Source organism: Lactuca saligna, chromosome 8 (assembly GCF_052625555.1).
Source record: "Lactuca saligna cultivar CGN05327 chromosome 8, ASM5262555v1, whole genome shotgun sequence".
In the NCBI taxonomy this organism is placed as follows: Eukaryota; Viridiplantae; Streptophyta; class Magnoliopsida; order Asterales; family Asteraceae; genus Lactuca; species Lactuca saligna.
Genome location: NC_136424.1, coordinates 127648068 through 127720156, shown reverse-complemented (window position 1 = coordinate 127720156; position 72089 = coordinate 127648068). Strand labels below are relative to the sequence as shown.

Sequence of the window (72089 nt, the reverse complement as noted above, 5' to 3'; positions counted from 1 at the left end):
CCGAGATAGCTGAAATGAGCCAAGTTCCATACGCTTCCGCAGTTGGCTCAATCATGTACGCTATGACTAGTACTCGCCCTGATGTAGCCTTTTCTTTGAGCATGGTTAGTAGATATCAAGGGAATCCAGGGAGAGCCCATTGGGTTGTGGTGAAGAATATCCTTAAGTACCTTCGGAGGACGAAGGAATGGTTCTTAGTCCTCGGAGGGAGTGATAACTTGAAGGTGCGAGGGTATAGTGACGCCGGTTTTCAGACCGACAGGGACAACTACCGTTTGCAGTCGGGCTGGGTCTTTACCCTGAATGGAGGAGCAGCAACTTGGAAAAGTTCCAAGCAGGAAACCGTAGCTGATTCAATGTGCGAATCATAGTACATTGCAACGAGCGAAGCGTCGAAGGAGGCAATATGGCTAAAGAACTTCATTGGTGATCTTGGAGTTGTACCTGCCATAAAGGAGCCCATGGAGATTTTCTATGATAATGAAGGTGCGGTTGCCTTGACCAAGGAACCGAGAGATCATGGTAGTGTTGGATATAGTGTCTAAGTTCATAACTATATTTGGTATGTACTTGACCCGATCCGGCATGGTCCATTTGGGTTGCACTTCACCCGAACAATTTATGTATAATATTTGAGAATAGTACAAGTTATGATTTATTAATATATTATAAGTTCTAATATATTAATATAAGATCATATTATTTAATTAGTAGTGATATATAATTAATCTAGGATTAATTTACAGATCAAAGATATTACTAATTAAATATGGGCTTCTATATTTATATAGTGTGGGCTAAAGCTTATTTGGAATGGGCTAGGTTTGCATGGAAAAGTCCATGGATACTCCATGGAGCTTTAACCCATGGATCTCACGGAAATGAAGAGACATGGTTTTTAGGGATGTAACCCTAATCTTTACACTATATAAAGGAGGCTTTGGTTCTTGAAATGACACTAGTTGACACTTGTTGAGGTGAGGGCGAATTTCAAGATAGTAGTGACTATTCTCTCAAAGTTCCAAGTTTGTGGTGATTTGTGATTTCCACTTGAGGCATCCACACTATTGGTGCTAGGCTCAAAAACTCCAAGCAATCGACTACAACTCAAGGTAAGTATTTCTTCTAGCTTTATTTGATTCATGTTCCCCATGCCATGCTAGCTAGGATATAAACCTTGGAAAAATTAATTATTTGCATGTATCTTAGACAAACATAGATCCAAGGTTTATTAGGGTTTCATGTACACTTAGGAAGTGTTTGAATGCTCAAAACCCAACAGTGGTATCAGAGCCTAGGCTTGTTTGTTTGATACTTGTTGCAATATTTTGGAAAAAGTCGAAAAACTTGTTGTCTGACTGCTGGACTCGGCGAGTCCATGGGGGGACTCGTCGAGTTCACTTGTATCTTCAACCTACTCGTCGAGTAGGTTCGTGCACTCGGCGAGTAGGGTCGACAGAGTGCAGATTTTCGACTTTAGTTGCTGGAAATGGATTAGAAACATTACCCTAAATTGTTTCGGTACTTGAAAAGTTGTTTTAGATGGTCTAATGTCATTGCTAATTCATTTACAACAACTAGTTATCAAAATTTCAAAGTCTATGTGTGATTTAGATTCATGAAAGTGGTAATATTCATGTTCTTGTTCTTATGAAGTTTAGATGATCATAGGAATTATTTGTAACCTATGTGGTAGATTAATTTTGATCATAATGTGTTTTAATGGAGTCCATAACTTGTCCTCAAGTTATGCAAAACCAAAAGTCACTTGGATTAAAAAACCATTAAAAGAACACAAGAGTTAGAAAAATGAAGAGTCTTCATTTTATTACTCTATTAAACTCATAAGTTACAAGAAATGAACAGTTTTGAAAGTTTACAAAACTTGCCCTCAAGTTTTGGAACAAGTAAAGTCAAGTTAATCTTTAGTTCCAACCCTTAGAATTTTAAAAGTTAAAATTCAACCCTTATACTTATATTATTATGATTTAATAATTATATATATATATATATATATATATATATATATATATATATATATGTATAAGAACAAAGTCGTCTTACCGCTAGTACGCCTCATTCACGAAGTCGGTCTATAAGGTGGGTATAAGGTTGTTGCCTATAAAATGGCAACTTAATGGGTGTCAACTCTCACCCACCGCTTGCTTGACTGGTGGAGGGTCGTTAGCCGAACGGGTAAGACAAGGACTTATAAATTCTCATTTAAAGTATGATGAATATTATAAAGTAACTAAATGTTTTATTAAATTCCCAATCTTAGTTACTTTAGGAAAAATGTGAATAAGGTGCTAATCCATGAAATTACACTTTACACTTTGTTTAAGTCGTTGGTAGAGCGTGTGTGGTTAACCGGCACACTAACTTGGACTTAACAAGGTAGGTAAAGGGTGACTTAAGGTTTATTATAGTATCGATGGAGCGTGTGTGGTTTACCAGCACATCGATTGAGTGATAAACTTTAAGGGTACCAAGTGATTTGTATGGTTACTTCACACCTCGTTTTGGGATCCTCATCATCCCAATCACAAAACTTGGAGGGCACACTCGAGATTGAAACATGCCTTTGAAAAGTTCATTGAATCTCAAATGAATCTAGGAATTTCTAAGCACCAAATCAAAAACTTAATATTTACTATTTCGGTTTTTGGTGGAAATTGGTGAATCGTCATTCACCTACCTTTCAAATATATTATTACTTAGATTACGGCATACCTCTTCTAAGTTATAATATATTGTGATTGGATCCTAGCCTTAATACTACATTTGGGTGTTTTATTAAGGACTATCTCTGTATCTAAACTAAAACCTTCTTTCTTCATTTTCAGACGTCTGCAAACACTACTGCTTCTGGCTCTAATCCCAATGGCTCCTTTACTCTTATGAACTTATGTGGGAAAGTCACTTTTGATGGATCCAACTTTAATGAATCGATCAGAAACATCAGAATGATTACTCGCTACGAGGACAAGGAATATGTCCTCGATAAGGAGCTTAAGGAGATTGATGAGACAGTTGCTACTCCTCAAGAGATCGCTGAGTTTAGGGCACATGAAAGGGATGCCACCAAAGTGGCATGCATCATGATGGCCACTATGACCGCGGATCTCCAAAAATCCTATGAAGATTTCTACCCTTATGAAATGCACCAAGACTTGATGGAAAGATACCATCAAAGTGCTCGTCAGGAGAGGTATGAAATCATCTCCTCCATGATAACAACTCGCATGAAGGATGGTGAACCCATCACGGGCCACATGCAGAAAATGCAAAGATTTTTGGACCGTTTGCTGAAGCTAAATGTGAACTTCCCTGAGAAGATTGCAATAGATATCATTTTGCACTCCTTATCTTCATGTTATGATCAATTCCGCATGACATACCACATGAACAAGGAAGAGGTTACACTCAACAAACTTCAAGGACTCTTAAAGACCGCGGAAAGTGGTCTTAAGGGTAAGGAGGTTATTACTACTCCTACTTCTACAAACTCCGCCCCTGTCTTGGCAATCGGGAAAGGGCGAGGGAAGAAGAGAAAGAGTTCTTCGAAGGGTACCAAGGTTAGGACCCTTGATGGCTCTTCTTCAAGTGGAACCAAGAAAGGTTTCATCACTCCTTCTTCTAACCCAAAAGAGGCTGAATGCTTCTATTGCCATGAAAAGGCACATTGGAAGCGGAACTGCCCAAAGTACCAGCAAGATGTAAAGGATGGGAAAGTTAAACCCAACCATGTCGGTATTTACACTATCATTTCTAATAACTCACCCCATTCTAAATCTTGGGTCCTTGATACCGGTTGTGGTATTCATATTTGTTGTGACTTGCAGGGACGGAATAGGAAAGTTACACCTGTCACCAAGATTGGAGTTTATACTTTGTCGTTGAGTAGTGGGTTTACTTTAGATTTGAATAAATGTTGTTATTCGCCAGAAATGGCAAGAAATATTATTTCCTTTCATGCATTGTGTAAACAAGGTTTTACCTTTTCATTTAATAATGAAGTTGGTTCTATTGATGCTTTCTTTAATAATGTTCTTTATTTTAAAACATTACCTTGTGATGGCGTGTATGAAACAGCATATGTGGTTGATAACTTAGGAAATAATGTGATGTGTATTGATTCTATTAATAATAATAACTTGGATAAAGCATCGTTATGGCATTGTCGACTTGGACATATAAGCAAGAAGCGCATAGGCCAACTCCAAAAGGATGGAGTCTTGGAGTCATTTGACCTAAAGTCAGATGATAGTTGCCAATCATGCTTACTTGGAAAAATAACAAAGTCACCCTTCACAGGCTCGCGTGAGAGGGGTGAAGGTTTATTGGACCTTGTACACACGGATGTGTGTGGACCATTCAAACATGCCACAAGGGATGCTAATCGTTATTATTTGACTTTTACCGATGATTACAGTAGATATGGATATGTCTACTTAATCAAGCATAAGTCAGCGACTTTCGAAAGGTTTAAGGAATTTAAACAGGAAGTCGAGAATCAATTGGGCAGGAACATTAAGATGCTTCGATCCGATCGTGGTGGTGAGTATCTTAGTTCAGAGTTCCTTGACTATCTAAGGGAATGTGGGATAGTCTCACAATTAACACCACCCAGGACACCACAGTTGAATGGTGTAGTTGAAAGGCGTAATCGAACCTTGTTGGATATGGTTCATTCCATGATGAGTCGAGCTTCGCTACCAATCTCATTTTGGGGGTATGCCTTAGAGACTGCCGCCCATATCCTTAATCTAGTCCCTACAAAGAAAGTTGCCAAAACTCCTCACGAGATGTGGACTGGTAAAGTACCCAAACTAGACCACATCAAGATTTGGGGTTACGAAGCTTTTGTGAGGCGCGAGTCTCATGATAAGCTAGAACCCCGAAGCGAGAGGTGTATTTTCATCAGCTACCCACAAAGATCCTTTGGTTACCTCTTTTACAGACCTAGTGATAATGTCGTCTTTATAGCAAGAAGAGGAGTCTTTCATGAGAGAGAATTTATAAGCCAAGGAGACAGTGGGAGGCAAATTGACCTTGAAGAACTTCAAGAGTCAAGTGGTGAAGGAACTTCAAACCCTAGCCCTCAACTTGAGGAGGAAACTTCTGTTGAGCCTATTGACGATTATGTACCTCTGAGATGTTCCACGAGAGTTAGGAATGCACCTGAGCACTACTATGGTTTTCATATTACTGCGGAAGGTGAGACACTTATTAGTGATGAGACACTAGTAGGTATGGATGAACCTAACAGTTACGTGGAAGCCATGGCAGGCCCCGAGTCTGCGAAATGGAAAGAGGCTATGGATAGCGAGATACAATCCATGTATGACAATCAAGTTTGGAACCTGGTTGAGAATGTACTAGGTCGTAAGATTGTAGGGTGCAAATGGGCCGTCAAGAAGAAGACTGATATGGATGGTAAAGTACACACTTATAAGGCTAGACTGGTTGCAAAGGGCTTCTCTCAAATTCCTAGAGTGGACTATGATGAGACCTTTTCTCTAGTAGCCAAGATTAAGTCTATTAGGGTTCTCTTAGCCATAGTTGCATTTCATGACTATGAAATATGGCAAATGGATGTCAAAACCGTTTTCCTTAATGGAAAGTTGGCTGAAGATGTTTACATGAGTTAGCCAGAGGGTTTTGTTAGCAACGAGTACCCTAATAGAGTGTGTAAGCTTGAGAAATCCATTTATGGATTAAAGCAAGCACCTCGCAGATGGAATCATTGCTTTGATGAAAAGGTCAGGGAATTTGGCTTCTCTAGGAGTGAAGATGAATCTTGTGTTTATGTCAAGGCTAGTGGGAGTATAGTCAGCTTCTTGGTATTGTATGTGGATGACATACTACTCATAGGAAATGACATCCCAACTTTGCAGGAAGTTATGTCCTGGCTTGGGAAGTGTTTCTTTATGAAGGACCTAGGAGAAGTTGCCTATATTCTAGGGATAAGGATCTTAAGAGACCGGAGTAAAAGACTAATTGGACTTAGTCAAAGCACCTATGTGGACAAAGTGTTGAAAAGATTCAACATGCATAACTCCAAGAAAGGTGAGTTACCCATTCAGAGTAATGCCAGATTGAGTAAGAGACAAAGCCCTAGTACTGAGGCTGAGATAGCAGAAATGAGTCGACTACCTTATGCTTCAGCTGTAGGTTCGATCATGTATGCTATGACGTGTACTCGACCTGATGTAGCCTTTGCTTTGAGCATGGTTAGCAGGTATCAGGGGAACCTTGGCAAGGAACACTGGACTGTGGTAAAGAATATCCTCAAGTACTTGCGAAGGACTAAGGACTGGGTCCTTACCTTCGGTGGGAGTGATGACTTGAGAGTTGTAGGGTATAGTGATGCTAGCTTCCAGACTGATAGGGATAATTTCCGCTGTCAGTCGGGCTGGGTCTTTACCTTAAACGGAGGAGCAATCACTTGGAAGAGTTCCAAGCAGGAGACAGTAGCTGATTCCACTTGTGAATCAGAGTATATAGCAGCAAGCGAGGCAGCAAAGGAGACTATATGGCTAAAGAACTTCATCGGAGACCTTGGAGTTGTACCAGCTATAAAAGAGCCGATGGAGATTTTCTATGACAGCAATAGTGCAGTTGCCTTAGCCAAGGAACCAAGAGATCATGGGAGATCCAGACACATTGACAGAAAATATCACTTCATCAGACATCGAATAGAAGAAGGAATCCTCGTGGAAAAGAGGGTATCATCGGATGAGAACCCAGCAGATCCCCTCACGAAGGGACTGAGTAGGGTCAAGCATCTCCAGCATGCTCGGAGCATAGGGCTGAAGGATAATATAAGTTTTAGTAGTTAGATAAATTATGAAATTTGTAAAGTGTAATTGACATTTGATGATGAATAAAAGGTGTTTTATTTATGAGTACAATGTTGCTATCTCTTGTCGATCATTTACTTTATTTCTTTTTGCATGTTTTGACTTCCAGAATAATTACGTTTGGTATATCATATTATTCAAACCTCCACAGTCGGTCATATGTCGGAAGTAGGTATGAATCAAGACTATCATGTTTGGTTGCAGTGGTCTAAGGTGTTGGACATGGCTACAACAATCATGAGTGCTCATAAGTTCTGAGCATTGGACTCAACCCACGCTCACTGGAATCACTTCATGGAATTCTATCTCGAGTGATCGTGAGATGGTAATATCATATAAGTCTTCAAACCTAGAGATATGATTTGTTACTTACAAGTTGGTTATGCATTGATTGTACAAAAACGCATTGGTAACTCGATGTTATAAAACGTGCTTTTGTGTGTAATTCAATGAATGGTAGAACAAACATATGATTCAAAGTTTATCTGTTCCTTCTTGGATTAGAAGTTGATATCTGGGCCTATCGATGATTTTGTTTTGACTTATGTACCGGGCCCGGTCAGAACTAAATTGATGTGTTCAGTTAAGTTCTATGTCAAACAAATCGGAAATCGGGAAACAAATGCTAGACAATAAGCAAGACCATGTTCCATGTATTTGTCCGGCTGATATCTAGAATAGAGGATTGTATGATCAATTATCTTAAATGGCGCGTTCTAGTTCAACAGAGTTTAAAGAGCTACGATGGCTGATCAGTTCCTGAAGTCATACTTGCAACTATAGTTATTAGACTTATCCAAGTGGGAGACTGTTGGATATAGTGTCTAAGTTTATAACTATATTGGGTATGTACTTGACCCGACCCGGCATGGTCCATTTAGGTTGCACTTCACCCGAACAATTTATGGATAATATTTGAGAATAGTACAAGTTATGATTTATTAATATATTATAAGTTCTAATATATTAATATAAGATCATATTATTTAATTAGTAGTGATCTATAATTAATCTAGGATTAATTTAGAGATCAAAGATATTACTAATTAAATATGGGCTTCTATATTTATATAGTGTGGGCTAAAGCTTATTTGGAATGGGCTAGGCTTGCATGGAAAAGTCCATGGATACTCCATGGAGCTTTAACCCATGGATCTCATGGAAATGAAGAGACATGGGATTTAGGGATGTAACCCTAATCCTCCACACTATATAAAGGAGGATTTGATTCTTGAAATAACACTAGTTGACACTTGTTGAGGTGAGGGAAAATTTCAAGATAGTAGTGACTATTCTCTCAAAGTTCCAAGTTTGTGGTGATTTGTGATTTCCACTTGAGGCATCCACACTATTGGTGCTAGGCTCAAAAACTCCAAGCAATCAACTACAACTTCAAGGTAAGTATTTCTTCTAGCTTTATTTGATTCATGTTCCCCATGCCATGCTAGCTAGGATATAAACCTTGGAAAAATTAATTATTTGCATGTATCTTAGACAAACATAGATCCAAGGTTTATTAGGGTTGCATGTACACTTAGGAAGTGTTAGAATGCTCAAAACCCAACAGGTAGATCACGACATATCGACAGAAAATATCACTTTATTAGACATCGTGTAGAAGTAGGACAACTCGTAGTGAAGAGGATATCATCAGAAGATAACCCATGAGATCCGCTTACGAAGGGACTGAGTAGGGTTAAGCATTTCCAGCATGCTAGGAGTATTGGGCTAAAGGATGATATTAGCGTATATTAGATAATATTAGAAACGTGTAATAGATAAATGTAATTAACCTTTGATGATTAAATAAAGGAGTTTTATTTATAAGTAATGTTACTATCTTATGTTAATTGTTTAACTATTGTTTCACTTTGCATGTTTTGACTTCCAGAATAATTGAGTTTATTAAGAATAATCAAATTGTTCAAATAGTCCACAATCGTTCATATGTCGGAAGTAGATATGAATGAAGATTATCATGAATAGGTGTGTAGAGTGTCTAAATGGTGTTAGACATAGCAAAAGATTGCTGCAACGTTCATGAGTGCTTATCAACTAGGTTTGAGCATTGGAATAAACCCGCGCTTGCTGGAATCACCTTATGGAAAGTGATAGTAAATGGGTGATCGCAAGACGATAATATCATATAGTCTTAAAACCTAGATATATGGTTTGTTATTGGTTAATTGATTGTACATTGATAATGCGAAAACGCATTGGTAACTCGATGTTATAAAACGCATTGTTGTGTGTAGTTGGTTAATGAATAAGTAATGCATATAAGTCGAAGTTTATCTGTAACTTTTATCCTTTAAAGGGAAAAGTGATATCTCGGCCACTCGATGATTTGATTTGACTTATGTGTTGGGCCCGGTCAGAACTGAATTGATGTGTTCGATTAAGTTCTATGTCAAATAAATCAGAAATCGAGAAACCAAATGCTAGACTAACTATTCCATAGTATTGTCAGCATGATATCTAACAGAGGACTGTACGATCCCTTATCTAAAGGAAAATATTGATTAGATAAGAGTTTGACAACGTCTTTGAGAGCTACGATTGAAAATCGGAATGTACCTATGCATATAGTTACTAGACTTATCCAAGTGGGAGACTGTTGGAATAGTGTCTAAGGCTGCAACTATATTAGGCAAGTATTTGACCCGATTGTGCATGGTCCTTTTGGGTTGCCTTCACCATAGCAACTTGGTAGGATGATTTATTATGAGAGAATAGATATTATTAATATATTATGAGAATAATATAAGGAATAATAATATAGTTATTTGATTATTATAAGTCATAGATTAATTGGTATTCATTTGGTGACTTAAGGAGATTAATTAAATAAGAGGGTATAAACTGTCAATTGTTTGATAGTTAAACTTTAGACTGTAAATCCTTAATGGATAAAGGGTTGGACGATTTCTAGGCTAGGATAAGCCTTAAATTCGTCCAAGGCATTATCTGGGAAGGATTTGGATTGCTTTGAGTAATAGTTATCCAACTAGGGTTTAAGTTGTAACCCTTAAGGAGTCTACAAGTATAAATAGACCCTATGGCTGAGAGAATTCAACACATCATCTAAGGTAGAGAACCCGTGGCCAAATTCCATCCTCTCTCCTCTCTCTCAAATCATCCTCTTTGCTAGTTGGTGTTTGTAAGCCATTAGAGGAGTGACAATTGTGACTCTAAAGCTCCAAGAACAAGAAGATCAAACAAGTGTCTCAAGGTATGATTCTAACTCTGGTTTTGTGTTGTTCTTACACCTAATAAGTCATTAGGAGTCTTGGATTCGATGCATGTTTAATTACATAAACCTAGATCCGAGCATTAGGGTTTGTATGCGCACTTAGGAATGTTCTTATGTACAAAACCCATCACTAACCAGTTTGGTTCCTTGGCTATTGGAGTGATACCAGGGACTAGGTCGATCTTGAACTCCACATGTCGCTTTGGAGGTATCCCAGATAGCTCCTCTAGGAATACATTTGTGTACTGTCACACCACTGGTACATCTCTCACTATTTCCTTACCCGCCTCCCTAGTGTCAATAACATAAGCGACATACCCTATGCAACCTTGTTGGAGGTAGCACCTAGCCCTTGCCGATGAACATAAAGCTGGTCCATGTTGTGGCCTCTCACCCTGAATCACTAACCCTCCCCCACTTGGGGTCCTGAAACATAATAACTGTTGCACGTAGTCTATCACTGCCCATGGGAGCTCAACCAATCCATGCCTATAATCACATTATTCCCACGCAATGGAATGGGAACCAAGTGAACCAGGTAGCGCTCCACGAACAGCCTCAAAACACAATCTCTGAACACTGTCGATGCTCGCACTGATAAGTCATCAGCAATGTCGACCTCTAGAGGGAATTCCAAGATGCCCGAAGACTAAGGAAGCCTCTTGCTAAGTCCAAGATAAACAAATGATCGAGTGGCACATGAATCTAACAACACATGTACTGGGATACCATTCATATGGAACGATCCTAAACAAATCATACGCATAGCACATTAATATCATAAACAACACATAAAAGAAGCTAGGGATAAGAAATCGTACCCGTCACCACATCAGGTGCGGCGCGTGCCTCCTCGGTAGTCAACTGGAAGGCTCGGCTCCTCGCCAGGGGAGCCTTTATCTTAACTTTCCGGCCATCAGTAATCTAAAGGGTCACTAAAGATGGCCCCACCATTGGCGCTCCTGCTGCTGTGACTCTCGGGCAGTTGGCCTTTTTATGGCCTCGCTGGTTGGTGGAAACACAACTCTGATACCTGAATAGTGGGCGCAAGGGCGGTACAATCCTGGCTGAAATTCCCCGTCTTTCCGCACTTGTAGCAACCAGACAATCCCAATCTACAAGCTCCCTCATGTGGCTTGCCGCATTTCCTGCAGTGACCCTAGCCCGACTGGCCCTTCGGCCTAGTGTCGGACCCCTTGGGCTTCTTCCCCGAAGCCTTAGTAACCTACTCTGCCTCAGCCTTCCTCTTCCTGATGTGCTATAAATCAATCTCCCACTTCCTCGCCCTGGAAATCATGGAATCCAAGGCCAGACACGCTGAGAGCTGACATGCTCCTGGATATCAGCCCTCAACATGTCGTAATAGCGGTCCTCCGCATGTCCTCATCTCCTGCATTTTGAGGCACCAATAAGGCCCTCTCCCTAAACTTAGCGGTAATCTCCGCTACTGTCTCTATCGTCTGCCTCATATCAAGAAACTCACTGGCCAACTGTTGAAGCTCCACGGACGGTGTAAACTCGGCCCTAAACCTGGTCACAAAATCCGACCAAGTCATAGCCTCAATATCTGAGGCTCCGAATGAGTTACCAACTGACTCCCACTAATCCCTAACCCTGTCCCTCAAACAACCCACAATATAGCGGACTTTTGACCCCTCAGGGCAGAAGATCGTCAACTGGGCAAACTCAATGTCTGCAATCCTTCTCCTGGAAACAGTGGGGTCCTTTACCCCGTGGAAATCTAGCGCACCACTCCCCCTAAAGTACATAAAGGATAGTGTGAGCATACCCGAATGGTTAGATGCCATGTCACTCCTGAATGCTCTGAGGCGATCATCCATCAGCTCAATAATCCCTTCCTTGAGCGACCCGAAAATCACCGGGGTCAACTTGAGGATGCCTCTTGTTATCTCGAATACAATGAACTCACGTAGCCCCTCATCCACTAACTTGGTACCTGCACCTGCACCTGAACCTGATCCTGAACCAGATCCTGATCCTAAACGTCCCCCTCCATGACGTATGATCATCACCATTCTGAAACAAAACATATAATCTTCAGAATCATACATAAATCTCAGGAGGTCTCATACACTTTACAGTTCCCTGATTCCATCTCCACCCTCCTTGAATCGAGTATGGATCCTATTCTTTCAGTAGTACGGGCCCATACTACCTTCCACATCTATCCGTACTTTTCTCAAGGATTGCTTCGACTTCACCAAATCCCTTCTACTACTACTGCACTCTTTGCTTATCTCATCCTAGGCTTACCCTAGGGTAACTCTCAAATCCACTGTTTACCATCAGTTGGGTAAGAAGTTCCTGCTACCTTTACCTAACTAACTCACGAATACCATTACATATCACTAAGACTAGATAATTCTTCGAATGAGAGGTCCTACCCTACAACTAGTGGCCTCAGAAAAGAGCTATGAAATAGGGCTAAACCTAACCTTCTGAAACTATTCAATCCTCGCAATATGTAACGTGATGTATGTGTTTATTAGTTAGCTAAAGATAGTTAGAAATCCTATTAGCACAAAGCAACTGCATTTGGGCATTGAGTAACCCAATCAAACATACTTTATCCAAGCTATCATATAACTGATTAATCAGTATTATCTTGCAACTCAATAAGCACATATAGTAGGCATATCAAGCATCTTCCTAGATCCTTAACCCTAATCTAGCATGCAGTTCTCATAATCATATCATATCATAACATAACATGTATGGGTATCTTGGGGAAAATTTACTTGAGCTCGGCCCGTTGCGCACATCACACACCTTGTTCTTTCTCCAAACTTCGTACTTTATCTTTTGTAAAACATTTTTTTGGTGAAAATCTTTCAAACCCTTGGGTTTTTAGTCTAGATACCCCTGAAGGTGTGTCCGAATCCCTCAAACCAAGGCTCTGATACCAACTTGTAACATCCCAAATTTTCGAGCCAAAAATTTCATTTTTAATGAAGTGACTTATAGAATCATTTATCAAAACATAGTCGAGAGTATAGCAATCCATAATACCATAGTAATCATGTCTCCGAAATCATATCATCACATAGAAATAAAATAAGAGTATAATCCCATGAATCATAAAATGTGGAAAACTGATGTGTGTGTGATGTGCAGCTACCGCTCCGCCTCCTTCCCCTTCGCTGAAGAAGTACTTGAAACAAAACTAAAAACTGTATGAACGAAGCTTAATGAGTTCCCTCATCTTACTACATACCATATAATCACATAGCCTACATACTACCGGACAATTTTGGGGTGCCCGACCTACCCATTCCGGCATTCTGGGGTGCCGACCTACCCATGTCAAGCCGTTATGGGGTGCTGACCTACCCGTATCAAGCCATTTTGGGGTGCAGACCTACCCTTCGGTCCGAAAAACAAAACCCTAGGGACTATTTCACCCCTACCATTACTACCGCATATTTCATAACATAAACATACTGTCAGGCATATTTGGGGTTCCCGACCTACCCTTCGGTCCTAACAACTGAGCTTGGGGTTTAGTCCCCTCCTACTACCACTATCAAATATAACATATCATGCTAACACATAAACATATCGGGTAGTAGCAAACCAGACAATTATCACAAAGACAGTCATCTCAGTTATAACTAACTACTAGTGGGCCGGCCTTGGTGCCTTAGACCCACTTCTACTGCAAGGTAACTCACCTCGATGTCGTGTAGTATCTGCACAGTACTCGGCATGGGAATCAACTAGTCTCTACTCCTCAACAGCTACACAACAACCTTTCTCGGTTACTAATACATACTAATAACCGCTTCACAAGGGTTAACCCAAATCCAAGTCAAATTCAAGGTTAAACTCTGGTGAAAGTCAACTTTGGTTAAAGTCAACATCCAGTTGACTAGACTCGCCGAGTTGGTCCACCAACTTGTTGAGTCCCCATTTCTACATAATGTTAAGACCCCGACTCTACCCGCAGAGTCTAGTAAGATCTCGATGAGTTCACCCTCAACCATAACATGGGGACCATCTTCAACCAACTCACCAAGTTCTCCTTGAACTCGTTGAGTCCGTCTTTATGAGGTTGGGACATTAACTTGAACTCATCGAGTTCCTCCTTGAACTCATCGAGTCATTTGATCTTTTGGTCCATAACATATCCTTAACAGGCTGAGTTTTCCTTCAACTCGACCAAAAATCATTTCCCGAAGACTTTTGGGGGAAATTGTGACCTGACTCGTCGAGTCTCTCTTTGTTCAAAAACTATAAAGTTAATTATAATGGGTCTTAATACATCAAAACCATACATCTAACCTCCTAGGGTCCATTTCATACGTAAAGCTACGAACTTGATATCCATGCATGGGGTTTTTGGCTCCAAAGTCCATAAAAGGGGGTTTATAAGATGCATGGGCTTCCCATGGCCATAAAGTTGGCACCATTATGCCATGGGAACCCTCAGTGGTTCAATATCTTAACTGTAACTCCATGATACACACTCAATCCAAATATGGCCTTAGAAATGCCCCAAACTGGTATGATCTAAGCCCTAGAGGAGATCTATCAAATGAGAAGTCAAGGTTGAAGCTTTTTACCTTAAATGGGATGAAAATAAATCAAAACCTCTGGATCTACTAGTCTTCTCTTGATCTTCCAAGCTTCCTTCTCTTCTTCAAACTTCAAACCACCATAAAACACCCAAAAATGACTCAAGATCACTCAAACAAGGTTTAGGTTTCAATCTAGGGCTTCTCTGAGTTGGGAGGGGTGATGGAGGCTGGTTTGGGACGAGATAAAGTGTTTAAATAAGTTGCAAACCCTAAATATTACGGTTTTCTCCAGACAATTCCTACTCGTCGAGTCGGTCCCCCGACTCGTCGAGTCGATCACTAAAACCCCTTGCATAATGTCGAGTCTACTTGATGAGTTGGGCCTCCAACTCGCAGAGTCCCAGAGTAGAATACCAAAATACTTGAATTTAAATACGTACTAGGAACCAAGTGCTACATAGCTTCTTGGCAGATACACTGTCACCGATAGGGATGAAATGAGCACCCTTGGTTAACTTATCAACAATGACCAAGATGGAATCATCCCCGATGGTCATCCTTGGTAGCTTTGTAACAAATTCCATGGTGATATCCTTTTACTTCCACATGGGAATGGATAACAGGTGCATCTTGTCATGGGGCCTATGATGTTCAGCCTTGACTTCCCGAAAAGTTAAGCACCACTCCACAAACCATGTTATCTCCTTTTTCATACAAGGCCACCAATAATTCAATGTTAGGTCTCTGTACATATTCATGGTCCCCGGATGGATCAAAAACTTCAACTTGTGACCTTTCTCCAATAATGTTTGCCAAACCCCACCAGCAACCAAACCCCGCACTCTACCACATTGAGTCAACCACCCATTACTAATCCTAATAAATAACGAAATCTGACCACTGATCCTCTCTTCTTCCAATTTTCCTTCTTCAACCCCTATACTTGAGCCTTCTTGATCAAATCCAATAGTGGTGAAATAATAACTATCCTCAAACATAGTTTTCCGATAGGTGTACCCACTGCCTTGAGACTCAATGCATCAACCACAACATTATCCTTCCCATGATGGTTCAAAATCTCGATGTCATAATCTTTCACCACATCTAACCATATTCGTTGTCTCATGTTTAAGTTTGGCTGATCCACCAGTTACCTCAGGTTCTTGTGATCAGTATAAAAAGTGAACCTGGCCCCATACAAATAATGTCTCAAAATCTTGAGGGCAAAAATCACAACTCCCAACTCCAAATCATATGTAGGGTACTTCGCCTGGTGAGGCTTCAACTGCCTTGATGCATACACATCACATGACCCCTCTGCATAAAAATTGCACCCAGGCCCATAATCAATGAATAACAATACACCATAAAGTCATCCATACCCTTAGGGATGGTCAAAATTGGAGCCTCACATAAGTTCTACCTCAAGGTCTCAAAAGTTGTTAGGTAATCAGGCCCCCATCGGAAAGAAACATTCTCCTTCGTCAAACGTGTCAAGATAACATCAATCTTGGATAAATCCCGAATGAATTTCCAATAATAACTTGGCCAAATCGACCAATATACCCTTCTGGTTAACAATGTGTACCAAGAACTGCACCTCATACAACCAGAACTCACATTTGGAGAACTTAGCATAAATCCTATGTCTCCTCAAGGTCTCTAAAACCACACGTAAATTCTCCTCATGTTATTCCTTGGTCTTAGAGTAGACCAGGATATCATCGATAAACACTACCACCAACTGATCCAGCATCGGTTTGTACACCCAAATGGCATGACAACGAAATTGTAATGACCATACCAAGTCCTAAAGACCGTCTTCTGTACATCCTCATCGCTGACCCTCATCTGATGATAACCCAATCTCAAATCAATCTTGGAGAACCAAGATGCACCCTGCAGCTGGTCAAATACATCATCAATCCTCAGAAGTGGATAATGGTTCTTCACTATTATCTTGTTCAACTCTCGATAGTCAATGCACTTCATGTGTTGTAATACCCATAAATTTGGGCTAGGCATATAAAAATATAGTAAGTAATTAGGATAATCGCTAGTCTCGCGTGTTGCAGACTATTTAATATAAGACTTTTTTGGAAATTGATTGATAAGCGATAAAGTAACAATTTGATATAAGGCTATTTAGGATAGATAGTCTATACCAAAGTTATAGTATGTGGGACAAGAATTCTATACATATAAAGAACATTGAAATCCGACTTTGTATGAAAAAATTATGCTTCTTTGAAGTTTCACGATTAACAGCTACGACTATGCGTATTGTGAGAAGTGAATTTTAAATAGATTACTTATTAACCTAAGTATCTAAACTATAGTCGAAGTAATCATAAAACTGAGAGCATGAATATAGAGAACGTCCAAATTTGATTTCGTATGAGGAAGTTGTGATTTTTCTAATATCTCAGCGAAACAGTGTTAGCATAAAAATTGAATTTTAGATCGGTTGAATTGTTACCCAAAACAATTTAAACAAAATTTAAAGATCTCAATAATTGGATTCTGCCGATATAAATACATTATAGAATAGATACCGTATGAAAATGTTTTGAATTTTTATACGAACTTTAGTAGACTAAACCTACTAAAAATTAAAAAAAAAATTGAAAATTAGCTGACGGAGTTTAAAGGAAATTAGTAGATCTCATCGATAGATATGCGTGGATATAAAACTCACCCAAAATGGATTTGACACGAAAAATATATATTTTATAATGAAATCAGAATTTTTCATGCATAATTGTGCACCCCAAGATGAAAGCAGGTGCACATCTAACATGCCACTAAACAGCGACACATGCCAGGCTAGAAATCGGCCACATCAGCATCTTCAGACCTTGGGCGCGATGCATGCTTATCCTATGTGTGACACACCTTCTGTTTCAACCTATACATACATATATATATATATATATATATATATATATATATATATATATATATATATATATATATATATATATACCTCCGATTTCAAGCTCAGTTCCTCCCACCTTTCTTCCAGATTCTCTCTGGAACACTTTTCACCCTTAAGCCCTATTAATCTCTAGTTTCTAACCACTTTAGCAAGGCCCTACAATGTCAGTAAAATGGTGATAAGAAGCTCTCAGGTTCGAATTATGCCCACATAGTTCCCAGGGTTCGCTAGATTACTTTGTAAGTTAAGCTACACTTATTTTATTTGACTGTAACTTTCAATTATAGTCATAGTCGTTATTATGAACGTATAATTAAAATTTAACAGTGATTCCAAGTTATTATACTTTTTATCTACTTATGGGAGTGATGTCTCTGCTGGATTTGGTGAGATGTTTAAAGTGGGATTTTTAAACAGTATACTCTATATACCAAACAGACCCTACCTTCGATTTAATCCTACCTAGTTATTCCTTACTTGATAAATCTTGATGTAGACATTGGGATTACTGAGGAATCTAGACTATAATTATTATAGTCACTAGGATTATAAAACTAGGCTAAAACATAATGCGTTATACGTCTAGGTCTATTGAAAGTACGAAGTGAAGTAGCACCAAAATCGCCAATCACCCACTCTTATTAAGTGAGTGCATAGTCCCTTTCATGAACATGTTCTAATACAAGTATTATTTAAAGTATCAAATACCTATTGGAAGTAGTATGTGAACTATGTGTTTATTTCCTAGAATATATGTTAGATATATATATATATATATATATATATATATATATACATAATATGTTATGTGCGAATTAATTATAATTCTATTTTATGTTAGGACAAATAGATAATATTATATAACATTATTATAATTATTATTTTTGGATGATAAATAAATAATAATACCTAATACTCCGTAAGGGAAACATATACACTTAAGATAGGTTAGTGTTGCCTCATAATGAAGTTGGTATTGGAAGCTAGTTATTGTAATTGAAATCTTATTTAAGGATAAACTTAGATTTGTGAAGGAAACCTAGCTTAATTAAGTTTGAAATTAGGTGGTCTCACTCAGAAAAATGTGCATAAGATAAGTATGGAGAGTAGAATCCTGTTCCATGACACTTTCTGGTGTCGATGTACGATAAGTCCATATGGGAGTACATTATAGTATTCCCATTGGATGACCAGAAATGGTGGCTCTAGATCAGGGAACTGTAACGCTATTTTTGGTCATCTCCCAGATTAAGTGACAACAATATATCATTCTAGCAGGTCTTGTGAATTGCGTTGCTAGTGTAGGCTCATAGCCCACATAGGTAGATGAAATGGGATACCATATTCATCAAATACTCTGAATAGGCTCATATGCCTTATGATTTACATTGTCTAAGGAACCCCCTATTTGTGTAGCCAAACCTTTCTCTAAATAATTTATGAGGTGAAATAATTTCTCCTTGGTAATCATGGAGTTGGATCTATGTGGAACGGTAGGAGTGGATATGTATGAATGCAAGGCTACATTGATATTTTATGCTAATGGTCGATCTTGCAGGTCTGATAATTAAGGAAATATTATCTTAACAATATGATGGGATTGAAATCCCTATGTATCTCACCAGGTTTCCCAAATCTGAGCCACTCTGTTTATATACAGCGCATGTATTAAGACTTAAGCTACGGAAACTTGATTAGGATGTTCAGTGATTAAGGGACAACTTGCAATAGTATTCAGGACCATCAGGTCTTTACGATGTAACATATATTTCTGTATTGATTATGACATCCTTATGTTTTTAACATTTTAATACAAACAATTGTACTCAAAAGGATCTTTTTTACTGGGATTTTCACCAAGTATAAATAAAATGATTTTAAAGCATAAAGAAAAAGTTTTAATTGGTTCTGAAAATTAGTGGATGTCACGTGTGTGAACAATCCTTCTTTTCACAAATAGGATTAGAGCTCCCCACAACAAGCTACTTGGTTTGATGAATCCCTTGTCTGATGAAACTGAAATACCCTCATCTCTTTGCTTAGTTATTTGTAACTACCTTATTTGTTTAGACTTTAATTTCGGGATGAAATTCCCTTAACATGGGGCTGATGTGACAACCCGAAATTTCCATTCGGTCAAATCCTAAAAGTCAACCATTTCATATCATAAGTTAATGTAATTATTTCTTATTTTTAAGAAATATAAAGTTCTTTTGATTATTTTAATATTATTTTTAAACGAACGGGTGAAAGAAAGTGTCGTCTCGGGTTTTGATTTTTGAAAACCGCAAACACTTCGCTTATTAGAAACACCGACCAAACTTTTATGTTTTGTGTTTAGAAATCACCCAAAACCGTGAACTCATGCCTATGTATGAGTTTACTCCCCAAAAATTTAGTCATTTGTGTTTACTCCTCAAAAGTCAAAAGAATAAACTCCAAAAACTCTCTCAAGTATCATCCAAGATTTAATTCCAAATCTTCAATCTTGTAAGTGTTCTAACCATTTCAAGTTAGTAAAACACTTAATCTAGTGTTAGTGCATCTATTCATCCATTCATTTCCGGTTTTTGTTTAGATTTTCCAAAACACCAAGAACACACACTAAGTGTTCTTGGCCTTTTAGCTCAAATCAAGCCTTCTAATAGTAAGTGCTTCCATCCTTGAGTGATTCGAAGCTAGTATTACATTTAAACACCAAGAAAATATGTCAAGAACACAAGACAAGAGGTGTTCACAGTCCAAGGAGATGCTTGGGCCGTAAACACCATAAAGTGCACCAAAGTGTGCCTAAGTCCCTTGTTTAGCCCTAGTTTGATGTTTAAGCCTTCCATGAATTGATTAAACCTTCCTTTGATGCATCTAAGCCTTGAAAAACACCAAAATCCAACATTTTTAAGTGTTTACGGTTTAGGGATCTACCAAAACCGTAAACACCCTAAAGTGTGTCTAAATGGGTTATAATCCTTCCTTAGGCTTAGAAACTAGCACACACACTTACCTAATTGTGTTAGGGACTTGAAAACATGGCTATACACTCCTCCATATGGTTTTACGGTTTCAAACCCAAAGGAAAATGCCATGAGGCCGTAAAATCCTCAAAGGGGGTGGTTTGTTTCCCTAGTCCATTCCAAAGGCCAAACCACTTAGTAGAAATGCTTCAATAGGCTTGCTAAACCACAAAACAACACTTGGACATTAAGACTAGAGCTTATAACCGTAAACTCTAGAGTTTACTGTCGTAAACTACCTAAGTCTTGACCATCAAAATCTTAAACTGCAAGCGAGTTTACCCTTGGACTCCAAACACACTAGTTTTGCCCTACCAACACTCGGATGCAATCCTTGTGATCTTTAACACTTGAAACAAAGCGTTTTCATGTTCTAGGGTGTCCTAACTTAATTTATTAGTTATAAATTGGCTAATTAGTTATATATATATATATATATATATATATATATATATATATATATATATATATATATATATATATATATATGTTCATTATATGATAACTAGGCTCGTGTGTGTGTACAAGTCTTGAATTGTCACCTAGCACCGTACCCGACACTTCAATCCAATCCACTCACCACAAGTGAGTCCATACCCCTTTAATTAACCTTTGAAATACTTCTAAATGTGTTAAATGCTTTTATGGGGGGATACAAGTTGAATACTTATGGTTATTACATCAATCACATGTGATTAATAACTACAAAACCAATAATTTTACTACTATTCAAACTGTTTATCAAAGCTTTTTTACTTCAAACTGTTTTACAAATTCTTTTTACTTATCAAATACTTTTACTTAATCTTTGTTATACTTATTACAAATTGCATGCCCGTATATGTATAGTTATATAAGAAATGTTTAAAAGGCTTAGGAAGGCCGCACGCCCTATTTCCTTTTCCTCGATTTGGATGTGGTCTGGTGGGATATCGGGTAGCTGTCCGAAGGTCGTTTCAATATTAATTATATATCATGTGTACATATATAGTCATAAAAGTTCTTCCATGTTCATACATACTAGTTACATCATTTGTAAGTTACCATCGGGGTAACACAGGATCATACTTATACTATTGTTAGATCAATGAGTCCGTTCATGCATGAGTCAATACTTATTACTATGAGAACATATACAACTATAATAGAAAGAGAACATATACAACTATACTAGAAAGAGAACATATACAACTATACTAGAAAAAGAACATATACAACTATACTAGAAATAGAACATATACAACTATACTAGAAAGAGAACATATACAACTATACTAGAAGGTGAACATATACAACTATACTAGAAAGAGAACATATACAACGATACTAGAACGAGTAACATTACATTACATATACATGAATACATTAACCATTGTGATCTGTATCGGAGCATAACTTCAATGTTATGGCCCGTGTTGTAGCCAGAGTCTCTTGAAGGGAGAGCGTGTGTAACACCCAAAGTCTGGAAAGCCAAGAAAGGAAAGAAAACCATAATTTTAAAGGGCGACTCGGCGTGTAACGACCGAAAAATCCAACCAATTTAATTTTTTTTCAAAACAATTCATTTTAATAACATCATTACAAAAAGGTTTTCAATACATTACTTATCAGAATATTCCCAGGTCCATTTCATAAAACATAAACGCGAGGAACGGTACCATCACGCCTTTGCCTTGCCACAGTCTCCTGAAGAACCTGAAAAACATTAAACCACAACTGTAAGCCCGAAAGTTTAGTGAGATACCCCCAAAATACCAACCACATATACGCCCTTCCAGGCTACGACCTTCCAGTCCAATACATATTGCCTTTCGGCCCATAGCATAAAAAGCATACATAACATAACAGAATATAGAACAGCCATGCAATCGGGTTTACTGTGTGACTCGTCTGCCGTAATGGGCCTTCAGTCCACCGGATCCACCCTCCGAGTCTAGCTATATCCTTCGAGTCTACAGTGTGGTTGGTCTGCCCGCACCGGGCCTTCAACCCACCTGGTCCACTCTCTCCGTCTACAGTATGACTGGTCCGCTCGCATCGGGCCTTCAGTCGGCCTGGTCCACTCTCAGAGCCTCGGCACGTCTGGTCCGCCCTCATGGGGCCTATAGCCTATCCGGACCGCTCGCTGGGCCTTCGGAACAACCGGTCCACCCTGGGTATCTTGGCCTACAGCACAAAGCAGGACCCGCCTCAAACCATATCTAGTCCATGTGCACATAACATACAAACATATAACAGTCATAGTCAACAAACCGATCAAGAATATCACATAACATATCATTGCCCTAACCAGGTTACCGACCTAACTAGTCACGAATATAGCATCACTCTACATATCAGGAAACTGACCTTAATCAGGTCTCTAGCATATACCATCCTAGCTACCCGGATGCAGATATGTCAAGAAATAACATAACAACCATATCCAAATCACAATCCAATAAAGGGCCAGCCTTGGTGCCTTAGACCCTATTGATATAGTGAGGATAACTCACCTCAAACTGCCGGCTGAAAGGATAAGATCCCGCTGCTCCGAACTCCAACACGAACTCTTCCACTGAACACCAAAACACTCAACTCAATATATACCCTTAATTACCAAAATACCCCTGGACGACAACTGGTCAACCTTGGACAAAGTCAAAGTCAACCCCTGACTGACTCTACTCACCGAGTCAACCCGATGACTTGCCGAGTCCTTATGCTCAGAACTTCCCTCAATCCGCGACCTAACTCGCAGTGTCACCCTGATACTCGCTGAGTCCAACAACTCTGAGTCTACTCGCACCCAACTCACCGAGTCATCCCTTGACTCACCGATTCTCGGCTCAACCAGAAATATTGGGACTCTTTGACAAGACTCGCCGAGTCTAAGACTATCTTCAACCTACTCGCCGAGTTGTTCATCCAACTCGTCGAGTTCCATCTTATCTTCAAGCAACTCGTTGAGTCCACCCTTGTGTCTTGCCGAGTACAACCGATCTGAATCCAAACAGAAGCATTCCAGGCCATGCAATTGATCCAAAACATAGATCTAGCCTCCTACAATCCATTCATCATGTAAAGTGGCAAACTTTACATGAATCCAAAGAGATCTAGGCCTTATTCACTTTAGAGCTAGGGTTTGGGGCATGATGGCTTCACTAAGCACTTAATCACAGGAACTTTAATGCACTCTAGGCCTTCAATATTCCAGATCTGAGGTAGCAACCTCAGATCTAACCTCCAAACTTCAAAACATACCAAAATTAACTCCCCACAAACCCCAAAATGATGAATCCATAAGATTGATAGCCCAAGAACGAGATGTTACCTCAAAAGAATGTCCCAACTGTAACGAAACTCGAATCCAAGCAAAGCCCTTTGATCCAAGCCTCTTCTCCTTTAAGATTTCTTCAACAAACACCTCCCCAAGCTCCAAATGCACTCTAATCTTCTTCAAACACGCTTTCTAGGGTTTCTGGACTTCAAGGGGGATTCAAGAGGCTAGGGAGGGGATATAATGTTCTTTAAATAGGGCTCATTCCCCGGATTTAGGGTTTTCTCCACTCAGCACCTACTCGCCGAGTCCATCTTTGGACTCGCCGAGTAGGCCACTTGACTCGCGACCAAAGTCGCGACCCTACTCGCCGAGTCCATCCATGGACTCGCCGAGTTGCCCTTTAAAATTTACACTTTTAGCCCTCAACTCTACTCTTCCTATTCCGGGATGTTACACGGTGAGTCCAAGGAGGAACTCGACGAGTCCGAGCGGGATTCGAGTCGAGGAGTAAGTGACCGACTCGGCGAGTCTGGTCTGTGCGATGAAAACCCTAAATTCGGGACTTGGAGCCTATTTAAGCACCTCATTCTCCTCCTTGGGGTTCCTTTACTGCCTCTCTAACCCAGAACACCAACCCCTAGCCGTCATATCCATTGTTTGAGCCAATTGTTGCCTTGAAGAGTGCATTAAAGCTTGGAGAAGGAAGAAGGAGCTTGGAGGTGCAAGAAGGGACTATAGATCTGGGATTGGAAAGATATTTTTGAGCATTTGGAGGTAATAAACTAGTTCTTTGTCTCTTTTACACTTAGATCTATGTGTGGGTGTTGGTGCTTTTTAGCCATAATGGTATCCATTTGAGTTAGAAGCCAGATCTGAAGTTGCTACTTCGGATCTAAGTATATTATGGTCTTGAGAAGCATAAAGTATCTGCCCTTGAGTTGATTATGGAGCCTTTTTTCCTTAAACCCTAGTTTATGGTGTATTTTTCCTAGATCTCCTTCTCTACACGTAAGCTTGCAACTTTACATGAGGAATAGTCTTGGGGAGGGTAGATCTACAGTTTAGAGTCCATGCATGACTCAAAAGTCCTCTGCATGTAAGGAGACCTGAATGGACTCGGCGAGTCCTTTGAGTGGACTCGATGAGTAGCATAAAGATTAGGAGCAACTCGACGAGTGGGATGAACAGCTCGTCGAGTTAGATGAAGATTTCCTTGTACTCGGCGAGTCTGCTCTTGGACTTGGTGAGTCGGGTCGCGATACCCCAAACCCTTCGAGATGAGACTCAAATCAGTGATTCGAATGGAGATTTGGTGAGTTGGACAGGTCAGGACTCATAAATCGGTAGACTCGGCGAGTCGAGATGCGAATGGAAGGACTCTGAACATATGAACTCGGCGAGTCAGTAGAGTGACTCAGCGATTAGGGTTGACCTGGAAGGTTGACTTTGACCAGGACTTTCACTTTGCCCAGAGTTGACTTGGTTGTCTCTCGGGGGTCAGTTACAGTCAGTGTTGCATTGATATTGGTAGTTCGGGGAACAAGGGGAGCAGGAGTTCAAAGAGTTGTCGGGCAGCAGCTAGTGAGATCATCAGCAAGTTCAACCAGTGCAGGTAAGTTTCCCTTTGTCTGAATTGGTCTAAGGCCACAATGCCGACCCATGTAGTTATGAGTAGAAGGCCCGGGGGTTAGCCTAGGCACAGTATGCTAGTATGATATTCAGGACGAGGTCCATTAATAGCGGGCGCCTTGTTGTGTGTGTGATACATGTATGTGCCTGGTAGGGAGGTGAGTGTGGGCGAGGTCTCGTATCTCACCAATAGCATAGTGTGGATGGTGTTCCACATCTTATTAGCAACAGAACAGGGGCGAGGCCCAAGTTAGGGAAGGAGTGAGAGTGGGTTGGGCCCATATCTCACTACCAGTAGGAGCGCGTACGGGGTTCCATGACTCATCAGTAGCAGGACAAGGGCGAGGCCCAGGATAGGCGAGGCCTCAGGATAGGATCAATCGTATGAGTTTAGCTTATGTGTTGTGATATGTTTATATGTTATTATTTGTTGGGGGCAGGGCTCTGTGACAGGCGAGGCCTAAGTGAAACAGATCTGTATCCGAGCAGGGCTCGAAGCCAAGCGGGGCCGTTATAGCGGGCGAGGCCCGAGGCAGAGGGCGAGGCCCAAGATAGCGAGCATGGCCCATTATGTGCAGTATGTAGTTATGCATGGTATGTGGTAGGGTAGGGAACTCACTAAACTTCATTCTTACGGTTTTCAGTTTTGGTTTCAGGTACTTCCGGTAGCGGAGGGAAGAGCTCGAGGTGATCGCAGGGCACATACCATAGATTAGACAGCGTGGGAATGTTTACTCTGATAACAAACATGTGTTTTGAAAATTAATACTCTGATTATGTTTTGGAATGAAGATATTTCTTTTAGTATTGTTTCATTAAAACAAATTTTTGGTCTTGAATTTTGGGTCGTTGCAACGTGAGTTTGTGTATAGATCTATACTGGATTGACTATCCTACACCTTGCTGCTAGCTACAGCCGAACCTGTAGGTCTGCGGGTGCCAAACGTCATTTCATTTTATGACCTACATTTGTCGTTGTTTATCCAGTCGATAGTATGGTACAATTAATCACATGATAGCTTAATATAAATCCGGTTTAAGGTAGTTAGTACAGCAGTAGTTCCTATAATACAACACTACAGTACTACATTAACTTACCCTTTACATATCTAGTGATCTTTTCACTTAAACATTAATGTACAAACTATATTTTGAGAATGATAGTTACACTGGGGGAAAATTACAAACTTTTACAGTAAACGAACATACAAAACAGTTACGCCTTGGTAGAAGGCTACTTTAAATAGAAAATATAGGTTTTTCTAGGAGATTCAGACATTTACAAACACTTACAAACGTTTACAAACTCATACTTATAACTACGTTCAAACATTTTGATACAACCACCGACACTAAAGTACTTATGAACTCACCAACTTAATGTTGATAAACTCTTTCAAAATAACTTGTATTCTCAGGTCATCAGTAGATAGGTACCGAGACCAGCTTTTAAGAAGATGGAGCACATTCAAGACTCATCTTATTATTTTGATTTACATTTTTGGTGTCTATAATTGTACAGAACACGCTTGTATTAAAATTATATATTTAATGCAATGGATGATGTTGTTTGATTATTTACTATTATACTGTGTTGTGATACTTTACATGACGTCCTCCGCCCCAGAACGTTTCCACCGTTATCGGTTTTAGGGTGTGATAGATTGGTATCAGAGCATTGTTTATAGTGAATTGAGTATATCAACCCATAAAAGATATACTAACTATAAACCCATTTGGGATTAAAAGACTCTAACCAAGAGTCTATACTTTAATTACTAAAATATTTAATTAAGTATACAAGTTTGCATTCATACTAAAATCAGTGTCACTAGGACAATACAAAAGAATTATGGTTGTTGAACAACACAGGTGGACTTAGAGACATATAGTCAAAATTGGGAAGATATAGCCTGATCAACTATATTATCCGACGGTTGACTAGCATGTGCCTAAGTGTAGTTGTGTGGTTGCAAGAAGTCTAAAATCTTACCAACAATACCACAATGAGAACACTAGAACATAACATTAAACTTAAAATACTATAGTAGTATTTTGTACTACTACAAGCTATTCATACACTAGATTCTTATACCTCTCTTCTCGCGTAGATTTAATGGATGCATTCCACATTCCCGGAGACCCGTACTTTCCACCCAATGGAAATGCTGGATGGCTTGAGGCAGAGTCCAATGATGAACATTAAATCCCTTTGGATGATCATCAAGTAGAAGGCTTTTCTGATGGATCTGACTCTGAGCCTGAAGTCAACAACCTACCGCTAGTAGGTCAAGCCCTAAACAACCCCCGACCAGCTTTCCCAAGTCCTACACCCTCGTGGGCAACCAACTTGAATCAATGGAGTGATGAACAAGGTCAACCCTTACCTTACTTTGGGGACCGAAGCTTTTACAACCTCAGCGAAGGTGGCTCTGCGGATCGAGCTCTGCCCGTCATCATCTGCAGAATAGCCCGTAATGATGAACAAGGTCGAGCAGCCATCGACCGGGTCATGGAAATTGATGCCAATTATGGTGTAAACACAGTCCGCATCCGCCATCTTGAGGAAGAAATGGAACGGAACAGGAGAACCAATGAAACCCTTCAACAACAGTTAGATGCCTCTCAAGCCGAAGTCATGGAACTTCGAGCCCGTCAGAGGGCTCATGAACGACACCTTCAAGAGGTGGTCTGTCAAGTGGGAGACCTCAGGGTTATCCCGAGGAATTCCCACCGCTGTTAGAAGATGTCTAGTACATCTTTATCTTTTCGGTTAAGGATTAGCCTTTAGTATCTGTGCTCTAAGTAGCACTTTTCTGTAAAATATTCCTAACTTTCAGTACTCTAATTAGGAATCTAGGAACTGTCAAACTTTTCGTATGGTATGATGTAAGACCTACTATTAGGTCGATTTTCCTTTAACTTATTACATCAATAATACTAGTATTATTGACAACTACCTAATTTGTGGGAAAAATCTGTACACTTGTGTTTTCCTACTAATCTTGTTTGTTGAGGGTTCAAACACTCATTCAACTATTGAGCTATGGTTAATTAGTTCATGCGTCACTCTCACCCCACTTACAATTGATTCTTACCATTTTGTTTATCATTATAAACTTATAGATCAAAGATGCCGCCTCGCAGAAATCCAAGGAGAAACCCAAATAACGAAACACCACCTCCTCCACCTCCGCAACCACCTCCACCTCCTCCTTCGGTCATCGATACTGCAGCTCTTAATGTTGCCGTAGCTGCAGCAGTGGCAAGTGCCAAGGCATAGTATCACTCTACTGATGCCAATAGAGGTGGAACCCCTATTAACTCTATTCCTGTTGAAATCCCTGTGCGCTCAAGAGAGTGCTCCTACAAGGATTTCACCAATTGTAAACCGAAGTCCTTCCAGGGCACCGGCGGAGTCATTGCTCTCTCACAATGGTTTGAGAAGACTGAATTGGTCTTCGAAACCTGTTCATGCCCTGCTGCGAGCAAAGTCAAATATGCCGCATGCACCTTTGAAGGAAAATCCCTGACGTGGTGGAACGGCCATGTTAAGGCACTAACTCTCGTGGTGCCGAATGACATGGGATGGGAAACCATAAAAGACCTCATGATTGAGGAATACTACCCGAGGGGCGAGATCCAGAAATTGGAGCAGGAGCTTTGGAGCCTAACCATAAAGGGCACCAACATAGTCGGATATACCGCCAGATTCAGTGAACTGGTGGCTCTCTGCCCCAATATGGTTCCCACTAAAGAGAAAAAGATCAAAAGGTACATATGGGGGCTAGTGCCTCCGTATCATGGGATTGTCCTATCATCAAACCCCGCTACCTTCGACAATGCCAAGCGACTAGCACAATGACTCATTGACCATGGAGTCAAGACCCCTGCAACAACAACAACCCTAGCCATCCCGGAATCCTCCAAACCCGCTGACACTAAGAGGAAGTTCTGGGAGGAGAAGAAGAAATAGCGAGCTACCAAAAAGCAGCAAGTTGTGGCAGTGCATGCCGCAATAACCCCTGTTGCTGCTACTACTTCGGTGGGACAGTATGCTGGAAATTTGCCTAAGTGAAACAAATGAAACTACCACCACAACGGCCACTGCCATGAAATACAATGCTCTAACTGCAACAAGAAAGGACACACAGTCCATTTTTGTAAATCTCCGGCGAGGCCGACCACCTAAGTCCCCAGCTCTGGCGTGATCCAGACCTGCTATGGATGTGGCAAAGCGGGCCACTATAAGAGGGACTGCCCAAAAGCAAAGAATGCTGGTGGAGTAGGGAGGGTACTAGCAATAGGCCATGGGGAAGCAGTTGCTTACCCGACAGTGGTGACTGGTACGTTCCTCCTTGATAACTCCTATGCATTCATTATGTTTGATAGTGGAGCGGAGCGAAGCTTCGTGAACCATAAATTTGTTCGCATGCTTAAACAACAACCACACGCACTTAAGGAACTATTCACAGTAGAAATGGCTAATGGAAAAACCGAAAGTACAAATAGCATATACTTAGGAAGTACCCTAACGCTAGATAACCATTCATTTCCAATCGATCTTATGTCGGTCTCGATTAAAAGCTTCGATGTTATCATCGGCATGGATTGGTTGAATCTTCATCGCGCCGACATCATGTTCTACGAGAAAGCAGTCCGTCTAAACCTCCCGTCAAACGAAACTCTTATCGTCTACGACAACAAACCCGGCACGAGTCTTCGTATTATACCAAGTATTCAAGAGCAGAAGTATCTACGTAAAGAATACCATGCATTCCTTGCTCACGTCGTCGATACGAGCATTGAAACAAAAGAACTAAAGAACATTCCAGTAGTGAGCGACTTTCCCGACATCTTCCAAGAAGAGCTACCAGGATTACCTCCGCAACGACAGGTCGAGTTTAGAATCGACTTAGTCCCAGGAGCTACCCCAGTAGCCAAGTCGCCCTACCGATTAGCACTAGTAGAGATGCATGAACTATCTGGTCAACTTAACGAGCTGGTCAGCAAGGTCTTTATAAGACCAAGTTTCTCGCCTTGGGGAGCACCGGTCTTGTTCGTTAAGAAGAAAGACGGATCATTCCGTATGTGTATCGACTACAGAGAACTCGACAAACTAACGGTCAAGAATCGTTATTCTCTGCCTCTCATAGACGATCTATTTAACCAACTGCAAGGGGCGAACTACTTTTCCAAAATTGATCTAAGATCCGGATATCACCAATTACGAGTGCTAGGGGAGGATGTTCTGAAGAAAGTCTTCCGAACTCGTTACGGACACTACGAGTTTGTGGTGATGCCGTTCGGATTGACCAATGCCCCCGCAGTTTTCATGGATCTGATGAATAGAGTATGTCGACCTTACTTGGATCAATTCGTCATTGTCTTCATAGATGACATCCTGATTTACTCCCAAAGTATGGAAGAGCATGGCAACCACCTGCAACAAGTTCTAGGAACTTTACGAACGGAGAAGCTCTATGCGAAGTTCTCTAAATGCGAATTTTGGATCCGAAGAGTCGAATTCTTAGGACACGTGGTAAGCAAAGAAGGAATCCACGTAGACCCATCCAAAATTAAGGCCATTGAGAACTCGTCAGCACCAAAGACGCCTACAGATATTCATCAATTTCTAGGTCTCGCTGGCTACTACCGCATATTCATTCAGAACTTCTCCCGAATTGCGAAAACCTCTTACAACACTGACCCAGAAAGGCGTGGCCTTTGACTGGGAAGAGAAATAGGAGAGATCGTTCCAAACGCTCAAACGAGCCTTGTGCACCGCACCAGTACGATCCCTCCCCGAAGGGATAAAAGACTTTGTAGTCTATTGTGATGCATCGAATCAAGGGCTCGGGTGTGTTCTGATGCAGCGAGGTAAAGTCATCGCCTATGCCTCGAGATAGCTGAAGACACATGAGGTCAACTACACGACCCATGATCTCGAACTAGGAGCAGTTGTATTTGCTCTGAAGATCTGGAGACATTACTTGTACGGAACGAAAAGCACTATCTTTACTGACCACAAGAGTTTACAACACATATTCGATCAGAAGGAGCTTAACATGAGACAATGACTATGGGTCGAGCTACTCAGTGACTACGCATGCGAAATTCGTTATCATCCGGGTAAAGTCAATGTAGTAGTTGACACCGTAAGTCGGAAAGAATATTCTGGTTGAAGAGTCAAATCTTTGACTATGACTATCCATTCACACTTGTCCACACAAATTAAGGCTGCTCAGCTCGATGCTTTGAAACCTAAAAATGTGGTAGGTGAATCCCTGAGAGGAATGGATAAGAACTTAGAGGTTAAGGGTGGCGGAGCTTATTATTTCATGGACCGGATCTGGACACCGAAACATGGTGGTTTCCGAGACTTGGTCATGACCGAGGCGCACAACACTCGGTATTCCGTCCACCTAGGTTCAGATAAGATGTATTTGGATCTCAAAAAGCTATATTGGTGGCCTAATATGAAAGCAGAGATTGCTACCTTCGTAAGTAAATGCCTTACTTGCGCAAAGGTTAAGGTCGAGTACCAGAAGCCCTCCGGTTTACTACAACAACCAGAAATTCCAGAATGGAAGTGGGAGCGGATCACTATGGATTTCATAACCAAGTTGCCCAAGACAACGGGTGGACTTGATACCATATGGGTCATCATCGATAGATTGACCAAGTCTACACACTTCCTGCCTATCAAAGAAACTGACAAGATGGAGAAACTTACAAGAACTTACATTAGGGAGATTGTAAGACTGCATGGTGTTCCCTTATCTATTATCTCAGATAGAGATAGTAGATTCACTTCAAGGTTTTGGCAGTCATTACAAAGTTCCCTAGGAACTAGGCTGGACATGAGTACGGCCTACCATCCATAGACAGACGGGCAAAGTTAGAGGACCATCCAAACATTGGAAGATATGTTGAGAGACTGTGTGATTGACTTTGGAAAGGCGTGGGATACTCATTTACCCCTCGTCGAGTTTTCCTACAATAACAGTTATAACATGAGCATCAAGGCTGCTCCATTCGAAGCCCTATATGGCCAAAAGTGCAGATCCCCTATGTGCTAGGCTAAAGTGGGGGATACCCAATTAACTAGGGGGCAAGCTTCTGACAGTACTCTCACCGGCCCGGAAATCATTCAGGAAATGACAGAGAAGATCGTTCAGATCCGTGAACGATTGAAAGCCTCTAGAGACCAACAGAAGAGCTACGTTGATAAGCGAAGGAAACCTTTGGAATTCCAGGTGGGAGGTCGAGTCCTTCTCAAAGTCTCACCTTGGAAGTTCTTGATACGCTTCAGTAAGCGTGGAAAGCTTAATCCAAGATACATAGGGCCCTTCGAGATTCTCTTAAGAATCGGCCCTATAGCATACAAACTCAACCTACCCGACGAACTTCGTAACGTACATTCTACATTCTACGTATCTAACTTGAAAAAGTGTCTGTCCGACAAGACTCTTGTAATCCCACTCGACGAGATCGAGATCAACAAGAGCCTCAATTTCATGGAAGAACTAGTAGAAGTCATGGACCGAGAAGTCAAGCAGACAAAGCAAAGTTGTATCCCGATTGTGAAGGTTCGCTGGAATGCCAAGCGAGGCCCGGAATTCACTTGGGAGGGTGAGGATCAGATGAAACTGAAATACCCTCATCTCTTTGCTTAGTTATTTGTAACTACCTTATTTCTTTAGACTTTAATTTCGGGACGAAATTCCCTTAACAAGGGGATGATGTGACAACCCGAAATTTCCATTCGGTCAAACCCTAAAAGTCAACCACTTTTTATCATAAGTTAATGTAATTATTTCTTATTTTTAAGAAATATAAAGTTCGTTTGATTATTTTAATATTATTTTTAAATGAACGGGTGAAAGAAAGTGTCATCTCGGGTTTTGATTTTTGAAAACCGCAAACACTTCGCGTATTAGAAACACCCGACCAAACTTTTATGGTTTGGGTTTTGAAATCACCCAAAACCGTGAACTCATGCCTATGTATGAGTTTACTCCTCAAAAAGTTAGTCATTTGTGTTTACTCCTCAAAAGTCAAAAGAGTAAACTCCAAAAACTCTCTCAAGTATCATCCAAGATTTAATTCCAAATCTTCAATCTTGTAAGTGTTGTAACCATTTCAAGTTATTAAAACACTTAATCTAGTGTTTGTGTATCTATTCATCCATTCATTTCCGGTTTTTGTTTAGATTTTCCAAAACACCAAGAACACACACTAAGTGTTCTTGGCCTTTTAGCTCAAATCAAGCCTTCTAATAGTAAGTGCTTCCATCCTTGAGTGATTCGAAGGTAGTATTACATTTAAACACCAAGAAAATATGTCAAGAACACAAGACAAGAGGTGTTCACGGTCCAAGGAGATGCTTGGGCCGTAAACACCATAAAGTGCACCAAAGTGTGCCTAAGTCCCTTGTTTAGCCCTAGTTTGATGTTTAAGCCTTCCATGAATTGATTAAACCTTCCTTTTGATGCATCTAAGCCTTGAAAAACACCAAAATCCAACATTTTTAAGTGTTTACAATTTGGGGATCTCCCAAAACCGTAAACACCCTAAAGTGTGTCTAAATGGGTTATTATCCTTCCTTAGGCATAGAAACTAGCACATACACTTACCTAATTGTGTTAGGGACTTGAAAACAGGGCTATACACTCCTCCATATGGCTTTATGGTTCTAAACCCAAAGGAAAATTCCATGAGGCCGTAAACTCCTCAAAGGGGGTGTTTTGTTGCCCTAGTCCATTCCAAAGGCCAAACCACTTAGTAGAAACGCTTCAATAGGCTTGCTAAACCACAAAACAACACTTGGACATTAAGACTAGATCTTACGACCGTAAACTCTAGAGTTTACTGCCGTAAACTCCCTAAGTCTTGACCATCAAAACCGTAAACTCCAAGGGAGTTTACCCTTGGACTCCAAACACACTAGTTTTGCCCTACCAACACTCGGATGCAATCCTCGTCATCTTTAACACTTGAAACAAAGTGTTTTCATGTTCTAGGGTGTCCTGACTTAATTTATTAGTTAGAAATTGGCTAATTAGTTATATATATGTTCATTATATGATAACTAGGCTCGTGCGTGTGTACAAGTCTTGAATTGTCACCTAGTACCGTACCTGACACTTCAATCTGATCCACTTACCGCAAGTGAGTTCATACTCCTTTAATTAACCATTGAAATACTTCTAAATGTTTTAAATGCTTTTATGGAGGGGGGATACAAGTTGAATACTTATAGTTATTACATCAATCACATGTGATTAATAACTACAAAACCAATGATTTCACTACTATTCAAAGTGTTTATCAAAGTTGTTTTACTTCAAACTGTTTTACAAACTCTTTTACTTATCAAATACTTTTACTTCAAATTTGTTATACTTATTATAAATTGCATGCCCGTATATGTATAGTTATATAAGAAAGGTTTAAAAGGCTTAGGAAGGCCGCACACCCTATTTCCTTTTCCTCGATTTGAATGTGGTCTGGTGGGATATCAGGTAGCTGTCCGAAGGTCGTTTCAATATTAATTATATATCATATGTACATATATAGTCATAAAAGTTCTTCCATGTTCATACATACTAGTTACATAATTTGTAAGTTACGATCGGGGTAACACAGGATCATAATTATACTATTGTTAGATCAATGAGTCCGTTCATTCATGAGTCAATACTTATTACTATGAGAACATATACAACTATAGTAGAAAGAGAACATATACAACTATACTAAAAAGAGAACATATACAACTATACTAGAAAGAGAACATATACAACTATACTAGAAATAAAACATATACAACTATACTAGAAAGAGAATATATACAACTGTACTAGAAGGAGAACATATACAACTATACTAGAAAGATAACATATACAACGATACAGAACGAGTAACATTACATTACATATACATGAATACATTAACCATTGTGATCCGTATCGGAGCATGACTTCAATGTCATGGCCTGTGTTGTAGCCAGAGTCTCTTGAAGGGAGAGCATGAGTTTGCGTATAGATCTATACTTTTATTGACTATCCTACACCTTGCTGCTAGCTACAGCCGGACCTGCAGGTCTGCAAGTGCCAAATGTCATTTCATTTTACGGCCTACATTTGTCGTTGTTTATCCAGTTGATAGTTTGGTATAATTAATCACATGATACCTTAATATAAATCCGGTTTAAGGCAGTTAGTACAGCAGTAGTTCCTATAATACAACACTACAGTACTACATTAACTTACCCTTTACATATCTAGTGATCTTTTCACTTAAACATTAATGTACAAACTATATTTTGAGAATGATAGTTACACTGGGGGAAAATTACAAACTTTTACAGTAAACGAACATACAAAACAGTTACGCCTTAGTAGAAGGCTACTTTTAATAGAAAATATAGGTTTTTCTAGGAGATTCAAACATTTACAAACACTTACAAACGTTTACAAACTCATACTTATAACTACGTTCAAACATTTTGATACAACCACCGACACTAAAATACTAATGAACTCACCAGCTTAATGCTGACAAACTCTTTCAAAATAACTTGTATTCTCAGGTCATCAGTAGACAGGTACCGAGGCTAGCTTTTGAGAAGATGGAGCGCATTCAAGACTCATCTTATTATTTTGATTTACATTTTTGGTGTCTATAACTATACAGAACACGCTTGTATTAAAATTATATATTTAATGCAATGGATGATGTTGTTTTCTTATTTACTGTTATATTGTGTTGTGATACTTTACATGATGTCCTCCGCCCCAGAACATTTCCATCGTTCTCGGTTTTGGGGTGTGACAGGGCCCAACGAGTTTATCCCAATAATAACCTTCGACCCTCGTAGAATAATCGGTACTAATTCAATTAAATACCTCTCACTAAACATATTTAGAACAGAACCTGGATGAACCCTCGAAGCAGTCACTAAAAAATCATCAGCAATCTCCACCTACAACAGATAATCCAGAGTACTTGGGCCATCACTAAACTTCTTGATAAGTGTAAGAGACACGAAGGATCGGGTAGCACCCAAGTTAAACAGAACATGAGTCATCATACCATTGACTAAAAACATCCTTATACATGATCAGATAAAAATAAGCATAAACAAGCAAAACGGTAAAAGATATGCCAAAGATATATACTGGTAACCACATCTGGAGCTGCTCGTGCCTGTTCAGATGTTAACTGAAAAGCACTGCTCTTCACCACGAGATCCTATGTCTTGCCATGGAATCCATCGGTAATCCTCAATGTGGCTAATGTAGGAGTCGCCACTTATCCACCTATCAACCTCGGGAAATCAGCCTTCTTGTGGCCCGTCTGGTTGTAGTGGAAACATATCAATTCCCTAAGTGTGCAATCCCTGCTATAATGGTCTGTCTGGGTGCATCTAAAACAGCTCCATCCCTTCTCACGACAACTCCCCGCATGATACTTCCCACACTTTGCACAACGTCCCCTACCCTGCTGGCCTCTTGATCTCAAATCAACAGTCTTAGGCCTCTTTTCCTGGCCTTTCGATGTTTGTGTCCGAACTGGGTTCCGCTTCTTCAGAAGCTCCATATCAATCTCCTATTCTGGGGCTCTAGCAGTCATGTCCTTTAAGGTCCTACAGTTGAATATGCTCATACACTACCATATGTCATCCCTCATCATATCATGGTATCTCTTCTTCTTCATCTATTTTTCCACCACATACTTCGGAACCTACAAAGATCTCTCTCAACACATGGCGGTGATCTCTGTTACAGTCTCGGTGGTCTGGTAGATGTCCTAAAACTCTCTCGCTAGTTGTTTCACCTTAATAGCAGATCTAAACTCAGCCCCGAACCTCATTACAAAGTCATCCCAAGTCATGGCTACTACAGCCATATATCCCAAGGAGTGTCCAACGTTCTCCCACCAATCGCAAGCTCCATCTCTCAGAAGGCAGTATGCAAATCCTACCTTCAACCCCACAGGACAGAACTCGTTCGCTGAGCATTCTCCATGTCAATGATCCATCATTGACTATCAATGGGGTCCTTCTTTCTAAAGAACTTTGGGGCTCCACAACCCTTGGGCTCCCGAAAAGAGAGAATTTGATCCCCAACTGACATGTTGCCATCTCAGCACGGAAGGCCCCCCAAACGCTCATCAAAAAGATCCATGATCCTCTCCTTTATGGTAGCAATCATCATAGATGTGGCCTCCATAATACTATGCTTGATCTTTGACATGATGAACTCGTGTAATATCTCATCAATTGGTTTGTCACCATAGCCAGAACCAGAACGTGAACCAGAAACTCCTCCTCGAGTAGTCACCACCATACTGAAATACAAACATAAAAACGATCAAAATATACTCAATGGGACTCTCTTAATGCAAGCTCCTCAAGATCTTCATGACCATCCTTGACTCGAGTATGGATCATGTGCTTTTAGTAGTACAGGTCCAATACTAACTACTACCTTCCACACCTACCTGTTCCTTTCCCCAATGCTCTACCTGATAACTCCAATTCGTCCCAAAAATACACCATATCCACAACTACCACATACATCAATCTCAACCTGTCCTAAGATTTGTCCTACTTATATCGATCAAACCAATCATAACAGGTTGCCTTTATGCATGCAAATTGTACACAAAAAAGGATCATATAGACTTTCGAATAAAATATTCTACCCTAGGACCACAACAATAAAAGGAACGGGAAATAAGGCCAACTCAATCATTCTGAGGCTATAAGCTCCTAACCGTATACAATTTTAGAAGCATACACATAACAAGTTCCATACGATCATCATAGCTCAAATATCAGTATAACATGGCTAACACATTGGGGAAACCACTTACTCGGCTCGTCTGATCATGTGCGTTACACACTCATCTATTCCTCTCTTTAAAAACTTTTTCATTTTATTTTTGAAAACAATGTTATCACCTCCTTAGTTTGAGTCCTAACACACCCAAGAGTGTGCCCGAATCCCTCAAACCAAGGCTCTGATACCAAATTGTAACGACCCAATTTTTCAAAGAAAATTTTCATTTTCAAATAAGCAAACACATTTCCATAGTTTAAGAAATCCAATCGTAATTGTTTTCAAAACATATATCGAAAACAACTTTTATTCCAAATATTAGTGTGTCCATCAAAACGCCTGGGAGAGAGTGCATGTTGTGTCGTCATGCCTTGCCTTTGCCCTTGGGGTTGGAAGTACCTGAAACAAATCCAAAACCTGTAAGCTAATGCTTAGCGAGTTTACCAGAGCATACCACACACAATACACAATACACATATCCTGTTAGCTATAAAAGCTACATATAACACATAAGCTGTTGGGCTAGAAATTATTTTTGAAGATTGCGTCTTTTGGGCTCGTTAAGCATAAGCCTTTTAGTATTCCAGTTGGGGCCTGTCCAGCCGTGAACCTTTTATGTTTTGTTTATAAGTTTACGCTTGCATGCATATTAGGTCAAGGTTTTTAGAGATCTGAAAATAGCGATACATCTAGACGATAACAGGTTTCTTTGATCGTTCCTGTAACCTTCCAATCCTCTACAGTTGATGTTCATAATCGAGCTCTTCTGAGGATTTTGTTTAATCATTCGACACGTTTGATTCCATCTTGACTAATTCTTTTTATTACATTCATATTGTTTATGTTTATATACTTGTTCAAGATCTAATCGATCTTTATAGATTAAAGGCAAGTTTAATCTCATCAACTGGTATCAGAGCAGGAGGCTGTGTAATCGATACACATCTTTTCTGTGAAAAAGATTTCCATTAGGGTTTTTCCGCAATTATCAATATTTATTGAGCCGTCATCTCTCTATTGAAGTATCTTGATATTTATTGTTTTGCCCTAATCTGCTTTATTACAAGTCTGATCTTTGAACAGGTTGTTAAAATCATAATGGACGCGACGCAATCAAATCCTATTAATATTTCCAACAACATCGGTTCGACGACAAAGATTCCAATCTTATACACCCATGACTATGAAGTATGGGCACATCACTTTGAAGACTACGTGATTGGATCGGAGGATAATGGGTACCTCATATGGGAAGCTATCATCAATGGACCATTCTCTCATTCTACATCGTCCAGAATCATTAAGACACAAAAGGAGTACAATGATCTGCTAAAGGACGTGAAGGATATTGCACAAGATGAAAAGGACAAATTCCAGTGCAATATTAAGGCGTTAAGGTTGATCAGATTCGCCCTTCAGTCCGACACATTCAGATTGGTCAACTCATGCACAACGGCAAAGGAAGTTTGGGATAGACTTCGTGAACTGTATTCTACAGACGAGGATCTTGAACATTCTATTCAAACTTTGCTTTTATCTGAGTTTGGAGAATTCAGGCAAGGGGTCGAAGAAACCGTGACCCAGATGTTTGATCGCTTTAATCATCTACTCAGCAAGATGATCAAACACGATATTGAAAGGAAGCTTATCGAACAGAAGGTTACTTTCTTGAATGGTCTGAGGTCTGAATGGAGAGCAGTGGTTTCCACAGTCAAAGCCCATGAGCAGTTTAAATCATACTCTTTGGCGAAACTGGTGGGTATTCTCAAGTCCCAAGAGAAGATTGTGCTGCAAGAAAAGAACGTCGTCTCTAGTCTTGGTTCGATGGCCCTCCTATCTAAAAGTAAAGTTGTGATGGAAGATGAAGATCTCAACTTGGAGGAATATGATCTCACGTCTGAGGATTATGCCATGATGGTGTCCAATCCCAAGAGGTTCATAAAGAAGAGATTCCCCAGCAACAAAAACCGAAACTGGCAGGGGAGTTACAGCTCTGAAAAGGTGAACAATGAACCGAAGGCTGAGGAGCACAAGAAGGAACCGAAGGTGGATGGCGATTCCGGAGTAAGCTGTTTCTACTGTGGTGGGAAAAACCACTATGCTAAGGACTGTGTTCTTAAGAAGATGGCTGAAAAGGATGATGGAAATGATGAGGAAGCTGTGTTGTAGAAAAGATTGGACGAGTTGAGAAAGAAGAAGTCTACCGCTAACCCTTCTATTAATGCTCTCATTGTGCAGGGTTCTGTTAATGATGACGAGTTCGGTAGCACGGAAGTTTGGTCTACCGACTCAGAAGACGAGGAAGTGAGGAAGCCTACCCATGGAAAGGCTTATGTGGAAAAGGAGGAAAGAAGTGAAGGAAGATGCTTCATGGTAACTGATGTATCTCAAATGCGGGGATACAACACCGATGGAGGAAGCGATGGACCGAAGGTAAAGGAGGACATGTGCTTTACGGCCAAACCTCTCAGCCAGCAATTCAATGAGCTCGATGAACTGATAAAGAAGGTACAATCTGTTTTTATTTCATGCAAAGTACCATCATCCTCATATGAGAAAGAACTAAAAAACGTTAATACAAGAATTTCTCATCTAGATAGTAGCTTAACTCAAACTCGAGTCACCAATTCTAACCTAACTGATCAATTGAGCAGGGTGGCGTCGAAAAGTGAGGAGCGGAGAATGTGGATCGACTTAAAGGAGTCTGAATTAGTTAAAGTTAAAGACGAAAACATTTATTTGCAAAGAGACAATTTAAAATTGTTAAAACAGCGGAATGTTTTTTGTTTAATTGCTAAACGTTTGTACTCTAATATTACTCAGCTTCACTTGGATTGTGAAATAGGCCAAAAGATCCATCGCATGATTTTGCCCTTCCTAGAGTTTAAGGAGGATGAAATCGATGCCAAAGCCTACAATTGTGAGAGTGTGATATCGTCTGATGATATCAATCCGACCAACATGTATGGACTGGACAAAATTGAGTCCTTCATTAAATCCAAAGACCACAAGGACATGCTTAAAAATCTTTTGGATGAAAATGACAGACTTAAACTGAGAACCGAAACCATGCAAAAATTTGACTCTTTAAACGCCAACGTAAGCTCAGAAAACAAAATTGATGTTGAAAATGCATCTGAGCTTAACGAGGACGAAAACATGAGTGAAATTTCTGTAGAGGACACGGTTGACTGCTCAGAATTTATTAAAACCGAACCTGAAAACCACAAGAATCTTATTTCTGAAAATTCAGTGGAGTTCGCTCGGTTGTCCCATCAAAAGTCCCCATTATTAGTTGAGAAAGCGGTTGTGTATCAAAAGGTCAGGACCACTCCGAATCAAGTATACAAGGTGACAGGAGTTACCGAACATCAAACAGCTGAACTCACAGCTATTGTAAACGAAGACACTGCTGATGGCTGCGATGAGTACTTCTGGGAAGCTCCAATAGATAATGCAAACAAAACTATTGGTTTATCTGAAAGAACCTCCTGGAAGAGCAAAGGAAGATACATACCTGAACCCTTGAATAAGTCGGACAATTTCGATGAGCCAAATACCAGTGGTACAAAGGATATTTCTCGGAAGGATGATCGTTCGGCAAAGGAAGACATTCCCTCTGCTCCTTCGGCTCAAAATAAAACTCCTACAGTTCAAAAGAAACCAGCCAAGGAGACACCGAAAACGAAAGCGAATGTTCATCATCAACCTAAGCAGATAAGGAATAGGAAGAGAGAAAGGAACCAAAGATACAGGAAGAACCTTTCTGAAAGGAAACAATTCTGGCATTCCCAGAATGCATATTTCTCACACCAAGACAAGAATCTGAAGTATGAAAACAATCCTGTAGGAAAGCCTGAACGTCACAACAACCGAAAGCCAAGGTTCGGGTCACGAGAAAATATCAACCGAAGGCAAAGGTTCGGTTCTGAAAAAGACTTCAACCGAAACCAAAGGTTCGGTTCCAAAGACAGCTCCAACCGAACGCAAAGGTTCGGTTCTGAAGTCAAAAGAGAACAAAACTCTAAGGTCAGTCCCTCCAACGATCAAAAGCAAAAGGGTCACCTAGAGTCTCCAGCCAGGAAATCCTCTCAATCCAAACCCTCTCATTCTAATTCTTCTCGTTCTTCTAATTCTTCTACTTCCATCGATTTATCTCCATCTTATTCTAAAACTGATTCCTCTTGTTCTCAAAAATCTCATTCATCAGCTGAACAAAAGGGAAAGCAGAAGGTCAATGAATCCAAACCAGAGTCTAAACCGAACACACCCAATCCTAACAAAATAAAAGTTTTTACCATTAAAAGGAAAGATGAAACAACTCTTATAAAACAAACATATCTAGTTGACGTCTCACTTACTATTCCCGTTCCCATGCAAAGCTCACATGGACCCAAGAAACTTTGGGTTCCTAAATCTGCCTAATTTTTGCAGGTTATAAGTGACGAGCAGTTCGACGAAGAATGGTACATCGATAGTGGCTGCTCACGTCACATGACAGGGAGGAAAGAGGAGCTTAGGGAATACAGATCTCTTGCAAATGGTGGCAACGTCAAGTTTGGAAATAATTCTTTCGGAACCATAAAGGGATACGGGATGATAACAAATGGGGATTTTACTATAAGGAAGGTGGCTTATGTGGAAGGACTCCAACACAACCTCATTAGTGTATCTCAGCTTGTTGGAGGTACAGGTCTCAAAGTCTCGTTCGATGATGAAGGTTCTGAAATCATAGAGAAAAAGGCAAAGAAAGTGATTCTCAAGTCAGAGCGAAAGGGTGAAATGTTTCCCTTAAACCTTAAACCAATCAAAGGAAACCCAGCTATATGCTTGTTGTCAAAAGCTCAATCCGACGAAAGCTGGTTGTGGCACCGAAGATTATCTCATCTCAATTTTAAAGATATCAACCGACTTGTCACTGGAGGTCATGTTAGGGGTCTTCCATTGCTCAAGTTCGACAGAGATCATTTGTGTGCTGCATGCGAAATGGGGAAGCAGAGTCGTCAAAGTCACCCATCTATAATCAACACAAAAGTTGTTGAACCACTCGAATTACTTCATATCGATTTGTGTGGTCCTTCATCTATCGAAAGCATCGGTGGTAGCAAGTATATTCTTGTTATTGTTGATGACTTTTCACGATTTACATGGGTGTTCTTTCTAAAGCTCGAATCTGAAGCGACTCAAAAGCTGAAAGTATTTATCAAGAAAATTGAAGTACAGCTCAAGAAGGTTGTTCGCAACATCAGAAGCGACAATGGTCTCGAATTCAAGAACAGGGAGTTTGAAGAGGTTCTTGCAGAAAAGGGAATAAGTCACAATTTCTCAGCTCCCTACACACCGCAACAGAACGGAATAGTCGAAAGACGAAACCGATCTTTGTGTGAAGCTGCCCGAACCATGCTAAGTTTCGCTTCCTTACCTCTTTATTTTTGGGCTGACGCTATTTCGGCTGCTTGTTTTACACAGAACATGTCCTATCTCAACAAGAGGTTCAAGCTCACTCCATATGAGATACTGAACAACAGAAAGCCCAATGTGAAATTTTTCCATGTGTTCGGCTCGAGGTGTTTCATCTTTAATTCTAAAGAACACCGCAACAAGTTTGATGTCAAAGCCGACGAGGGAATTTTTCTGGGTTACTCTCTCACATCCAAGGCGTACAGGGTCCTAAACAAGCGTTCGAGAAAGATTGAAGAAACATACTATGTGACCTTTGACGATACCTATGTCAAGAAGCTACAGGCCAAAGAAGACACTGCAGGGGAAATCTTTCCTCTAACTAACAAGGTCACAGTTTCGGTCGCCAATTTATACGAGACATTTCTGGAGCTCTTTGACGAACCAGAGAAAGCTTCACTCTCCGAAGCAGGTGCAGCAGACAACAAAGTTGATCCTATGAAGCAGATTGTCGAAGATGCTGCAAGAAGAATGCATGAAGAAGGATCAACCACTAATGACTCGCCTTCCAACAACGCTCAAGTCGAGGGGGAGCCAAGCTCTCAAGTCGAGGGGGAGCCAAGCTCTCAAGTCGAGGGGGAGCCAAGCTTACAAGTCGAGGGGGAGCCAAGCTCACAAGTCCAGGGGAAACTAAATTCTACCACTCCAACCGAAGGTCTTTCACCAACCGAAGATGATTCTCCAACAGAAGATACCTCTCCAACCGAAGATGCCTCAACGCCTGGAAGCTCAGTACCACAAGAAACACCTGAACCTCATGCCTCTCAAAGCTCATCAATTGAGGACGAACATGATGATCTGACACTCGATTACGATAGCCAATCTGAGCCAGAAGAAATGATCAATGCTGAACTAGATCCAACCTTTAATCCAAATTACCCTCCTCTTATCAAATGGACCAGAGATCATCCTGTCTCTCAAGTAGTTGGCGATGTTTCTGAAAAGGTTCTGACCCGATCACAACTGAAGGCAAAACAGACATCCTTATTTTCAAAGGTTGAGTTTTGTATGTTTAACTCATTCGTATCAAAGGTTGAACCAAAGACAATTAATACTGCCCTAGATCACTCTGATTGGGTTCAAGCAATGCAAGACGAACTAAACGAATTTGAAAGGAACAAAGTCTGGCGCCTCATTCCAACTCCTCCAAATACTTCGGTTGTTGGTCTCAAATGGGTTTTTAGGAACAAAATGGACAAGGAAGGTAATGTTATAAGGAACAAGGCTCGTCTGGTGGTAAAGGGATACTGTCAGGAGGAAGGGATAGACTATGAAGAGACTTTCGCTCCAGTAGCTAGGCTAGAATCTGTTAGAATATTTCTGGCTTATGCTGCTCACAAGAACTTTGAGGTTTTCTAAATGAACGTCAAGTGTGCATTTCTCAATGGAGAACTCGAAGAAACTATGTACGTGGAGCAACCTCCTGGGTTCGTGAACGAAAAGCATCCAAATCATTGCTATATTCTGGATAAAGCTGTGTACGGCCTTAAACAAGCTCCGAGAGCCTGGTATGAAACGCTTACAAAATTTTTAAAGATGTCTAAATTTAAACAAGGTTCGGTTGACCCAACCTTCTTTCGCAAAAAGGAAGGTAACCACCTTATGATAGTTCAAATTTATGTCGATGACATCATCTTTGGCTCCACGAATCCTAGCTTAACAGTTGAATTCAGAAAGCTGATGGAGACTAAGTTTGAAATGAGCTCAATGGGTCCAATTAACTTTTTCCTTGGTTTAAACATAAGACAGGGACCCGAAGGCATCTTTATTAATCAGGAAGCTTACACGAAGACTCTCCTAGAAAAGTTTGGTATGATGGGAGACACAAAAGTTAAAGTCCCAATGGCATTCGGCACCAAGCTTACCCCATCCCTAGAAAAACCGGCTGTCGATATCACGTTCTATCGTCAAATGATTGGCTCACTGATGTATCTAACTGCTAGCAGACCTGATATCATGTTTTCTGTGTGTTATTGTGCTCGATTTCAGGCAAACCCACGCGAACCTCACATGCTTGCAGTGTAGAACATCTTACGCTATCTCAAGCGAACCACCTCCTTAGGTCTATGGTATCCATCCAACTCAAGCTTCTTTGTTCAAGCCTATTCTGATGCTGACCTTGGAGGATGTGGACTCAACCGTAAAAGCACAACTGGTGGTTGTCAATTTCTTGACGGGAAGTTAGTCAGCTGGCAATCCAAGAAACAAACGTGCGTGTCGTTGTCTACTGCCGAAGCGGAATACATTGCAGCTGCATCCTGCACATCACAAGTGATTTGGATCCAAAGTCAACTTCGAGACTATGGACTCAATATGAAGAAGATCCCACTATATTGTGACTCTGAAAGTGCAATTAGGATCTGTCATAACCCAGTGCAACACTCCAAAACCAAACACATAGCACTGAGGTATCACTTCATCAAAGATCACGTGGAAGATGGAAACGTCGAAGTTCACTTCGTAAGAACCACTGATCAACTGGCTGACGTCTTTACAAAAGCTCTTCCTGAAGCATCATTCTATAAAATATTGCAAGGACTAGGTATGATGGAATCAGAGTCAGTACCTCACACTACCTCTCAAACTCAAACGTAAGAACCGAAACCAACCAAACGTTCGGGTTCGGTTCAACTATCTGACTCACTCATTACTTCAAAGGTAGTTTTTCTATGTTGTATATTTCTTGTACAATTTTTGTTTTTCCTCGTGTTAAAATTACTTTTTCTTGTTTGCCTAAATTTCTTGGTTCCTCAAAATTTTATTGAACCGAAACCAACCGAAGGTTCGGGTTCGGTTTTTCAAAATTTTATTGAACCGAAACCAACCGAAGGTTCGGGTTCGGTTTTTCAAAATTTTCTAGAACCGAAACCAACCGAAGGTTCGGGTTCGGTTTTTCAAAATTTTCTACAACCGAAACCAACTGAATGTTCGGGTTCGGTTTTCCCTTTGTCTAATTTTAAAGTTTTTTTATTTCTGTCTAATTTTTTTTTAAGTCTTATTCTTTTTCTTTTCCTCTTTCAAATTTTTTTAATCTCAAAAACTCCAAAAATATTTTTTTATTTTATTTTTTGTGTGTTCGTGTTCGTTTATGGGGATAAATTTGATGAAATACCTAAGTGTCCCTAGAAGCATGCTGTTGTATGTGTCTCAAGCCTCATAAGATTTTGAATAATGGCCTTCATGACCTGGTATACACAAACCTTATCTTCCCAATAAGGCCAACTCATTTATTCTAATCGTGAGCTACCTCACTCTTTTCTCACATGAGTTAAGAGTTTCCTGCTTGGTCCTTCTTTTCGCAGCAGAGGTACTTCGTTCTCTTACACCATCTCCACATTTCTTCTCCACTACACTCATTCCATCATAGTAACCCTTGAGACTCTCAAAAATTACCACTGAGGTTTATGGTTACACAACATCTGTGTTTATGATCTTAGTATTGTGTCACTACGAGCTAAGTGAAACCCAAAATTCCACACCTAATGAATTGACGGTGAACAATTAAGTTGCTCAAGTTTTCACTAAAGGATTGACGAAAGTACCCTGTTAAAATCTCCAATTTTATGTGATTCCTGTGAAATTGTTAAAACCCATAACATTTCTTCCCTTGGGATCTAGTTCTTATTTTTCTTTCTGAGATTTTATTTTCAAGCCACTCTTCTTTAGCCTAATTAAAAGAAGCCTTTCAACATTTCTTAATAAATGGTTGATCGTAATTTAACGGGAATCCTTTTAAACCTTAAGTTCTCTCTTGTCCTATGGCATTAAATGCGCATGTGGAAATAGTAACGGCTTGTCCCTATGAAACGGCGCTTGTTGAGCGGCGTGATCCTAGGAACCTGACACTCTCTCTCCTACGTGATCATCGCACGCCCCAACTGTCATCCATCTGTCACTCAACAACTCGGTTCAAATTTCCATAAGAGATTTGAAACGATTTTTCTCTCTCCTATCACCCACTATAAATAGCCCACTACACCACCTTTTACCTCTTTACCACCTTCAAAATTTCCAGAGCGCAAATACTCCCAAACAGTTTCCTGTTCATCATCTTCTTCATACCTGCAAAACAAATGGCTGATTCCTCTTCTGTTCATGCTACCTCACAGATCCTTCCCATTCGCCCACAACAATGTCTGGTCATTGATCTTAACCCACTGGCATACGACTCCTATATGTCGCCGGTCATAGAGTGTTTGAAGTATTCCCAACTTATTCCGGCTCTCTCCAGAATCGAATCTGTGCCGATGTTGGCCCTATCGTAGGTCTACGCGACTGCATTCTACGACAAGGCCGTCGACCGGGTCTTTTTCGAGATTGGAGAACACAAAACCTCAGTCTCTCGCCAACGTTTCTGCACCTTGCTAGGGTTTGATGTTGACCCTTCAAGAGTTCATCCGGAGTCGATTCAGATTGGTCATCTGTATAACATGTTTTACAACATGGGATACACAGAAGTTCTTACCTCTGTCGCACGGTTCAAAAAGTCATGCTTGCCGCCACAGTGGAACGGTCTATTTACAATCCTTTTCAAGGGCTTGTCGGAAAGAAGCTCAGGATCAGATGGTGCAAGTCGTCTCTTCCTCACCATCATGTACGGGGTTTACAATGGGATTAACCTGGACTATGGGTTTGTCCTATGGCAACAACTTATTCAAAGCCTCTCCTCTTCATCCCGACACTCTGAGGTATCGTTGGCCCGATTCTGGATCCTGATTACAAAATGGGCCATGGATAGATTTGATGTTTCTACTGTTGATGGTGCATCGATGTCTTCTGTTGGTACTTTCCATACCAAGAAGATCATCGACTCAGATGCATCAAAATTCTCCTTCATTGGCTCTATCCCGGAGTCAATGTATGGCGATGTGCCCTCTGACAGCAGGTTGATTCGGAAGCTCAAGGAGCTAAGGCCATCTGGTCCAAGGGAACTTACCCCGGATATGCTCAGGTCAATTCACGATGCAGACAAACTGGTAAGCAGGGGCAAAAAGGCAGGAAAAAGGGAAGCAAACGTCCAAAGCTCCAAAGGGACCTTCTCCTAAAAAGCGGAAACAACCGAAAGCCGCACAATCCCCACCGCCGAAGAGGAGGAAGACCCAACCGAAGCGAAAGCTTGTAATTCCCTCTTCTTCGAGTGACTCTGAGGGTGAGAGTTCGGGTTCTGACGACTCTCAAGGAGACGCATCTCCTCAACGAGGCAACACACCACCTGGGTCCCCTACCCCAGAGATGGAACTTCAAATTTCCCCAATTCCTTCCCCTCCACCAATCTTTACAACTACAACCGAATCACCACACGTAACCGAACCACCTCAAACCAAAACCCAAACAACCGAAACTACCCATACTCAACCACCAACCAAAATTCTACCATCACCCACTCAACCTGATCCTTCCAAACCCACAACACCCCCAACTTCACCACCCCCTTCATCTCCTGAAAATGCCTCTAAGGGCGAAAACCCTTATCTTGGTGGTGAAAATATGATCTTTGATTCGGTCTACTATAGTCCGTTTCAAGTTCAAAGTGACGAGGAGGATGATGCTCCAGTAACAAAGAAGCAGCTCAAAGAGGTCAACGAGAAGATTGACCTACTTCTCGCCTCCTCTTCCAACCAGCAGTACTCTCTTTCTGAAGCTGCCCTTCAGAAAATTGTTGATGCCTTCTCCAGGGCTCAACATGATTCAGTGGCCTCAGCAACTGCTGCGATTGAAGCCTCTACCAGAGCCTGTGAGGCTGCGACCGCAAAAGTCGATAAACTATTTTCTGATGCTTCTACCCTGCTGCAGTCCCTGCAGGAAAGTGCCAATGCCACCAAGACATCTTTGGAACCAATTGTTCAACAATTGGCCAACTTTGTCTCATCAGAGTTGCCTTCGTTCGCTACTCTCCGCCAAAACATATGCGACGACAACTCGGCCCTTCGTGCCTCCATTGATGCTCGCCTCGCCAAGCTACAAGAGGATCTTGCAACCGAGTGTTCGTTAATGGACGATCTGGCAACCAAAACAACCGCCCTTGAGGTCAAGACAACTCAACTCTCCTAATCCCAACAACAACTGGAAGATCTTCGATCCGAAAGGGAGGTGATCAAGACGTGTGTTTCGGATGTCCACGCTGCTATATCCAACATTCTGGAAGCACACGATCCCATCTTAAACTTTTCGGTGAGGCGTTCCCTTGCTGAAAAACTCTCTCCAGCCATCGATCTTCTTAACAAAGTAGAAGGGCTCCCAAGTTTCATGTCCATTCCGAAACAAGGGGGAGATGAGAACACAGGATCAAAACCACCTCCTTCCTCCAAAGCTACTCACACGACCGAACCATCTCCGACTGATCAAGCTTTAGGCTCGGGTGTGAAGGACAAAGGTAAAAACATAGCTGAGGAAGAAGATGAAGAAGGCGACAAGGAGACCATTGCTGACATTTTAAAAAGAAAGAACAGTCGCAAGGTTGATGAAAATGCCAGTCGTGTGGCGCGAGAGGCTGAAGAAGCCGAACGCAAACAAAAAGAAGCCCATGATCTCTTTGAGAGCCGAAAGACTCTCTTCCCTGCCTGGACCAGGGAACGTTTGATTAAAGAGGCCATTGAAACTCCTAGCATTTTATGGCTCGAGCCGGTTATCTCGTTCGACTGCAACAACACTGTCGATTCGCAGTTCGATATGCCGCTGACTCGAAAGGCGTTCATCTTCCACGTCTTCCCAAACATCTTTGAAGTCCCTCACCCGAAAGTTGAGCTTGACAGGGAGCTCATTGACTTCTATCTGGCGGCTACTCGTCCACAATTCCTTACTTGGAGCGCCCAGAAGATTGTAAACGTTCGGGTGCTGAAACCTTATACTGAAGGTCGTTTTATAAATGTTCGGTTCAAGTTGATTCGGGGATCTGCAAGAACTGCTCATCTTATCTCCCTGGCAGATCTACCGAATCTAAATCCTCATGATTGGATTGTCCTGTATAATATCCTTTTGACTAATGAAGCTGAATATGGTCCCATTCTAGACCATGTCAAAAGGATGTTAGCCTGCTACATCATGGAGGTTGCCCTAATGGATCAGGAGGTCGCCACAGTCTTCAAGAAAAAACCAAAGATTGCTCCTGTGGGATCGGCCAGTGATCTCAACCAAATGCTATTGGGCAGGATCGACCCGAGACGTAACTCGGTTATGTTCACTAGAGCGGAAGGACAGAAATGTCTCTTCGCTTTACCTGACAAGCATCTTTACACCACAACTTGTTTGGAGCATGTGCTGTTCATTATCAAACGGTGTAAAGAGAACTCGGCTGATGACATCAAGTACTTTGAAGATATGATTAATTGGTACATCCGGTTTAGACAGACCATTCTCTCCATCACCAAATGTCTGTTTAGTACCGTGAAGAAGAAGGTGCCTGCTTTAGCTGCTGGCCCAAGTAACTAATGAAGGTCTCGCTCCAAATTGACGCAAAGGGGGAGATTATTGGGCTAGAAATTATTTTTGAAGATTGCGTCTTTTGGGCTCGTTAAGCATAAGCCTTTTAGTATTCCGGTTGGGGCCTGTCCAGCCGTGAACCTTTTATGTTTTGTATATAAGTTTACGCTTGCATGCATATTAGGTCAAGGTTTTTAGAGATCTGAAAATAGCGATACATCTAGACGATAACAGGTTTCTTTGATCGTTCCTGTAACCTTCCAATCCTCTACAGTTGATGTTCATAATCGAGCTCTTCTGAGGATTTTGTTTAATCATTCGACACGTTTGATTCCATCTTGACTTATTCTTTTTATTGCATTCATATTGTTTATGTTTATATACTTGTTCAAGATCTAATCGATCTTTATAGATTAAAGGTAAGTTTAATCTCATCATAAGCCATGCATACATAAACTTGTAAGGATTCCATGGGCTTCCCCCAAGGTCTTACACCTTCATGTCATGGGCTACCCTAGATGGTCTTTATCTAGGAATGTTATGGGCTACCCCGTATGGTCTTACATCTAATGCCATGGGCTACCCCTCATGGTCTTTACCTAGGAATGCCATGGGTTACCCCATATGGTCTTACATCCAATGCCATGGGCACCCCCGGGGTCTTCCATGCAATAACACACAATCACATAGCATATCAAATCACAGCAATGACTAACACATAACCCATAATCACATAATGAGTTGGCCTTGGTGCCTTAGACCCATAGGTATGGTGAGAAGACTCACCTCTTGAATGTTGAACTGGTAAGCTGAAGTCAAATATGTCCCACACGCTACTCCTGCTTAACTACCAATAATCATCAAGTGATTAACCTAACACCATCCCATAAATACTCTCAGGTTAACCCTGGTCAAAGTCAAGGTCAACAATCAATGTTGACTTCGACTCGTTGAGTGTAACCAGTCACTCGTTGAGTTCCTTGCTTAACAAGTAAAATCGCCGAGTCACTTGGGTGACTCGTCGAGTTCCTTAATGTTTGCGGCTTCAAACTCTCAATAGCAAACCCTCGGCCAAAAATCCTTTGGTCGTAAACTCCTTGGTCGCAAACTCCTTAGCCGACTCATCGAGCCGATTAAAGGACTCGATGAGTTCCTTTAGTCCTTCTAGTTTTTGGCCTTTTCCAGTGGGATCTAGAGTCCCAAACTTCAGATCTAGGCTTCCCTAGTGTAGATATCATGTAAAGTTTCAAACTTTACATGCATTAAAGGCCTCACATGGCCATAACACCAAAAGTAGCCTTTATACAAGGTTTTAATGCATGGAAAGGGATTGAACTGCATAAAGGAAACCACTTTATGTCATTGGGACCTAAAGAGGTCCAGATCTGGGACCATGTCCTTGTGATAGGTGATATTGGCATATTTAACTATAAAATTCATGCATTATCTTAATACTTTATGTTGTTTTTGTCTCATTTAATGAACCAAAGGTGCTTAATTAGCTTAAATATTTCACTTTCAATAACAAATACATGCTCGGATGGAAAAGGAAGCGGAACTAACGATTAGAGGCTTGGATCTTAGATTTTGAAGAAAGAAGGATGTTGCTGGACAACTTGACGCCTCGTCAGTGTTTTGGCAATATCTTATGAAACGTAACTCCGATTGACGAGATTCAAAATGTTCTGAAAAGTAGACACAATTTCGGACGACTTTCGTGTTTTGAGAAAATGCTGATTCGAAACGTACTCGGCGAGTAGGGTCGATTACTCGGCGAGTTGTATCGAACTTTCGCGATTCAGGACACACTGACTTGCCGTACACGGGTTTTAAGTGACGTACTCGCCGAGTAGGTCACTGGACTTGCCGAGTAGCCTCTGTTGCTAGGTCGTGAGGAACTGAAGAATCAACCCTACATTCAATTGTGAAGAGAATCAAGACAATTTTGGTTTAATCTTAGTAACTTTTTGATTTGAATCATGTTTACATACTTTGATTTCGTTTTTGTGCTTGTTTCTGCTGTAATCATGAACTAAAAACTCATAACTTCTGTTTAGGTAGATGAATTTGTGAACATGGATTGATTATTTGATTAGGATTAATTTTAATTGGTGATTATGTTTTATTAAGCTTGTTAAAGAACCTTATGTGTTAACAATAACTATTCTTCTGTTAATAAATCAGTAATTAAGTTGTATGAACATCTCTTAGTTGCTAATTTCATATGATTTATGTGACCACATAGTTGTGTGTCTAGGAATAACGAATGTGAAACTAGAATTAACTTGAAGATAGGTAAGTTAATGTGTGAGCTTGTGTGATACACCATCAACAAGATGTTAATTGAATCACCAATTTGATTAGCTAATTACAAGTCTTTATAAACCCGAATCAACAAACTAGGAAATTCATTAATTTAGACAACTGGCCATTGCTTGAATTAATATGTTTTCTAAAGATTAGCTATAGTAAATGTGAATCTAATCACTTTAGTCGGGAACCAATGAAGAATTAATCCGATATATTTACCATAAAATCATCCATGGGAACAAATGAGTCGTACCTAAATAGAAGTCCTCTTTATTATTGAATTTAGTTGATTTTTATTTGCATAGCTCTTAGTTTCTTAGTTTCTTAGTTTAAGTTTTAGTTAATTGTTTAAGTTTCTAGTCTTGCAAAACTAGAGAAAACCCCTTTTCTATTACCTGTTTTATTTAGATAATATTAGCATCTTTTTTAATTGTTTACCGTTCCCTGTGTTCGATACCCTACTTACCTGAACTAAACTGCTAATCGATAGGTACACTGCCTTTCGTGTGTTTGTCTTTGTGTTTAAGTTAGTAGGCTTAAAACTAGTTGGTTTTACACACATCAATAGGTTCAAATCTGAGTTTTGACCCCATTTTGCATCAAAATAGCCATATTTTACCAAAAGAAGAGAACCAAGCAACTAGAGATCAAGATGGCAACTTTTTACCTTAGGATGATGGCCAACACATAGTAGCTTCCAGATCTACTACTCCTCACGTTGTTCCTTCATCTTCCAACTCTAGGATCCTTCACAAATGCCCCAAAATCAGTCACAAACGCTCTTACTCTCACTCAAGGGTGTTTACAGCTGAAAACCACTTTTTGTAGGGAGCTAAGTTGCTAGGGGAGGCCACAAGGGCAGTTAATGATCTTTATATAAGGGCAAACCCAGTAATTAGGGTTTCTCTTTACAGCTCCAACTCGCCGAGTCGGGCCTTCCGACTCGCCGAGTTGGTACCGATTTATGCCCATTATTAAATGCCCCTACTCGACGAGTTGGACTCCCAACTCGCTGAGTCCATGCACCAAAAACCCTAAAATTAACTAAAGTAGATAATACCTCGAACATGTGTTATACTCGGAGCCTTCTAACGCTCCAGGATTTGCCTCTAACACTTAGGAAGTTCTAAGGAAATGAAGAGAGGGTTTGGGGTTGTTTCAGAGAGATGGGTTAAGAGACGTGTGAGAAATGATGTGATTTACGCCTCTTTTTATAGCCTGTAATTTGGCCCAAAGCCTTTTTTATAGCCTGTAGTTTGGCCCAACATAATAAGTTCTATGCCTCCAACTCGTCGAGTTGAGTACCAAGTGTCACCATCTGGTGGTAAGGCGTGGGAAGGAAGCAATATAACAATTTTGTTTGCTCGCCGTTTTTTGACATGTATTACGACGATTGACTAGAGTGATATGGATGACAGATCCATTAATCCAGCTTGGACATACTGTGATACGATATAATTGTATTTGGATTATATTACCTAAGTAACGGTAAATTATAATATAATGTTATTTGATAATTAATTATTTCTAACCATTTGTGTAGGTTTACATCCCGATCAATATATCAATTGCTCATTGGTTTGTGGGTGCTTTGGATTTAAAGACATTCAAAAAGACTATATACGATAGTCAGTAGAAGAGCAACTACTTTTTAGAAGAAGAGAAATGGTTTATCGGTATGAGAACCCGCATCCACAAACTGCTAGTAGATATCAACTACTGGGTACGGAAACAACTAATGCAAAGACAAAAACCACTTGAATATTGAGTGTTTTTGTTTCGGTTCTTTGAGATGTTAATCGTCGGTAATTTTTATAAATGATGAAAGCGGTCCATGGGCTATGTCATATCGAAAATGATTTGCGGAAATTTTTTTAGGGTACAAAGACAAAAACCATTTGAATATTGTATTATTACTTTAAACAAATTCCTTAAGTTTATGTATTTATTAGATTTTTTTGTTGATTTTTAAGATTACATTTGCATTAAGATTTTATAAAAACAAATCTTATACAAAGAGAATTTATATAAAAAGAACCAAACATATTTTACACAAAGAAAAAAAAATTACTATTTCGAAAAACTACTCCGGTGTTCCGGTGACTTCTCCGGAATAATATATTGTGGATAAAGTTGTTAGTTTAAAAAAAAATATTGCTCATTTTTTACAAATAGATCATTTATAATGGTTAGGTTACTCAATTTCCCTTTATATAATTTCAACTCAAACAAAAATTAATACTTAGCCATAATTATACTACTTTCAATATAAAAAGTAAACTCAACAATTAAATAACCTTTCCAGTAAAATTTCATACACTACTTTAACCTATAAAATACAATTAACGGAAAATATAACAATTAGGGATGAGTCTGAGAAGGAACCGGTACCGATCCGTATCGTTTCCGATTTTTCAAAAACTGGATTTTATTGAAAATCAATCTCGAGTACTGAACCGAATTAACATCACCGGTACCGGTACTGGGAATGGTATCGGTTTTCGGTACTAATACCGGTACCGGTGGTAACGAATCCCAAATTTCATGTATTTGGAGTACCAAGTACCGTCCCATATTTTCAAATTTGGTACGTTTTGGTACCGGTTCCGGTAAGGTATCGGTACGAGATCGGGATTTGGGACAAACTGTTCATCCCTAATAGAAACGAATGCCAACATCATAGGCTGCAACATGAACAGATGGGCTAGACATCGAGGGATGCTGCTTCTCCAAAAGCAAGTGTATCTATAGTAGTTACTGGGTATTTATTTTTTCTATTTTTATTTTCGGCAACTTATTCCTCTTTTACCTCATCTCTTATCTTTTTTTTTAATCAACAAATATAAATATATGATCTACTCCTAAACTAACACCTAAATCCACCTATGTTCAAGACGAGAGTTGAATCCTCGACCTTAAAGAGAAAATGATCCATCTGATACTGCTGGACTAAATGCTCTTTGATGTTTTTTTAGAACTTTTAGCCTATCTTTTTGTTAAACCTAACTGAATATTTATTTTGTTCAACTAAATTTACGAGGGTGTCCATCTAAAAATTAAAAAGGTGTCCATAATAAAAATATGTTATAATTTCTAAAAACATTTTCAAGTTAAGGTGTGTCCAACTGTCCATTGAGACCTTTTACATAGTTATAGTGGTTTTTATTAATGAATATGTAGCGGAGATACATGACAATAATATTTTTTTTTAATAGGTTGATATTTTTTTAATAGGTTGGTGGTGCCTCGTGACTATGGTGTTGTTTATTTTTTCTGAAGTAATATGTTTGTAGTCTGTAGATTATAACTGTAGACCTTTGCAGTAGAAGAGGTGGACCAAACGTATGCCGTTTGAAAAAAAAAACTGTTTATTTTTTTAACATCTGCGGGTTACTAAAATGAATTGAAATCTAAATAAACATATTTTTTAAACTTCAAAGTGGTTTCTTAATATTTTTATGACTTTGTTATAAATAATAAACAAATCTGGATCAACTTTTATGTATTATTGTATAAAAAAACATAAAAATAAAAATAATATGAATTAACGTATCTATTTGATAAAAAACCGATAATTTTGGTTGCAAAGTTATAACTAAACATTATAATTATGGATCAAAAAATTTGATACATAAATTGATGAAAATAAACTTCGATTTTTTCAATTAAATCCATTAAAAACGTACCATAAATATTTTCTCAAGAAATTGACGCTAATGTATTAAATAATGTTTTATAAAATTTGGAAAAAAAAATATATGAATATATATTATGATTTCTTTCCATATTTATATAAACAACTTCAACGACTATTATTGTAATAAATATTTATTTATAAATTTGTCAAAAATATCATGTTTGTAACGTTGAACGTTTTTTTTTTTTTTTTTTAATTTTGTAACTTTTTTTTTTCAAATTGTTTATCATTAATAAAGTTGCAAAAAATATAAATTAAAAAAAAAAAAATAAAGATAGATATTTTTTAGGATAGAAGATGTTAGAAGACTCTGGTCCACATCTGCGCTAAGAAGAAGGCACGCATATATTTTTAGGTTTGCAGTCTTCAAAAAAACAAACAATCTGCGAAAACATTGTCTGCGCGTGGTCTGCACGGCGCAAACACCATCTATGCAAGCACTTTCCTAGTTTCATATACTTTGTGGTTATGTTGCCGGCTTGATAGTCTGTTCATAAAAATAAAAAAATAAATAAATAAATAAATAAAAAAACCTATTTTGAATCACGTCATTGACACAATTAACGATTTCCGGACTTGAAGTTTCTGACGAGCATAAAAGAAAATAAAAATGTGCTACAATATTTGAGTTGAGCAAAATGGGCCTATTCTATTGTTTACACCAAGTCAAAAACTGATATTCCAGGTCAACCTTCGAACATGATTAAAAAAGCATAGAAGATATATCCAAGTTATCTCCGAGTACTTTCTCATGGTAGTTTTGTAATATTTTATGAAGTTGACGTAAACATGATAGGAGGAGGAGTAATTTCTTTAATTCATGACATATGATTCAAAGTCAAGCTAGGATGACGAGTATATAGAATAAACGAGACTTCTAGTATTGTTGCTAAATTCACATCTTATGAATACTTTTATTAAAAATAAACTTATAATAAACTATTTATAATTTATCTTTTCAAAAAATAATACAAATTCAATTAAAAAATATCTAAAAAATTAAATAGGATATCTATAAAAAAAAATAGAAAGTCTTTTTAACCGTCCTTATTGATTATACAAAGTCAAAACTATGACTTCTCAAGATTGTCTCACAACATCAATTGCTAAACAAGTTTTATCTAAAAAATTGGGCAACATGGTCTTTAGGCGAGACGGTATGGGTCTCAACAAGAATCGACGTGACCGGGGTGGATTGCGGAAACGCCGTCATAATGGGGGAACAACGCCCCCCTACTCATTGCATCTCATCGACCCGATTCTCGTGGCCATTCCGACATATTGAAACGGGAAAAAAAGAGAACGTTGGGCTAATGACCGTTGCAAACGGTCAATACTCAAAATGATTTTTTTTTAATTTTATTTTTTTTTACCTTTTTACCTATATATATATATATATATATATATATATATATATATATATATATATATATATATATATATATATATATATATGGGAAAACTACACTAATGTCCCTAAGTATTGCCCGTATAATCGATTTAGCCCTTATATATATTTTTTTTGCAATTTAGTCCTAAATACCTGTAAACGTAATCAAAACGAGATATTTAATAGGTTAGCCGATATCTAACTGATGTGGCAGCTTACGTGGAAGTCATCATGTTAAATAACATCCTACGTGCCATTTAAGAGGGCTAAATCATTGAATCGAGCTCGTCTTCTTCAATCTCCAGTCAAAGGAGCGAACGATTAGGGCAAATTGGCAACAGGAAATCGATGTCGAGTTCGTCAAGCACCAACATCAGAACGTGCTATTGTGGAGATAGGGTTGGAATGTGGACATCATGGACTCGAAAGAATCCAGGTCGGAGGTTTTTTGGTTGCCCAAATTACATGGTATAGAATCTTCAAAACTCACTCAAATTCTTCTAATCCTCTAAATTTCCCATTTTTCTATGTTAAAAACATGCATCTTGCTATGTTATGTAGGATGAAGAGAAGGAATGTGGGTATTTTCGTTGGATTGACCCACCACTATTGAATAAGTGGTATAAAGAAAGAATGTATGAGTTAGGAGCTGTTGCTAATGGGGGTGTAGCTATTCCTTTTAATAACCCTGTTAATGAAGGTGAAATACCTGTTGATGGCCCTATTGCCCCTGTGAATGTTGATGTCCCTATTGCCCCTGCGAATGCTCTTGAACCTGATAATCAAATTACAATGTGTGACAATACACATGTGCCTAGTAATGAATTTGGATTCTGCAAGTGGATGATGGTTTGTTTTGTTTGTTTCATTGTAGGGATGATGTATGGTTAGTTTAGTGTAAGTTGTAGGGTATTATGGTATGGTAGGGATGATGTAATCTTTTGGTTTGTTATCATGATGTAATAGATAAATGTTGTTGTGGATCATGTAATGTTTCGGTTAATGAAATGGCAATATGTTATTATGGTTTGCATAAATGGTGTACACTAGACAAATATAACCATGATTTAACAATTGGTGTTGAATTTGGGACTAAAATGATCACCATTGACAACAAACCAATAAAGCTCCAAATATGGGACACAGTTTGTCTCCTTCTTTTCTTCTATACCTTATTCTCTTCTTACATTTATTATAAAAAGAAATCTTAAAAAATCTCTTCTTTTTTCTTTATATATTTGTTAGGCTGGTCAAGAATCATTTAGATCAATAACAAGATCTTACTACAGAGGTGTTGCTGGTGCCCTTCTTGGTTTGCATAAATGGTGTACACTTGACAAATATAACCATATTAAGGGCATTCACAATGTTTCAATGTGGCTAAAATATTAAACAACAAACTCCAATATGTCATTACCAACCATGTTAAGGGCATTCACAATGTTTCAATGTGGCTAAAATAATTAAACAACAAACTCCAATATGTCATTACCAACCATGTTAAGGGCATTCACTATGTTTCAATGTGTTTACAAAAGATGTACAAAATATGGTTATCAGTAATTTAAGGGCATTCACAAAAGATATACAAAAGTAGCATTCAAAAAAGAGGCACAAAAGTAGCATTCACAAAATATGTACCAAAATACCCTTACTACCCTTAACACCCTAACAGTCTAATCCAACTCCAATGCTGAATTTGAAGAAGTCCCAACACATCCCATCTTCTTCAGCTTGGTTTTAACATTCCTCTCAGAGGGCCTTCTTTTTTTCACAATCCTAAGGTGTACTGGTAATTCATGGGTGTCATTAATGCCTTCTTCTTCTTCCTCACTTTCTGGTTGTGTCTCAGGGATAATTTCTTCAGCCCCATCTTGTGTCTCAGTCTGAGGTGGATACTCCTCTTCCTATAAAACATCAAGCAATAAATAAAATAAATAAATGTAAACCTTAAGGTAATATAGAGGGTTTACCATAGACATAGGAAGAACTTGTTCAATAGTGTCATTGTAATCATTGAGTTGTTTCATATGTGAATCTGTCAGACTAAGTGACTTTTTAATTTCTTCAGTTGAATACCCTGATAGTTTCAAATCTTGCATTTCCTTCCATAAATGGACTAAATATTTTTCAGGAATAGTGTCATCCTCAACTTCAGCCACTCCACCACCTTCAATTCCAACAGATGTCTTACTGCCCCTACCACCTCTTTTACTACCCCTACCACCTCTCTTACTACCCCTACCACCTCTGTGAGCCACTACATCACCTGTGTTACCCACTGCACCACCTCTGTTACCCCCTCTACCACCTCTACTACCCCTTGCACCACCTCTACTACCTCTTACACCACCTCTAGTCCAATGACTGATATTAGGATCCAATCTTGGTCTACCCATTTTTTTCTTGGGTTTGGGTTCTGGTGTGACCTTGGGATTCTTACAGGATGCCTTGTTATGACCCCTTTGAAGACAATTTTTGCATTGGACAGTCCTTCCTTTTCCTGTAACCTTCATCTTATTTTGGGAGTATTTGTCTTGAGATTCAGTGGCATGCCTCTTTCTTTTCAGAGTTGGTCTCCCTGGCATTCTTCTAGCTAAAGGGGGTAGAGGCTTTATGTATGATGTTCTAGGCCATAAATTTCTACCATTCACAGGTAGTATATTGTTTGCATATATGGCCTTGAACCTGTCCACATGAAACCACTCACTTATGAAATGAACAGGATCTTATCCAGTGAATAATATTGCACACTGTGCATGTACACATGGAATTCCTGAGATATCCCAAAGCCTACAGCTGCACACTCTGCTTTGTAAGTTAACCACGTACCCTTCTAATCCATTCCTGGCTTCAAAAATAGATGGTCCACTTGGATTCACATTCCAATTCCTACAATGGCATTACTAAATGAAATCATAACAATGAAATTAGAATAATGATAACAAGGAACAATAAAAATGCTAAGACAAATCTCAAATCCTCTCCAAACTTGTTCATTTTTTTGATAGCACCTGGACAAACCACTGATTCCCACTTTTCTGCCTTTTATAACATATGGTAGAACTTATCCATCATGTACAACCTAATTTCTTCAAACATTGCTAGAAGGGGTTTCTTTCTAGCATCCAATATGATGGCGTTGAAGCACTCTGCAATGCCATTTTCAACTGCCTCACATGCTACATCAGTCCTAAAAAATGCCCTGCACCATGTGTGAGGATCTCTTGCGATCAAATGTTCATAAGCATTTGGATTAACCTCTTTTATATCATCCATTTTGCTGAGAAATTCACTCTCTACAGTTGATAAGGAAGCTGCCCAGAACATATTCTTGAACTCCACTCCAGAATAGGTCTTCCTAAAGTTAGCATATATGTGTCTTGCACATTGTCTATGCTCCACATTTGGTAGGACTTCTTTGGTTGCTTCAAGCAATCCCTACAATTTAATGAATACATAAACATATAAGATGATGTTAAGGAAAAATTATAAATATGCAAAGAAATTACAAACCTTATGTTGATAAGAAATTACAGTAAACCCTCCTCCATCTAGCAGATTAAGATCCTCTGTGAGCAGTTCCAAAAACCATTTCCAATTAGCTTTGTTTTCAATGTCAACAACTGCCCAAGCAATTGGATAAACTTGGTTGTTTGCATCCCTCCCTATTGCTGTGAGTAATTCTCCTTTACATGTCCCTTTCAAGAAAGATCCATCTAGACCAATTACCCTACGGCATCCTATTTTCCAACCTTCCTTGATTGCTTTAAAACACAAATACATCCTGTGAAAGTATGTTGTTTGATCTGGATTTACAGTGACACCAACTTGGACAGTGCTACCAGGATTTGACCTTAGTAACTCATGGCAATAGTCCCACACCCTAGCATAATGTTCTGTAAGTTTACCATCTATAATGGTCATTGCTCTACACCTTGTTCTGTAAGCCTTAGACCAAGATACACCACAATGAAATTTGGTCCTAATTATTGATTGCATCTCCTTACACTTCAAGTTAGGTTTCATTATCAACTCCTTCAAAAAGTGTCTTGCTAGCCATCTGGGACTCAGTAAATTTGAAATATTGAAATTTCTAACACATTTGTGCTCATCGACTAAGGTTTTAATCTGAAAAGACCTTTCTTGAGTCATCCAGGAAGCATGAACTCTGAATGGGCAGGGTTGAGACTTCATCTTAGAACCACATTTGGCAGTTAATCTCACAGTGTCACACTTCGCAAATTTAATGTTATACCCTGACTTAATAGCATAATTAGTGAGACATTGTTGCAACTGATGTGGTGATTCATACCTTTCACCAAGAAGGGGCTTCATCTTATTCCACTTAACTGATGGGTTGTGACTGGGGAAGCCTGCACCAACCGCATCTCCCAAATCAAGATCATTAGCCCCTGCTGTGTCATCGATTTCCTCTTCTGAACCAAACCCTTCTTCATCTTCATCAACTAAGTCATTGTCTTCATCGGCTTCATTATCTTCATAATCAGAACTGAAGTTAAGGAAAGCATCCTTGCATCTCTCTTTACCCTGTATCTTGAAATCATCTTCTTCCATTTCCACATCTATGTGCTCAGTATCGAGCACCTCGTCATCATCTTCGTATTCTTCAGAGTCGTATTCTTCAGATGACTCATGGCGAACTTCTTCTGATTCGACAACCATTGGGTTTTACCTTCGTTTCTCTCAGTAAAACCTTACTTCCTTCGTGTATCACTCTGTAAAAACCCTATCTTTTTCTCTCAATCGATTTACCAGACGTCGAATGCAGTGGAAATGGAAGGGTAAAACTAACTTGTACACGTAAGGTGCCACATGCGCAAAACACCGGTGGGATACCAGCTAACCTATTAAATATCTCGTTTTGATTACGTTTACAGGTATTTAGAACTAAATTGCAAAAAAAAATATATAAGGGCTAAATCGATTATACGGGCAATACTTAGGGACTTTATTGCAGTTTTCCCTATATATATATATATATATATATATATATATATATACATATATATATATATATATATATATATATATATATATATATATATATATTCAACTTTTATATCTTTCTATCATATCTTTATATTTTATACACTTTCTTTAATTAAAAAAATGGATTAAAACTCAAACACCCCCATCCATCGATCATCAAACTCAAACACAACACCAAACACAACCTCATCTCTCGAATTTGTGGGTTATAAAAATTATTTCAACATTTTATCGTCTCAATGATCACCACAAATCTCATAGCAATGCGCCGCTTTCAATCCCGTTTCACCACCACTGCAATTTTCCAACTCACCTTACCTTCAACAAAATCTATTTGTTCAAAACCCAAATTTACAACAAAATCTTTTCCCTACTTTTGCTTCGATGCTACAACCAACTAATCAACTATCACCTACAACACAACCATCGGTTGAAATGGAAGTGGGATGTAGTAGGAGAGGGAAAGGGAAAGAAAAATCGAAAAGAAATCAATAGCGGTTGAAACAGAAAATGCAGACGTTCCACAATGGTGGACACCGGAGGAAGAATATGCTTTGACGGTGGCTTGGTGTGCTACTTCAAAAGACGAACTCTGCGGAAATGGAATGAAGAAATAAGCTTATCGAGGGGCGGTGTGCGACAAGTTTCACGCTATTTTGAAGAAATATATATATATATATATATATATCACAACAATGACACGTTGAGCAGCAAATTGGTCAAATAACTAAGCGGTGCAGCAAATTCAATGGTATTTACAACCGGCTTGAGGCGCAACAGCAAAGCGGAACTAACGACTTCGATTTGTTCAAATCTGCTAATGAACAATATCGGGTCAAAATGAGACATGTTTTCGACTTTGAAAAATCATGGGAGTTGTTACGTATGGATCCAAAGTGGAATAAAATGCATACATCGTCGGAGGTTCAATCCAAAAGGTCGCGCAATTCTACCTCGGTCAACGTGTGAGACGCATGGACTCACATCAACCTAAACGCCGACACCGATGAGATCCCGGATGATATCAAGGAGATATCCCCACCACAACGACCTCCCGGACGCGACAAAGCAAGATGCGCTGCAAGGCATGAGTAAGAGGTTGAAACGAAAGCAAAAGAGGCGGCGGAAATGAGAGCGAAATTCGACGAACGCAATTTATTAATAAAAGAAAAAAATGACTTGAAACATTATCATTTGGAGTTCCTCGAAAGGCAGGCACGGGAGAAGTATGAGCAAAAAGAGAAGGAACTAATGACATATCAGTTGTCAATTCTTCGGACGAGCGATAAGGGTTTGACGCCTGCTGATCTAGCCGTGCTACAAACGATGAGTGAACAAATTTGGAAGAAATATTTTGGTTAATTAGGATTGTTGTGTGGTGTTAGAAATAATTTGAATTGTATTTTAGTTATGATATTAGGTTTAAAATTATGTATTTTTTAATTGTAATCGTAATTTTAGATTTTAAATATTATGTCTTTTTTGTTTTTAAGATTTTATGTTTTATAGAAACATATTCATTTTATTGATTAACAAAAAACATAAAAAAGAAAAAAACCAAAAAGGAAAAAATCGAGAAAGGGAAAAAAACAAAAAAGAAAAAAAAACAAAAAAGAAAAAAAAAAACAAATTCGAAAAAAAAAAATAAAAAAAAACATATTTATTTTCAAAAAGTTGTGTTGCATCTTGTTACCCATTTCCTCCACTTGGTATTATAACTCTATTTACTTATGCAGCATGTGAGATGATATAACTTGAAGTTGCATCTTATTGCCTACACCTAAGGCTCCCTTTCCTTTTTTTTGTATTCAATATACCATCGAACTTGTTGTTTGTGTTCAACATAACTCTTTTGACCGGCTTTTGACCTGTGATAGCCGGTCAAAGGGTTATGGTGAACACAAACAACAAGTTTGATGATATATTGAGTATAAAAAAGGAAAGGGACTAAATGAGAACAAACTCAACAGTTGGTTACCCGAAAAGTTAAATGAAATTAAAAAAGGGACTAAAAAAGGCGTAATATTTTCTGTGACATATTGAGTCCGACAAGGTCCAGATTCCGTTTTCAGGTAATTCTGATTTCTGATTGTCAACTGCCGTTCAAAAAAAAAAAAAAAAAGTTCTGATTGTCAACTCATTATATATCAAACGTTAATAAAGAGCTCAAAATGCTATTGTTGCTATCATCAGTTACCATATTTAATTAGAACAATTAGTGCCGTCCAAAAAATATTATAATTTTTTTGTGGTGCATATGGTTATAATTTACCTGTGCAAGTAGTTAATCAGAACAAGCACCTACCTATCTGCAACCATGGTGCACAGAAAGCAGAAGAAAATCAGCCTTTTTCTTCTAATACTCATTGGCTTTTTAAACCTTGTAGTATCTACACACTCCATTCCATCTGAAAACAAAAATATCAACAGAAATAACAATATGTTAACAAGCTTGGGGATCATTCTAGATATTAAATCATGGATAGGGAAGTCAATTCACTGGAGCATTACCATGGCCATATCTGATTTTTATGCTCTTAATCACAGCTACAAAACAAGGATAGTTGTTCACACTAGGGACTCCAAAGGAGATGCCATTAAAGCTTTGTCAGCTGGTAAGCTCTCTTGTTTGTTTCATTTAGTTATATATTCAGTTTCCCTTAAGTTATTTTTCTTGAAAGTAATTTTTTCTTTTAATTTGCCTGAGTAGTAGACGATCTTCTGAATAACGTAAAGGTGAAAGCCATCATAGGCCCAGAAACGCATCTTCAATCCAAGTTATTGTCCTTGTTCACTAACAAAGCTAAAGTTCCTATATTTTCTTTTGCTGGTAGATCATCAATGGAATACCCATACTTGTTCCAAATCAAAGAAGAGGAATCCACAATGGCAAAAAGCATTGCTTCCCTTGTGGAGTTATATAAATGGAGGAATGTTATCTTTATTCATGAGGACACCGATGATGGGAGGGAGATATTACCATATTTGGCTGAGTCATTCCAAGATAAAGGCATCCGGATCAGTTACAGAAGCGCCATTTCTTCCTCAGCCACGCTTGATGATATCACCAAAGAATTGCATAAGCTAATGACTTTTAATACAACTATAGTCATTGTACATATGTCGCCTTCTCTAGCATCCAGCCTTTTCCTAGAAGCAAAAAGGTTACGAATGGTTACAGAAGAATATGGGTGGATTTTAACTGAAAAAACAGTTGATCTCTTTCGATCAACAAAGTTTGAAGTTATGGAGTCATTAGAAGGGGCACTAGGTTTTAGGTCGCACTTTCCAGCATCACGTAGGTTGCATAACTTAACAGCAAGATGGAAAAATATATTTTACAGAAGGTACCCTACCTCAATAACACAAGAGATGCCTCTACCTTCCATATGGGCATACGACACAATCTGGGCACTTGCAGAGTCTGTTGAGAAGGTTGGAGTCCCACATATTAATGGTGGGACTTTGCTCTTGCATGAGGTTTTGAAAATCAGATTCAAGGGTATAAGTGGTGAGTTTGAACTTAGTGAAAGAAAAGTAAGATCCAATGGATATGAGATTGTGAATGTAATCGACTATGGTGAGAAGAGAGTAGGGTATTGGACACCATCAGAAGGAATCCGGACATTAGAATCTGTGATTAACAGCGAGCATCGATATTTTAGTCCAAAAGGGTGGGAGTTACAAACAACTCCCAGTAAAACGTTAAAAATTGGTGTTCTGAAGATAAAAAACTTTAAGTACTTCATGGATGTAGATCATAACGCTGAGACAAACGTTACAACGGCTAAAGGTTTCTCGGTAGATGTATTCAATACTTGCATACGTGCGTTACCTTATAAAGTACCTTACATATTCATCGCATTTGAGAATGTCACTTACGATGATCTTGTACGCAAAGTCTATAATAAGGTATGTATCTTGTTTCTGGCTGAAGAAAACGCATATGATTAATATAAGAAGACATCTAATATTGTAGTCTATATATAATAGTTTATATATTACTTCTTGATAGGAAATTGATGCAGTGGTGGGCGATTCAACAATCTTGGCGAACAGATCAGTGTATGCTGACTTTACAGCGACTTACACCGACTTGGGTATAGGAACACTAGTGAGAATCAAGAAAAGAGACATGTGGTTTTTCTTAAAGCCGTTTGACTTGGGTCTATGGTTAACTGCTATTGCTTCGCTTATTCTAACTGTGTTTGTTGTCTGGGCTATTGAATGTATGAATCAAGAATCCGAACGTTCACTTGCTCAACAATTTGGAACAATCTTCTGGTTCATCCTGTTGACCATCTTTTTTGCTCAAAGTTCTCCCTCTTTCTCTCTATGATCCTTTTACGAATTGGAATTTGATAAAAATCTTAGAGTGGGTTTCATTTGTATTGTAGGAGAGAAGTTATCAAGCAATCTGTCAAGATTTGTACTGTTTATATGGTTACTCGTAGTTCTTATATTGATCACCAGCTACACAGCAACACTGACCTCACTGTTGACAGTAGAACAATTTGAATTAGCATCAAAGCGGGGAATTGTGGGGTTTCATGGAGGCTCTTTTATGAGAGGAGGGACTGTTAGTAACATACACTTTGAAGGTCATCAAAAGAGGGATTACTACTCATACGAGCATTATGCTCAAGCTTTGTCAGAAGATGGTGGTGCTGATGCCATTGTTGATGAAATTCCGTACATCAAGATGTTTCTTAGCAGGTACTCAGGAGACTATGCCTTGGTCTCTTCTGAACCTATCACTTCTGGTTTTGGCTTTGTAAGTACTCCTCCTCTTCATCCTTTGCAATTCTTAGCAAAATAATACTACTCTTGCTTGAATTTAATTACTTGTAAGGTTTCTCTCTTAAGAAGTCATGGAAATACATCTTAACAAATGCAAGGAAATGTGCATGCAAGAACTAAAATTGTCTTTTGATTTGGCCGACATCTACCATATATTGAACTCATTGGAGAGTTTAATAGATTGGTAGATCATCATTTTACTTTCTATACAATTCTACCATATGTTTAATTTATACAACCAACTGTTTAATTTCTTTGATGTATTGAAGTGTACAAAGTGTGGTTAACATGTTTATAAAATCTAATTTATGACGTTTAATAATTAAAAATTTGTCTTTTTATAGTGGTCATTTAACTTCATAAATATCATATCTCACAATTGTAGATCTTCATCCTAAATTCTTTTCATGCACGCTTCTATCATGTGTCCAAACTTTTGGCAATAAAAACATTGGATCTATAGTGACTACAATGTATTCCAATTTTATAGTAAGGCTACGTAAAATCATTTCCACAACTCTCGTGTCTTTGGTGTTTTCACCGTTGATCCTCATTTGGTTTAGTAATACCATTACTTGGTTGTGGTATTCTTGTATGGATTCGGACTCCTTCATTTTAATATTATCGAATTAACACCTTAATTAGGGTTTGAAGTCTCACGAGTTTAAGCTTTTCTTGACCCCGGTAACTCTTGTAAAGAATATCCCATGCATGTTTATGCTGACGTTGAGGAGATCCTTTATATATCTTTCTCTTTATTTTGTTTTAACTCGGCAATTTATCTTGCGTTAAGGGTAGATACATTATTTGGTTTAATATATCCTCTTTAAACAATATTCCACAAATCTTGGGGTTCATAAAGAACTTTCATTTGGATACTCTAGTGAAGCTAATTAATACCGGTTAATTTTAGGAGTTGTGGTTGTAATCTGTTTCTAACATTCAAAGACACCAGCTTTGATACCATGCACGATGATAGATCAAGAGAGGGAATTAACAAGGATAATATACTAAACTTTTATCTTTTATTTATTCACTTTTAGTGAGCAACACGTACAACGAGTTCCAATTATATATATATATATATATATATATATATATATATATATATATATATATATATATATATATATATATATATATATAATATTTTGTTTCTATACAGTTTGTACCTTTTCAATATGCATGACTTAATAATCTAATATAACCGGCCCAAATCCCAATGAATGCAAACTAGTACTGTACCAAGACCGGTCTTGTCAGATCCAACTAGTCCATATGCCCATCCCTAATATAATTACAAACTTATTGGCGACGATAACGCAAAGTCTTTATTTTTTTTTTAATTGTTGTAGCAAATATATATCCACATTTGGTTGACATGTATCTTATTCAGATCTTCCAAAAAGGTTCTCCGTTGGTCGAAGATGTCTCAAGAGAAATCGCCAGAATAAGATTTGACGGAACTCTAAAAAGCTTGGAAAAGAAGTGGCATCAAAATCATTTATTTGTTCCGTTGCGAAATTCTACAATGCCCAAAACCTTAAAGATTGATAGATTTGGTGGAATTTTTATTATTAGTGGGATCACTTCAACTTTGGCCCTCATGATCTCTATAATTTGCCTACTTCAAGCGAAAATGGAGATCCATAATATCATTTTAGTTCTAGCGGGACGTAATTTGATGGCCAATATACGTTATCTTTGGTATAGAAATTTCATTTGAATGCTCGATTGATCTACCAACTAATTGTTGTAAAGTTGTAAGTGATCTTTCGTCGGAACATATTCATAACCTTTACATTAAATAAGGAGATAGTGTTTAGTTGTGTATATAATTTGTGATAGTCTTTCTAGCTAATAATCCAAGATTGCTGATATTTCTTGTACCTTGTATGTATACACAATGAAATACAAAATGTAACTCACATGAAAGAGGTCATGGTAGAGGTGGTAATAGCAACAAAAGAGGAGGATATCATGGTGGCGGTTCAACTCAGTCTCGTAATGGCGACCGAGGAACCTCCAAACAAGACAAAAGTAACATTTAATATTATAATTGTCAAGATTACGAGCACTACGTAGTTGAGTGAAAGAATCCACAAAAAGAAAGAAGCAATAGCAATAACAATGATGTGCTCTTGGTCCAAAACAAGAATGATAACATACAAGTGTTTTTTAGCAACATGCAATATGATGGATCACAAGGAAGAAATTTTCTTAAATGAACATAAAGTAACACCCAAACTGAGAGTAGCTAGAGGCTAATCAATTCATACTAATGTTTGGTATCTCGATAATGGAACAAGTAATCACATCACATGCCAAATGGACAAATTCCGAACCATTAATCAATTCCATTCATGGTGTTGTTCGAATTGGAGATGGTTCTAAAGTTTGTATTGAAGGTAAAGGTTAGATTCTTTTTCAATGCAACAATGGTGAAAAAAAACTATTACAAGATGTTTATTATATACTTAGCTTGTGCACTAGCATCATTAGTCTAAGACAACTTGCAGCAAAAGGTGTCAAGATTTTGATGTTGGGTCCTTTTTTTTGGATACACGACAAAGATGGAAGGCTCTTAGTGAAGGTAAAAGCATCATCTAATCGTCTCTATAAAATAAATTTAACTATAGAATAAATGTGTCTAACTAGTGAAACTAGTAAGTCATCATGGCTTTCGCATGCCTGCCTTGGGCATATCAATTTTCCAGCACTTAAGATGATCCCAGATAAAGAAATTGTGAATGGTTTATCTTGTATTAAAATGTAACCAAGGTTTGTGAATGATGCTTGGTCGTCTAGCAAACTCGAAACCCTTTCTTAACCAAAACACAGTATAGAGCATCAAATAAGTTAGAGCTCGTTCATGGTGATTTATGTGGTATATTAACGCCTCCTATACCTATACCATCAGGTAACATGCACTTCTTTATGGATCAATCATTTGTGCATGATAAATGTTAAGAATTTCCAATTTTATTAGGTACATGTGCTAAAAATTTTGAGAAAAACTATTCTACTGTTTCCATCTTGATAAAAAGCATGAATTCCAAAGAAAAAAAAGACTAAATATGTTGAATAAAGGTTTTATGTACTAAGGGCATCTACAATGCATTGAACTCTATAGAGTTCAATAGATTGCCATATCATCATTCTACAATCCATACAACTTTATAATTTTTTTGTCTACAATGCATTGACTCTACAAAGTTCATAGAATGTTACAAAAATGTAATTTATAGTAAATATTTAAGAATTAAAACTTTCCTTTTTCCCATTGAAGAGTTCAATGGTCATTGAACTTCAAATCCATTGAATGCAAATGTGGCATCTCACAATGGTTGGGTTTCATCCATTGAATGACATATGGACTTGCCACCTCTATCAAATCTCCCATTGAACTTACCATTGTGGATGCTCTAAGATTATACATTACATTAAATGAATTTAAATTTTGTGGTTATGTCGGTTTGAATTTGATCACAAGTCAAACGACATCTGAAGTCTATTCGTAAGTTAGAACCATACTAGATTATGACTCGTGCTAAACATGGGGGAACACATAAATAAAATAAAATGTATATAGATATTGCATAATAATTATAAAAAATCAAGGTTATTGGTATTATTGAAATGTGTAGAAAAT

General features: G+C 39.0%; 2 protein-coding genes across 2 annotated transcripts; both read left to right on the top strand.

Moving 5' to 3' along the window:
* The first annotated feature begins 58840 nt into the window (after nt 1–58840).
* LOC145012834 (uncharacterized) lies at nt 58841–59661 on the top strand. The gene is made up of 2 exons (XM_078971636.1): nt 58841–59092; nt 59186–59661. The coding sequence occupies exons 1-2, from the start codon at nt 58973–58975 to the stop codon at nt 59513–59515; spliced, it is 450 nt and encodes a 149-aa protein (XP_078827762.1). The 5' UTR covers nt 58841–58972; the 3' UTR covers nt 59516–59661.
* A 6293-nt stretch (nt 59662–65954) lies between these two features.
* On the top strand, nt 65955–70163 carry LOC145010088 (glutamate receptor 1.2-like). The gene is made up of 5 exons (XM_078968674.1): nt 65955–66252; nt 66348–67549; nt 67653–67953; nt 68035–68411; nt 69834–70163. Exons 1-5 carry the CDS (start codon nt 65955–65957, stop codon nt 70161–70163), a joined length of 2508 nt encoding a protein of 835 aa, XP_078824800.1.
* The last annotated feature ends 1926 nt before the right edge of the window (nt 70164–72089 follow it).

Coding starts and splice junctions, on each gene's coding strand:
- LOC145012834 (XM_078971636.1), top strand. CDS start 58,973: ATGTCGAGTTCGTCAAGCACCAACATCAGAACGTGCTATTGTGGAGAT. Junction 59,093..59,185: donor TTGGTTGCCCAAATTACATG/GTATAGAATCTT, acceptor TATGTTATGTAG/GATGAAGAGAAGGAATGTGG.
- LOC145010088 (XM_078968674.1), top strand. CDS start 65,955: ATGGTGCACAGAAAGCAGAAGAAAATCAGCCTTTTTCTTCTAATACTC. Junction 67,954..68,034: donor GACCATCTTTTTTGCTCAAA/GTTCTCCCTCTT, acceptor TTTGTATTGTAG/GAGAGAAGTTATCAAGCAAT. Junction 68,412..69,833: donor TCACTTCTGGTTTTGGCTTT/GTAAGTACTCCT, acceptor TATCTTATTCAG/ATCTTCCAAAAAGGTTCTCC.